At 39.2% G+C, this 69,208-nt stretch overlaps 39 non-coding genes and 1 pseudogene across 39 annotated transcripts; all 40 read right to left on the reverse strand.

The window, feature by feature from the left end:
- Window positions 1-12,264: 12,264 nt before the first annotated feature.
- On the reverse strand, window positions 12,265-23,865 carry LOC144059508 (uncharacterized; annotated as a pseudogene).
- A 2,555-nt stretch (window positions 23,866-26,420) lies between these two features.
- trnak-uuu (transfer RNA lysine (anticodon UUU)) lies at window positions 26,421-26,493 on the reverse strand. Its single transcript has one exon. It is a non-coding gene; the product is annotated as a tRNA-Lys (tRNA).
- Window positions 26,494-27,297: 804 nt separating this feature from the next.
- Window positions 27,298-27,370, reverse strand: trnak-uuu (transfer RNA lysine (anticodon UUU)). Its single transcript has one exon. It is a non-coding gene; the product is annotated as a tRNA-Lys (tRNA).
- Window positions 27,371-27,802: 432 nt separating this feature from the next.
- trnak-uuu (transfer RNA lysine (anticodon UUU)) lies at window positions 27,803-27,875 on the reverse strand. The gene has a single exon. It is a non-coding gene; the product is annotated as a tRNA-Lys (tRNA).
- Window positions 27,876-28,041: 166 nt separating this feature from the next.
- trnak-uuu (transfer RNA lysine (anticodon UUU)) lies at window positions 28,042-28,114 on the reverse strand. The gene has a single exon. It is a non-coding gene; the product is annotated as a tRNA-Lys (tRNA).
- Window positions 28,115-28,290: 176 nt separating this feature from the next.
- On the reverse strand, window positions 28,291-28,364 carry trnak-uuu (transfer RNA lysine (anticodon UUU)). Its single transcript has one exon. It is a non-coding gene; the product is annotated as a tRNA-Lys (tRNA).
- A 168-nt stretch (window positions 28,365-28,532) lies between these two features.
- Window positions 28,533-28,605, reverse strand: trnak-uuu (transfer RNA lysine (anticodon UUU)). The gene has a single exon. It is a non-coding gene; the product is annotated as a tRNA-Lys (tRNA).
- Window positions 28,606-28,782: 177 nt separating this feature from the next.
- Window positions 28,783-28,855, reverse strand: trnak-uuu (transfer RNA lysine (anticodon UUU)). Its single transcript has one exon. It is a non-coding gene; the product is annotated as a tRNA-Lys (tRNA).
- A 181-nt stretch (window positions 28,856-29,036) lies between these two features.
- On the reverse strand, window positions 29,037-29,109 carry trnak-uuu (transfer RNA lysine (anticodon UUU)). Its single transcript has one exon. It is a non-coding gene; the product is annotated as a tRNA-Lys (tRNA).
- Window positions 29,110-29,913: 804 nt separating this feature from the next.
- On the reverse strand, window positions 29,914-29,986 carry trnak-uuu (transfer RNA lysine (anticodon UUU)). The gene has a single exon. It is a non-coding gene; the product is annotated as a tRNA-Lys (tRNA).
- A 432-nt stretch (window positions 29,987-30,418) lies between these two features.
- trnak-uuu (transfer RNA lysine (anticodon UUU)) lies at window positions 30,419-30,491 on the reverse strand. The gene has a single exon. It is a non-coding gene; the product is annotated as a tRNA-Lys (tRNA).
- Window positions 30,492-30,657: 166 nt separating this feature from the next.
- On the reverse strand, window positions 30,658-30,730 carry trnak-uuu (transfer RNA lysine (anticodon UUU)). Its single transcript has one exon. It is a non-coding gene; the product is annotated as a tRNA-Lys (tRNA).
- A 176-nt stretch (window positions 30,731-30,906) lies between these two features.
- trnak-uuu (transfer RNA lysine (anticodon UUU)) lies at window positions 30,907-30,980 on the reverse strand. The gene has a single exon. It is a non-coding gene; the product is annotated as a tRNA-Lys (tRNA).
- A 168-nt stretch (window positions 30,981-31,148) lies between these two features.
- Window positions 31,149-31,221, reverse strand: trnak-uuu (transfer RNA lysine (anticodon UUU)). The gene has a single exon. It is a non-coding gene; the product is annotated as a tRNA-Lys (tRNA).
- A 177-nt stretch (window positions 31,222-31,398) lies between these two features.
- On the reverse strand, window positions 31,399-31,471 carry trnak-uuu (transfer RNA lysine (anticodon UUU)). Its single transcript has one exon. It is a non-coding gene; the product is annotated as a tRNA-Lys (tRNA).
- Window positions 31,472-31,652: 181 nt separating this feature from the next.
- trnak-uuu (transfer RNA lysine (anticodon UUU)) lies at window positions 31,653-31,725 on the reverse strand. The gene has a single exon. It is a non-coding gene; the product is annotated as a tRNA-Lys (tRNA).
- Window positions 31,726-32,529: 804 nt separating this feature from the next.
- Window positions 32,530-32,602, reverse strand: trnak-uuu (transfer RNA lysine (anticodon UUU)). The gene has a single exon. It is a non-coding gene; the product is annotated as a tRNA-Lys (tRNA).
- Window positions 32,603-33,034: 432 nt separating this feature from the next.
- On the reverse strand, window positions 33,035-33,107 carry trnak-uuu (transfer RNA lysine (anticodon UUU)). The gene has a single exon. It is a non-coding gene; the product is annotated as a tRNA-Lys (tRNA).
- Window positions 33,108-33,273: 166 nt separating this feature from the next.
- Window positions 33,274-33,346, reverse strand: trnak-uuu (transfer RNA lysine (anticodon UUU)). Its single transcript has one exon. It is a non-coding gene; the product is annotated as a tRNA-Lys (tRNA).
- A 176-nt stretch (window positions 33,347-33,522) lies between these two features.
- Window positions 33,523-33,596, reverse strand: trnak-uuu (transfer RNA lysine (anticodon UUU)). The gene has a single exon. It is a non-coding gene; the product is annotated as a tRNA-Lys (tRNA).
- Window positions 33,597-33,764: 168 nt separating this feature from the next.
- Window positions 33,765-33,837, reverse strand: trnak-uuu (transfer RNA lysine (anticodon UUU)). Its single transcript has one exon. It is a non-coding gene; the product is annotated as a tRNA-Lys (tRNA).
- Window positions 33,838-34,014: 177 nt separating this feature from the next.
- Window positions 34,015-34,087, reverse strand: trnak-uuu (transfer RNA lysine (anticodon UUU)). Its single transcript has one exon. It is a non-coding gene; the product is annotated as a tRNA-Lys (tRNA).
- Window positions 34,088-34,268: 181 nt separating this feature from the next.
- On the reverse strand, window positions 34,269-34,341 carry trnak-uuu (transfer RNA lysine (anticodon UUU)). Its single transcript has one exon. It is a non-coding gene; the product is annotated as a tRNA-Lys (tRNA).
- A 195-nt stretch (window positions 34,342-34,536) lies between these two features.
- On the reverse strand, window positions 34,537-34,609 carry trnak-uuu (transfer RNA lysine (anticodon UUU)). Its single transcript has one exon. It is a non-coding gene; the product is annotated as a tRNA-Lys (tRNA).
- Window positions 34,610-34,786: 177 nt separating this feature from the next.
- On the reverse strand, window positions 34,787-34,859 carry trnak-uuu (transfer RNA lysine (anticodon UUU)). Its single transcript has one exon. It is a non-coding gene; the product is annotated as a tRNA-Lys (tRNA).
- A 181-nt stretch (window positions 34,860-35,040) lies between these two features.
- trnak-uuu (transfer RNA lysine (anticodon UUU)) lies at window positions 35,041-35,113 on the reverse strand. Its single transcript has one exon. It is a non-coding gene; the product is annotated as a tRNA-Lys (tRNA).
- Window positions 35,114-35,290: 177 nt separating this feature from the next.
- On the reverse strand, window positions 35,291-35,363 carry trnak-uuu (transfer RNA lysine (anticodon UUU)). Its single transcript has one exon. It is a non-coding gene; the product is annotated as a tRNA-Lys (tRNA).
- A 177-nt stretch (window positions 35,364-35,540) lies between these two features.
- trnak-uuu (transfer RNA lysine (anticodon UUU)) lies at window positions 35,541-35,613 on the reverse strand. The gene has a single exon. It is a non-coding gene; the product is annotated as a tRNA-Lys (tRNA).
- An 8,594-nt stretch (window positions 35,614-44,207) lies between these two features.
- On the reverse strand, window positions 44,208-44,280 carry trnak-uuu (transfer RNA lysine (anticodon UUU)). The gene has a single exon. It is a non-coding gene; the product is annotated as a tRNA-Lys (tRNA).
- A 177-nt stretch (window positions 44,281-44,457) lies between these two features.
- On the reverse strand, window positions 44,458-44,530 carry trnak-uuu (transfer RNA lysine (anticodon UUU)). The gene has a single exon. It is a non-coding gene; the product is annotated as a tRNA-Lys (tRNA).
- A 181-nt stretch (window positions 44,531-44,711) lies between these two features.
- Window positions 44,712-44,784, reverse strand: trnak-uuu (transfer RNA lysine (anticodon UUU)). Its single transcript has one exon. It is a non-coding gene; the product is annotated as a tRNA-Lys (tRNA).
- A 164-nt stretch (window positions 44,785-44,948) lies between these two features.
- On the reverse strand, window positions 44,949-45,021 carry trnak-uuu (transfer RNA lysine (anticodon UUU)). The gene has a single exon. It is a non-coding gene; the product is annotated as a tRNA-Lys (tRNA).
- Window positions 45,022-45,199: 178 nt separating this feature from the next.
- Window positions 45,200-45,272, reverse strand: trnak-uuu (transfer RNA lysine (anticodon UUU)). The gene has a single exon. It is a non-coding gene; the product is annotated as a tRNA-Lys (tRNA).
- A 179-nt stretch (window positions 45,273-45,451) lies between these two features.
- On the reverse strand, window positions 45,452-45,524 carry trnak-uuu (transfer RNA lysine (anticodon UUU)). Its single transcript has one exon. It is a non-coding gene; the product is annotated as a tRNA-Lys (tRNA).
- Window positions 45,525-45,690: 166 nt separating this feature from the next.
- On the reverse strand, window positions 45,691-45,763 carry trnak-uuu (transfer RNA lysine (anticodon UUU)). Its single transcript has one exon. It is a non-coding gene; the product is annotated as a tRNA-Lys (tRNA).
- A 953-nt stretch (window positions 45,764-46,716) lies between these two features.
- On the reverse strand, window positions 46,717-46,789 carry trnak-uuu (transfer RNA lysine (anticodon UUU)). The gene has a single exon. It is a non-coding gene; the product is annotated as a tRNA-Lys (tRNA).
- A 181-nt stretch (window positions 46,790-46,970) lies between these two features.
- trnak-uuu (transfer RNA lysine (anticodon UUU)) lies at window positions 46,971-47,043 on the reverse strand. The gene has a single exon. It is a non-coding gene; the product is annotated as a tRNA-Lys (tRNA).
- Window positions 47,044-47,555: 512 nt separating this feature from the next.
- trnak-uuu (transfer RNA lysine (anticodon UUU)) lies at window positions 47,556-47,628 on the reverse strand. Its single transcript has one exon. It is a non-coding gene; the product is annotated as a tRNA-Lys (tRNA).
- A 180-nt stretch (window positions 47,629-47,808) lies between these two features.
- trnak-uuu (transfer RNA lysine (anticodon UUU)) lies at window positions 47,809-47,881 on the reverse strand. The gene has a single exon. It is a non-coding gene; the product is annotated as a tRNA-Lys (tRNA).
- A 394-nt stretch (window positions 47,882-48,275) lies between these two features.
- trnak-uuu (transfer RNA lysine (anticodon UUU)) lies at window positions 48,276-48,348 on the reverse strand. The gene has a single exon. It is a non-coding gene; the product is annotated as a tRNA-Lys (tRNA).
- Between the last annotated feature and the right edge of the window lie 20,860 nt (window positions 48,349-69,208).

Here is a 69,208-nt window from a genome sequence, read left to right on the forward strand (position 1 = left end):
TCTTATCTACCCAAAAACAACAGCAAACATACAGTTAAAGATATTAAAGAAAAACAAATAAAATATCCACACACACATTTCTCATTCACAATTACAGATTCAGTTAACTCCCAAACCACCAGGATAGCCCCCACCTTCCTTATCTAGGTCTCATTCAATTCTCTCAACTTTTCAAACTTTTGCAGGCACATACGCACACACACACATACCAACTAGAAAAACTCCCATTATAATCACACACTTGACCCTAGTCATTTTATCATACCACCTTTACATTGTTGTCTAAATTGTCTTCCATTCGAAGAAATTATAGACGTATTATTTACGGAGCTTTCCAGCGCTATCAACCACTATCACAATTAGTGCACATCCATTCATTTAAAAGAGTTTTCAACTTACGCCGGCGCCGTGGTGGAAATGCGTCAAGCATCACGATCGTTGCCGTTTTCACTTGGCCATCTAGCGACAAATTCCGACTAGCCGGAAGTGTATGTAAATCAAACCATCCTTAGTTACGGTCAAAAATTTTCGTCCATAATATGTAGTAATTAGTCGTTTTAATATTTATAAAGTCAGTGGACGTCTCACTTATGGTACTACAATAAAACAGGTCAAAACTATTCTCATTAATACCCCCCCAAAAAATGTTATTATTTTTTTTTCTTCTAAAAATGAAAAAGAAGAGAAAAAAATGAAACAGAAATTAAATATCGTTTGCGCGACTTAATAAATATATCCAGGATCTTCACGGGCGGCTTAATTCAACAAAATCAGAAACAAAAAAAAAAAAAACACAGCCCCTCAACCGTGGAATTATATCAACACGGGCGGCTTAATTCATAGCTCCTCCACCGTGGAATTATATCAACACGGGCGGCTTAATTCAACAAAAAATAAAAACAGCCTCTCCACCGTGGAATTCTATCTAGCGCTCCGCCGTTTTGAACGGCGGAGCGCTCCTACTTGACGTCACTTCCGTATACAACGGGCATCACTTCTTATGCATAGTTCAATGTCGTAGTAATTTTCAAAATCGAGGACTTTCGCGTCCCTCCGTAACAAATATGACTTTAAACCCACTTGTTCACAGATCTCAAATACAATTTGGTAAAGATGTAATGCGGCTTTGAGTGATCCCAAACAAACAGAATTTCTCTACGTGGATAATTGTCCACCTTAATAATTGGCGCCTTAGAAATTCAATGCCCAGGATCATCACAGCTGTCGCAAAAAACGTCCCAATTTGTCGCCGTCGGAGGTCACCATTTGAAGGTATTATTTGATTACTTTATTAAGTGTAATCTTTGCGTGTTCAAAATAATTGAATTGAGATCTCATGAAGAAGTTTTCCTTGCAAGGATTTATTAAGAGCTCTTAAGACACAAAAGAAAGCTTACATTTGAAAGCAATGTCCAGCCCCACGTGTGTACCAAAATGACAGCACCCACTCTCTTTATACATGAAAAAGGTTTCTCTCCGCTTCTCAGACTGGACAAAGAGCTAGTGATTATAATAAGCCGACATGTGATATACCGATATGTTTCCTCCAGCTCCCCACCAGCCCGGAAAAAGGATGTAGACAGGCCCCGACCTTGGACAACTTTCAAAACATACACATTATTATCTCACCAGCTGGAAAAGGGAGTGAAAAAAGTCCAATTTCACACAAACATGATCAGTGTTATTCATTACAATACACAGTTATATGGCACCTATATACTTATAAGTAAATTCAAAAACAGTAAAAAATATAAATTGAAAATGTTAATGTCTTCAGTATCAAGTATCTTGAGGTCAGGCTGAGTGTCCTCTTTAAAAAAAACATTTAAATATAGTCACCCTGGGATACGTTGTACACTCTTCTGCCGACAGACAAATTTGTAATTGGTGTGTGCCTCTCAATTTGCAACTGATTGTTTACCCAAACCTAGAGAAAACTGCACGTCACTGCTTGAATGTCATTGAGAAATAAAATTATTAAAAACCTCATGCGTATTTTGTGTGGCGTCACGATGTGTAAGTAATAAGCAACATTTTGGCACATGGCTTTTCCTTTCTGAGTCAAGATGAGTAATTATGACATTTTGGCTACCATACAGTGTTTAAAAAGATATATATATGCTACTCAAAGATAATCATTTTGTTCTTAGTGTATGTACATATGTGAATTTAAGAACTGCAGTGTTAAAATGTATTCAAAAGGAGGCATGCGGACATACACATACATACATTCAGTATGTAACCACTATGGCCCATCTCAATACCCCCACTCCACATACTTTTGGAAAATTATGGTATATATATATATATATATATATATATATTTTAATTAAGGTAGCGGTATCATCGAATTGCTTATTCACAAGCAAGCGAGGTGATAGTGCACTTCGGAGAACTGAGACACCCTACAAACTCACACCCATTAACGGGAACGCGCAATCGACCTTACAGTGCCCACCTCCGACATTTTCTGACCTCGAGATATTTGATACTCAGATACAAGATGCCATACATTCAAACTATTTTAACATATGCCTTCTTTGTATGGGTAGAAAATTACAAAACATTAAAAACATTACTCTCTTTTGAAGTCTTACATGTTTTGCTCTGCAATCTTTTTATTTATTTTATTTTTTTTACTTTGAGCGGGGTTCGTTCCCATCGCCTCCGGTGCGGCAGCTCAACATTTGCCACTCAGCTAAAGTTCTGGGCCACCAGCCAGTGCGCAGTCTGCCAGCCACAGTTGCAGTGCACTCTGCCTCCCATTTGGCGCACAACGAAAAACAGACAATTTCAAACCCGCCTGGACGCCCAGGAAGAATGTAATAAAGTGAATATCTCCCTGTAAAACAGCCTAGCTAGCTTAGCTAGCAATAGCAATGCCAAACACCATGTAAAGTGAAACAGCCAGTTAATCGAAGCACATCCACAAAGCCAATCTTTACTTTTCCACCCTTCTTTGTGAAAAGTATACGAATAATTTTTTGTCCCTTACTTTGCTGAAGATCCGGTAGCTAAGCCGTGGGTCTCCCATCCTTCAAAACATGATGTTTTTACTCAAAAGAAAGGCGTGAAAATAGTTTTATATTCTCATTTTACAGCTTTGCTGTGTGTTTTGAATTCACGAATGAACTGTGTAAACGTACAGTCGCATAGGAATAATACAGCGACGTAAAAAGGCTGTGTAGCGATCTGCCTATTTGCGTAAAGAACTTTTCTACTGGGAAACTGACGCCGCATACGCGGACAGCGCTGGGAAAAGCACAGTGGCGGTGTGCCTTCAGAAGGATAATTTTTGCAGCATTTTTGCTTGCAGGCCAGACGAAATAATGAGTCATTTTTGATTTAGGTATACCAATCACCAAATGTTGTCACCTTTAAACCTATAGGCTTTCTGAAATGAAATAAATAATGAAAACAAATAGAAAAAGCCAAACGGTTTCGACTTTCATTCCAGCCTGGGGTAGGCAGTGCCTACCTTGCCTATCCTGACCGCACGTCACTGTGCACCACCGGGAGCTGGATTGCTTTGTTCGCCCGCACCAAAAAGCACGTGCCGACGCAGACATGACGTCTTGCGTCTTGATTGGTTTACTAGGTCATGCGGAGTTGTTTACGGCAGAGGTGGGAGTAAGTCATTGTTTTGCAAGCCACAAGTAAGTCACAAGTCTTTGCCCTCAAGTCCCAAGTCAAGTCCTAAGTCAAGATTCACAAGTCCCGGGTCAAGACTGACAAGTCTCAAGCGATTCACAAGTCCTACACTTTGAGTTTCAAGTCCTTTCGAGTCATTTTAACAACATTGTACATTATTATTATTTTGCTTGACCATCAAAGTACGAGTGAGGGACTCAGGGAGTGAACCCAGATTGCCGTGTTTGCAATGTGTTACCAGTGAGTTTACAGTCTCATTAACCACGCAGCTAGCAACAATAATTAGCCGATAAACAACTGACATTAGCTTACTTACCGTTCTTTGTGCAATTTCAGATGTTGAACGAAGTTTGAAGTTGTTACCTCTCTGTCAGTGATCTAATCTTGGACAATTCATTTTTTGTTGACCACCTCAGTTTTTGTACCCAAACAACTAGAGGTGCAACGGATCACCAAAGTCACGGATCAGATTGTTTTTAAAAATAATACAATGAAATCAGATAAATAGAACTTTGTCTTAATTTATTTTCTAATGCCTTTTCCCATTAAATGTGTATATATATATATATATATATATATATATATATATATATATATATATATATATATATATATATATATATATAAAACTCAAAATGTCTATGATAATTTTATACATGATGCATGAATAAAATAACAAGGTGAAGGTATCCTGACTGTTATATTGCCCTTGTAATACTCTTGAAGTTGTGTTCCTCAAATCCAAATGGCCATATTGGACATTTTGAATGTTTTGTTTTGTTTTAAAGCTAGTGTTTTATAAAATAATTATAAATGAAGGCAAAGTTATATTTATTTATTTTTTAATAATGAAAAATACATTTAAATGCAATTTAAGGCACATTCCCTTCGTTTAAACAGGGAGAGTGGATTACAAAGTAACATAGGTCCACAATAAGAAAAGCAAGCGAGCCAAGCAACAGCTAGCCAGGCACCCGCTGCTAACACTAACAGTTAGCTACTAGCCACGAACGCCGGAGACTTGTATCGTATCGTGCAATCATGGCGTAATTAACTTGCGGTTTCGTCGCGTCCTAAATTCGCCATTTAATATACTTTTGGGGTTGCATTATGATAATGGTGGTAGAAAATATGTAATTTCAATAAAAAACATTTATAATTTAAAGCCAAAAGATCAAAGGAAAGTAGTCAAGCTAGCCTTCATGCCACCATGCAGGCAGACTTCAAAGTAAAATCCGCCAAGGCTGTTGCATTGGTGTCAATGTATTATTTGGTCAGCTTTATTTTGAAGTTTGCCTTAGCGCAGGCGGCGTGTATTTGCGCCTTTGCGGCTTCCCTGACAAAACTGAATGATGACACCGTATCAGCCCAGTTCGCACACATACACACACCGAGAGGAACTTACTCGTTGCATAATGCACAACATGCATTTTAATCTTTGTGTTTTGGTGGAAGAAGCAAGTATTTTCAAGTCAAAGGGCTCAAGTCCGAGTGAAGTCACAAGTCATTGTTGGTAAAGTCCAAGTCAAGTTGCAAGTCTTTTAACATTTTGTCAAGTCGGGTCTATAGTCCTCAAATTCAAGACTCGAGTCTGACTTGAGTCCAAGTCACATGACTCAAGTCCACAACTCTGGTTTACGGTAAGGTCAATTGAGGGGCACAAAGGTGGAAATGTGAGTGTTGGGACACGGACCATAACCGCAACCATATTTACATGTGTGCGACTTCCTGGTATTAACAAGCTTGCCACATTACAGTGTTTCTGTGACTGTTTTAAAGCCACCCCAGAAAAAAAACTAATGTAACCAACATACATCTTGAGTTCTGAAAAGGACGGCCATTTCAGAAATGCATTGTAGGTGCTTACCATGTCTTGCTGTACCTGTTTGTCCGAGCATGAAGTTTAGGTAAATCATCCTAGTGAAGTAATACAAAGAATCATTTTAACAGTCATGTGTTCCTTCAGGCAGGGATTGTCAGTTTATATAGGATTGCAGTCGACCCGGGCATCTTAACACTGCACCAGAGATGAATTTATGGGAGGAGACAGATGATGTGAGGTCATTAGGAATTCAAACTGACAAACCTGTAATTGGTTTTGTTTGCTTACTCTAACTATAACTGTCTTTGCTGCGCTTTCTCCTGTAAATATTTGCGCAACAGTATTTTTACATGTTGTCCTTTAGTTCCCTTCCATTGCCATTCCTCAGGCTTTTGTTCAACTTGTATTTCATACTTGGATTGCTGCGTTGGGTCTTCATCCATTGTTTTTCTATCTTTTCTATCTCCCCCTGTCATTTCATGAAAGGATTATCTTTACGCAAGAATTCTAAAGCTCCTCTGTAAGTAGCTGCTGCACTGAAAGTCTGGATGGGAGAAACAGTCTCTTTCTTGCTCGACTATCACTGGCTCACACTGATGACTTCCACTCTTTGCCTCTTAGCAGGAAGAGAATGTAATATTATTTGTCTTCATTCTCCTCTTCCCATTTCTTTCTCCCTCATCTTCAGCATACAGATTATGGGTTGGCAGATTTTGTCGTCCCCCCCATCCTACCTTCATCTTCACTAAGGGGTTGCTTCATACATCACTTTTACTGGCGCTGCCGTTCGTTTGCTGCTTAATCTTTTCATATAATGTAGCTAGAGAAAATGCCACAAAATGGGAATGGTTCTCAGCTGTTATTGGCAATCACTCTCTGGCTTCCCCTTCTGGCAAATCCTACCTGTCCATGCACCCTCAACTTAATGGTCCTAACCTTTGGATGTATAGTGGTCACCTTCAATAATGGGAACTTGCCAGCTAATCATCAGTCTTGCATGTGAGTGAGAGAATTTGAGGACATTCTTCAGCCAGCAGAAGTTCTTTACGATATTCAAAAGAGGACCGTTTCTCACTCATTAGGCAAAATATATAGATACGATTCTATTTTATTTTTTGTAGTTCTGGTTGTAGTATGACGGTTACTATTTTGTCCAGTTTAAATCTAGCCTGTTTTGACATTTGACACCAAAACACTGTTGCCAACTCCCAAGTAAGAAAAGTAGCTATTGGCTGTCAAAAAAGTCGCTAGAAGTCGCTAAATGACATCGCCTTTTTTCTTTTCTTTTTTTTCTTTCAGGAAGTGGGAGAGAGAGGGGGAATGACCTGCAACCCTCCTCCTTTATCTGGGACTGGGGCCGCTAACTGACCCCAAAATAGACACTTTACTTTCACTTTACTTGTTTTGTTTTATTTTTTAAAGTTTGGTTCATTTTTTAATTTTTTTATTTTTAGAGAGCTCAGTATTGTTCATTCGGTAATCTTACCGATTCTCGATGTCATCATCATTGCTCTCTTTTTTATTTTTTTGTATGTGCGTGCGGATGTGTGTGCGGATGTGTGTTCGTGTGTGCATGCTCATTAATTCACCTAAAACCTATTAAAAATCAAAGGATCAAAAAAAAAAAAGAAAAGTGAAATCTATATATATATATATGGCAGCGAATGTGTTTTGTCATCTTCGTAGTGTTTCCCGTATGGTACACACATGTAGCAAATCTTGCAAACTCTGGTGTTCTTGTCATGAATGTTGTTGACATAACTCACCAGGAACGCAAAACGTTACCACACTGATGATTTAAGAGAAGCGGGAGCTCCGGTGCCGTAAAGTGCAGGTTTGCTAACTAGTGCCGCCGGCTACATGTGCTGCGTGGTTATGTGCTTTTAGCTATTTGCACACCTCCCTGATCCTGATGTGTATGTAAACAATAAGGTTAGGGGGTGAGGAGGTCTCATGTATGGCATGTTAATAGAATTCTTTGTAATTGATCGCCAATCCTCTCTTTGATTTCTAGGCTCAAGATTCTGATATAAATTTAATTGATTTCAATATAAAATCCAAATTGTGCCGTCCCTACTGATCACAACACCCAGGTACTTAGAAAAACTTAAGGCCGTATTCCGCTGAGCTGCGAACATTGCGAATGTTGAATTAGCCAAATATGAGGTCGTCTTTGTCATTTTGCGAAATTTCCGCGACGTTTTTGTGAGATTTAAGACAACACACAAATAATGATTTTTCTGTTACTTTTTATTGAGGGAATGCTGTAGCATTCCTACATATGTTATTGTGATTTTTATTCTCCACACTTTTTTTGCCGCGTAACAACTCCCACATAATATTCTGCTTTACACTGTTCAAATTTCAATTTGATTAAAAAATGTATGCCTCTTGAGGTATATACAGTATCGTCTGATTCCACATTAATCTAACGTTAAATATCAACTTTTCCTCATTCATTTTCAATAGGATAGACATTGAACTTTTTCTAAGTATCACATTCCACGCCCACTTCGATACATATAACTTCTCATCATAACCAGATGTCTGATACTGCTTGGTGGCACAGTTGTTGAAGTGCATTGTCTAGTAACCAGGAGATCATAATATATTTCTCAATTTTTACTTCATAAGCATTCCACATGCATTCAAATCTTAGCATTCAGCTATTATCATTCACCTTTCAGCATTCCCAAGCAATTTCTCCAGAAATTGCACTTAGTCTAGTTGGAAGATCTGGCCCACTCAAATCTAAGAATCTTATTGGAAATACTCTGTAAGCATCATCATTAATCAAATGACAATACGGTACTGCTGACAGACATTTGAGAGAAGAAGAGGAGACTAAACTTGTGACACATTATTGGCCGTTGTGGTGTTGTCTAATTTCTTGTAACTTTATGGTTTATTCGGTGCTTCAAAACTGGTCTGATACACGTTACTTCCAATTTCCAAGTACCTGGTGAGATTGTCCCTTGTACTGAATTGATTATATATATATATATATATATATATATATATATATATATATATATATATATATATATATATATATATATATATAATTATTATTTATTTATTTATTTAATAAGCTTTCAAGAAATAACAATAACAAGCATTTTGAGTTCCTTCAATCATTCACTGACTTGCAATTCAAAGCTTCTAATGCTCTCTCTCACCAGCTCAGTTACACACACAACATACACTCACAATTTACATTTCAAAGGCCTTTGTGTAGCTGAATTACCTGATTTCATGCATCACATCTGGGGACTGTGAAACAGAGGAAGAAAAGGAGGAAAGACTTAAAACAAGGGATCAAAGAGTGAAACATGGCGCACAAGGAGCCTGAGGGCCATGATGGCAAGACTGCTGAAGAGACTGACAATTTGGGATTAATTCCTCCTGAGGTTTATGATGTTAAAAGCCAATACATTTTCATGTATACACGCTGGGGTATATTTACATGATCCTGCTAATTTTTTAGAAGTTAAGTTGCGCAGTGCGGAAAAAGGTGGCAAAACTTAGGTGGATGAGGCGTCATTTGAAAAATCTCCTAGATGCCAGTTAATTTGGCAAAAGGACAAGGTTTTAATGACTGATTCTTTAAAACAACCATTACTGTTAGTTCAGTGGGAGCAAGGACTTGTCGCAGTAAATCAAAAAAGAAGGGATGTACATGGTAAAAGCAAGCTGGGTTTTATACTATCCATATGGGATCTATTGAAGAGCGGGGGTTAATTACAGGTTTGTGGTGTTCGTGGAATACATACTTTTGTGTGGTTAGGATAGGGAATATAAATGTATTCATTATTCTATAATTACTGCAGAAAAAAGCTCCCTTTGGCTCCCATGTAAATACAACCCTGGTATCAACTGAAAAAGGATTGATTCCACTGGAGGTGGTATCAGGCAAAAGGGACAAACAGTTACTGGCTGTCTTCTGTTGATTGCTGCAGGGAAATGCTTGAGGCACAGGCTCAAGAGGAAGTGGCCCACGGGAATAGATTCTGCATTGAAGAGTCCGCTAGAAGCAGGGATCTTGACACAAATTCTATTGTGACATGACAGAATTATCAAGTGTCATGATGTGACTTAAAAGTCCAGGCTATTATTGTTGAGCTGTTTACTTGTTATTAAAACCAGACGTGCCTCTGGTTCTGTTCAACAACTGTTCACAATTGCATCTCCTTCTCTGTAGTTATCTATTTGCCCATTTATCCAACCATCCATCTACACATAATGGGCTCTGCACACTGGAGGCGACGTTGCTCGCTCTCAATTCATTTCCTATGGAAGCAGGGCAACAAGGTGAAAATCGCCTTTCCCCCCCCTCTCGGTGACATTCGTGCATGTGAAAAATTGCGCGCGTAGATGTGCATGCGTAGGCTCTCGACGCGATACTAGAAAGTTGAAACATGTTCAACTTTTGTCGCTGTAGCCGGGGCTTCAATCAATCAGCGAAGGTTTCATTGATGAGCAAATGAACGGAGGGCATGCTACACAGTGAGCTATCCAGCAAAAATGGATGAGATAATTTTAGCAGCATTTATCATTTTGTACGATACTTCACGCAATCACGTCAACAAAAAGGCCAGTGCATGAGAACTTGTTAAAACAGGGTTAATTTGTCCGGAAATGGATGAATCTTCATAATAGAATTACGTACTGTACTGTAGTGAAACTTCAGCGTTTACATTACAATGAAAACATTTAGATTCCCTCCAATTTTAATAGACAATCAAATCTGTTTCTGAGTGTTTCCCCTGTCTCGTTATGTCTGACTACGTCCACCTGTGTGCCTGTTACCTTCTCAATCAGTTTGACCAATCGGTGCCCTCTTCCTCTTGTGTTCCCCAGGTGTGTCTCATTAGTGTTGGTGTATTTAGTCTGTTGCGTTTGTCTAGACAGTATGGAATCATTGTCTACGTCACAGTTAAGTCGTCGTTAGGCCTTGTCACAGTTAAGTCGTCGTTAGGCCTTGTCACAGTTAAGTCGTCGTTAAGCCTTGTCACAGTTAAGTCGTCGTTAAGCCTTGTCACAGTTAAGTCGTCTTTGTCTCAGTCTAGTTGTCTCAGTCTAGTTGTCTACGTCGCAGTTAAGTTCTCCACGTTCCTGCTAAGTTCTCCATGTCCAGCTAAGCGTCCCAAGTCAAGCCAGTCCAGTCACAGCAACCAGCCTCCTCTCGCCCAGCCCCGTCACGGCAACCAGCCTCCTCTCGCCCAGTTCCCACTTTTTCCAATAAAGTTTCTCCTTTTGTTCACAATTCCTGTCTCCCTGATGTGTCTCCTCGCCTTTGGGTCCACCCTCTCCTACGCACCATTTCTTGACAATAAATGTGATAGTAAAAGTCCGTTTCTCTACACACAAAAAGCAATGATGTTTGGTAGTGTTAGTTTAGATGGCTAGTGTAGCTAAGCACAACCTAATAGTTGGACGATGATAACCATAGAAATTAGGGGTTCAATTCGGCAATCTATCACAGCGCGCAATTCTCGAATTGATTCAACATGCGGCCGAATCGATTTTTTTTAACATTAATTTTTTAATGGAAATATTCAACAAAATTTCTTACTCAAGGTTAGGGTTCACAAATTAAACATGGAAGAATGTTACATTAAGCGTTAATATTTTTATTTAAACTCTGTTCAAACATGAAATAGATTGTTAAATAGTGTTATGAGCCTGACGTTTCAGATAAATACATGTTCATACAAATCTTACAGTGTATGTGTACAAGTTTACGGATTAGTATGTTCTAAATGTGATTTTTTTTTTTCATCACAATCAACCTATAGATTCGTATCGTGACTAATCAGTATGGAATCGTGATACGAATTGAATTAATCGCCAGGTACTAGGCAATTCACACAGTGACGACCCCGCATTGACATCTAGCCAGTGAAGGTATTAATTACACCTGCCTCTTTTTTTTCATTCTGAGGTGCCAAGTAATTAGCAGAATATGGAGCACCTGGGCCCATTGCTTCAACTCCGCTACACAGGCTTTCCTGGACATGCTGGCTCGTCATTCCCGGTTGCCGAGGCCAGAGCCATTTCATTCACTCGCTGAAAATGTGGGCATCCTGTCAATGACGGCTGACGGAGATGAATGTGTCTGAAAATGCGGAAGCACTTGCCGAAAGGTGGGCATCCATCAATGACGGGCCGATGTAACAATGGTTTTGCCCACCTCTGTCTTTGCTTGTGTGAAGCACATTGCTAATTGATTAATTGGAGGCAATAACCTTCAAATGGGCAGCTTGTTTACGCAACTCTACAAGCCCTGCTGCTTAAACCCCACCAAAAAAAAACTGCCATTATTAGTGGTTATTGGCCCATACCTAAATGAGATTTGCTCTTACAATAAATGATTCAATATTTTCACATACTCTCTGCAATGTGCTCCCGTACCCCTAACTTGTTGGGAAACACTGCTTTAAAACATGGTACTCAATTTTATCTTGTCGAGTGGTTACACAATAAAAAAACATTTGGCTCAAGATGCATTGCTGAAGTAGCTATATACAGTGAGGAAAATAAGTATTTAAACACCCTGCGATTTTGCAAGTTCACCCACTTAGAAATTATGGAGGGGTCTGAAATTTTCCTGATAGGTGCATGTCGACTGTGCGAGTCACAATTTAAAATAAAATATCAGAAAAACACATTGTATTATTTTTAAATCATTTATTTTGTATGTTAGTGGTGGAAATACGTATTTGAACACGTGAGAAAATAAAGGTTAATATTTGGTACAAAAGCCTTTGTTTACAGTTATAGAGGTCAAATCACAATTGGGATGGTGTTCTTGGACAAACTTTCTTCTTCCAAACATGGTAAGTGGAGTTCAGACCACATCATCTCATCTGAGCACACAATTTTCTCCCATTATACCTCTGGAACATCCAGATGGTCTTTGCCAAACTTCAAACGAGCCTGTACGTGCTGATTTAAGCAGGAACCTTGCATGCGATGCATGATTTTATACCATGGCGTCTTAGTGCATTAACAATAGTAACTTTTAAAACAATAGTCCCAGCTCTCTTCAGGTCATTGAGCAGATCCTCCTGTGTAGTTCTGGGCTGATTGATTGCCTTTCTTAGCAACACTGATACCCCACAAATTTGAAATCTTGCATGGAGCCCCAGTCCAAGGGAGGTTGGTTATCATTACCCTCTTCTATTTTCTAGCAATCACTCCAACAATTTTTTTTGTTTGTTTTTTCCACCAAGCTGCTTGGCAATTGCCCGGTAGCCCATTTCACCCTTGTGGAGAGGTCTACCATTTTGTCCCTGGTGCCTTTTGAAAGCTCTTTGTTTTTTTCCGATGGTAGCAATAGTCTGATAGATTGTGAGGTGCACGTATTTTTATGCACCTAACAACCTTAAAAAAGGTGCTGCTAAGTTAGAATAATAAGTGGATGGTAAGCGGTGGTATTTTTAAAGGCACAGTAACAGGTCTTTGAGGGCCAAAATTCTTGCTGATTGGCTTGTATAAATAACCATAATTATATTTTCTTATCAGAACATTGATTGTATTTTATTCTGGAATTTACATTGTAAATACGTAGTCACTTCCAGTTTTGGGCTAACGCTTTTAATTTGAAAAGTCACTTACGTTCTAATGCCTTTTGTACTTGAGGTAGTTTACCAGCGTAAGTACGCTGGAAAAGTTTGTTGCGCAGCGTCGAGGAATGAACTTATTTTGTATTAGTAGCCCCTCCGAAGATGCAAAAAGTACATTTTGTTTGTTTGTTTATTAGCGTTTATGTGTTTGTTCATGTACATAGTTTTGATTATTGTTTGCATGGGTAATATATCTTTCAGCTTTTATGGTGATTTGCACTCATGGTGATTTGGTGTCTGATGGCGATTCATGGTGACAAATATCCAAATACTTATTTTCAGCAATAAAATGCAAATAAATTATTTTAAAATCATAAAATGGGATTTTCGGATTGTTTTTTATTTTAGATTGTGTCTCTCACAGTGGACATGCACCTATCAGGAAAACTTCAGACCCCTCCTTGATTTCAAAGTGGGAGAACTTGCAAAATCGCAGGGTGTTCAAATACTTATTTTTCTTTACTGTATATGGTTACTTAAGCAATGTATCTAGAGCCAAATGATTTTATTTTGTGCAATCTCTCGACAAAATAAAATTGAGTGCCATTCTTTTAGAGTGTAGCACTTACAGTATGTAATGCGACACCAATCACCAAAGTGCATGTCACAGTCATATATACATGTAGAACAAATGATAAAATTAAAGAACAAAATCAACCCATTGGGCCCTCACACTTTACATCTCTTGTACAAACTGTAGAATGGGAGCTGTCGTTGTTTACAAACTGGTGGTTATAGCATGTTACAACTGTAAATATTGAGGATACAGCTGTCCATCCCCATGCACTTTGAAAGGAAATTGTACGGTCACATTTTGGGGGATTTGAGTTCCAAAAACAAATGTGTAATGAGCAGTGGCCTGGTGACGTTTTCTGTGTGACTTCATCCTCAGGGTTGCCATCAGTCATGACTCAGTGCTGGCAGAGCGTGTGGCAGCATTGTCTTCAGGATGTTGAATTAACAAAAAGTCATCCAGAGCAGTCACCCCCCGACAGGCGTAGAGGGGCATAAAGAGGGAGGGATATGTGACCCTCGATATAGAGAGGAGATTAGAGGGAACAAGGGAGAGGTTTTGCCTCTAGCCCGAGCGAGAGGGAGCATTGAAGTGACACATACAAAAATGTTACCCCACAGCAAAAAAGAAGGGAGCAGAAATTTAAAGAAAGTAACCACGAGACATAGAAAGGCAAAGTTGTCCCCGGCTCGAAGGGAAGTGAGGCTTTGAGAAAGCAATGCTGGGTCAGAAACACTTCATCAATCACAGCAGACAGCACTGTGAGAGACGACAGGAGAAATGCAAGGTTTGGACTTGGTGCACTCAGATCACTTATGTAAAACAAAAGTGCTGTTTTGATATTGTGAAGCACTCTGGGAAGTTCCTAGTCCAAGATTGTGGCTCGAAAGAATTATTACAGCACGGGCTAATGAAACAATAAATGACAATTCTCTTGCTTTGTTATTAATTGTATGCGCACGCACGCACGCACGCACGCACACACACATGCACACACACACACACACACACACACACACACACACACACACACACACACTTATCTTTGTATAATAGTGGGGACATCTCATTGACATGATGCATTTCCTAGCCCCTTCCCCTAACCATCAAAAATGATTTCCTACCTCCATTCCTTACCCTAACCTCAACCATAACCCAATTCAAACCTAAACTCTAAAACCAAGTCTTGACCCCTGCACACACACGTATGAGAGAGAGAAAACATCCCGCACCCGTTTTGAAATAAACACTATATGCAGCGTCAGCAATTCCACGTTTTTCATAAAAATACGCACTCCACTGATATAGTATAAAAATCAGGCCATGCTTCAATAAAGCAGGGCAATTACAGTAAGTGTTGAACAGTCTTAAACTATAAAAATATCAAACATATAATATAGACTGTAAATTATTGGGTGAAATCTCTTATGTCGTTTATTTATTTTTATTTTTATTTTTACAAATTTGTAGAATTGGTCAGTCCACAAGTGTAGGTGTTATTCGTACAAATTATTGTACCAAAGCGTTGAAATTGACTTGCTGTCTTCGACGATGCAGGCACGATGGTTAAACAATTACTTTTAGTGTCTCCTAAAAAGTGACGATTTTGGGGCTACGGGGGTTCTGTCTGTCGCCAGTAAAGCTTACGGTGTAGCCTGACCAGTGAAGTCCTTTAGTCCGCTTGTTTGGTCCGGACCAAAAGTGGACTTTATTTTTTTTGTTTGGTGCGGTTCATATTCGCACTGTGCTTTTTGCAAGTTGACTATTTTGCGTAATCACATCGACCGTGTGACGATCTGTGCTCCCATTGGAAAAAAATGGCAAGGGCTGAACACATGACCAAACCCGGAAAAAGAGAAAAACATGAAATTCCGACGTGCTGCATATGCCCTGCATATTTGTGAGCGTCACTGGCAGCTCATTCAACGGAGGTTCCGCGACGGCTCCCCTCTCTGGTGGAGGTTTTCATGCATGCCAGATCCACCACACCAGCATCTACCGAAATTTAAACACAATCTGTTTCTTCCTCTGGTCATTGAATTGGTGGAGGCTGATGTCTGTGGATCTCACTCTGCTTCATCTATCCTTCCTTTCTTTCCTCAGTTTTTCCTTTGGTCTCTTGAGGTCTCCCTAATTTGTTGGAATTTAGTTGTTTCTGGGGTTGGTGAAAGATTCTGGTTGGTAACCCGGTGGGTAGTAGGTGATGTCTGGTCGGTGCTGGATTTTCCTTTCCTTTCTTTTCTTTGATCCTTCCTCAGGTCTCCTGACAACCTCACGACTCTAGCTGGATTCTGAAGTATTCGGTTTTGGTGAACGGTATGGGATTTTTTAAATAGGTTTTAGCTGAATTAATGAGTACACACTCACACGCACGCACACATGCACACACACATACAAAAAAGAAAAAAGAAAAAAAGAGAGCAATGATGATGACATGTCGAATCGGTAAGATTACCGAATTAACAATACTGTGTTTTCTTTGTAAAAAAAAAAATATAATAAAAACGACAAACAAATCTGTGCTCAACAGAGAAGCAAAAAGAGAGGTAGACTTCCTTTGATTGAACTCACCGTCCACTCCCATAGCTTCTGCTATATGACGTTCTATGCAGCATCCTTTTTTAGTTTGTCCTTATAAAAGTGCAGTGTCATATGTAATTTTGTGGCTTTCCACCTCCATTATTAATCTCTCCTCATCAATGTTCGCTGGTGTATAAACTGTCAAAAAGCTTTATTACGTTTTGCTGACATGATTGCGAAATAGGATCTGGCGAGTGTTCTATTCTGAAATGTAACCAGATTTTTTTTATTCTGAAACTGCGTCGGTCTTCCTGTCCCGCTCAATGTGTTCTGTGCTACTTTACCATTTGATGGATGCCGACGGATGCGTCGTCCGACAAAATAGAAAATAGGTCTATTTGTCCGGCAGACTCCGGCACGACGGATCTGGTCCGCAGTCGATCTGCAGCGCATACGCAGCCGCTGTAAATTGAACAAGCTGATAGAATGGAAATGAATTTGCTCCGCCGCCAGAGTGGAGCGGATATGCAACGCACACGCATACGGTGTAATCTCGGGGTTACTTCCTTATACATGCTTATTTGTGCTTGATTGGAATATCCCGTTCAAACCGCGACGCGCGGACAACTTAATTACATAAATAACGCCATTTCCATTTTTAACTTACTACGTTTAATAAAATACATTATATTTATGTCACTTACCACATTAAATAAAGTAGTCAGTTTCCTCCTCGTTCCAGAAGTGTGGTTCTTTGTTGCGAGCAAGATGTTTGTTTACACCGGCTTGAGTATTTCCGGTGGGTTACGCGCCAGAAGAAAGACTTATATACTTATAAACTGTGGCATTTTCGCCGTAGAGACACAAAATAACGTGAAAATGCTGCGGAGAAATCAATGTATTCAAGCGAGGCTCCTTTAGCGAGTAGGAATTCCGGTTATGATAGGGTTAACCCAGGGGTCTTATTCAGGTTTATAAGAGCATATTCGGGTTATTTTGCATGTTTACTTTGTCAATATTGCCAATATTCAGGTTTTAAAAGGGTTATTGCCTGCATGTAAACATAGTCACTTTTATGTGGCCTATGGGTTGTTGCAAGTCAATCCACAGGTGCCCTCCACCCCCCTGTGGAAGATGCTACCGGCCAGTTTTTGAAACTAACTACTGAGTGTAACAATACACAGCGTCAAACTGTTTGGAATATTCAATGGGTGGATGTGGTGGAGACTATTATGAAACCTCTCCTGTACCTCAGCAAGATCCTTGTAAAGAACTTAAAGTCTGGCTACATCAATGGGTCCTCTTTGAATTTGCTGACATTTGCAGAGAAAGAAAAATTTAATGTGTAAATAAACATAAGGTAATCTGTCACAGTCTGTCAGTCAATCTCATGCTGCCATGACAGCCAATCTGTCAGCTCATCACAATCTGTCAGCCAGAATCAGTTCCCCTTTTGACGCTTAGTTGATAACTCAATGTTATAGTGTTCAACACTCCATGAAATACGCTTCATTACCCCGTGGAGCCCCTTTGACTTCCGCCTCCAACCATAACTTCTGCCATTTTATGTCTGCCCATTCCTTTGGCTATGTGCTATACAATTAATCAGAGGAGCACATATAGTGCCTTGAAAATGTATTCACACGCCTCAAACGTTTTCACAACCCTGTGTTGTTGAAATTTTATGTGATTGACCAGCACATAATTGTGAAGTGGAATGGAAATTATATGCAGTTTTGCATTGTAAGCGAATCTGAAAACTTGTATTCAGTCCCCTGTACTCAAATACACCATTAGTGACAAAGCTCTTGCAGAGCTGTGGGCAGCCTAGCTCGGTGATAATCACTAAGATCGGCGCTACCGTGTTCATTCTGTCAAAGCAGGGAACCGGTAGTACATAATCCTACACAGTGCAAATGGCTCCTCCACTCAAACATTCTGCCCCTTAAACATTGTGTATTTTAGCTTCAGTGCAGGGGGGGTTATTGAGTTGGTTCGAAGTCACCCTTCTTTCAGTCTTCATGGAAAAGTAATTTATGTGGCTTAAAGAAGTCGCCTTTCTCAGTGCGTATCACATTCGAAAAGATACTTTTAAGTTACATAAAAGAGCTGTAAGAATATTTAACTGAAATAAATTCACATAACCAAATAATGCATTATTGATCAATTTAAATACACTGAAATGCTATTACTTACTCAAATTTAAAACTGAACAAATAATTGAAATGTGTGTGTGTGTGTTTTTTTTAACACATTAATATTAATAATGACCAGCAATGGCCTGTCTGTAGACCTTGTAATATATCTCTTCAAGTACACCAGTTTCCTAAAAAATGGTGATGTTTGCCAAAATAAGCTCTGTGATTGTTCAAAATCATCTGGGATAGGTTCCAACTCACCTCTGAGGAGAAGTGGTGTGGAAAATAGATGGCTAACAACACTCTAATGCAAGTGGAAATTTTGGGATAAACTAGACATTTTTGACTTCGTGGGGAGACTTGATGTCTAACAATATGTTCACTGCAACTTAAGAACCGAAACGAGCAATTTTAATTGGTAGTTATATGAAAAGGTCAGTACCAGGAAAAAATTAAAGGGTCAGACAGTTGAATCTGCAATGCTTGGCTAGGCACTATAGTATAGAACACTTAGTTGCGGTTTTTCATCCATGTGACATATGCATTGTAGAAGTCAGGCAGCTTCATTTACATTGTACAAATTGTGATTGCAACCACTGGATTTAGTTGTATGAGGTTCATTGTAGTGTTCATTGTCATTTAAATCTGTGGTATTGATTGAAAACTGATTGATAGAATTAGTGTTTCCCAAGCTTTATCAAGCCCAAGTAGGTGAAGCTAACCGTTATTGATTGAAATTCAATATATAACGCCCTGTGAACATTCCATCTTATAGAAAGCCTCTCGGGACACATAGTGTTCATATCTCGGGGGTTTATTACAGAAAGCAAATCTGGCATGAGAAACTGCAAGAAAGTTGCTCATTTCCCTATTCTTTTATAGTTCTGTCAAAGTTAAAGTGTTAATTGATTAATTAATCACAATAAATTATCGCATTAATCATGAATTGACGCAGATTAATCGCACTATTCATCTTGACCATAGATTAGCCTTTAGCGTGACAGCGGATGGCTACGTTTAAGGTAGCACAGGTTGAGCAATAAACATAATTTCATGCATTAAAGAAAAGCATTTAATGAATGTTTGCGTATCACATTTAGAATATTTGTTCATGTCAAACTATCTGTGATTTTTTTTTCCCATTTTAAATTATGTAATTATGTAAGTAATTGATTAGAAAAAGAGGAGGATGAGCGTGTGCAGTGGATCAAAAAATGTTCAAGACGTCCTCTTAACATTAAATGTCAAAAGAATTAACACATAACCGGTGCTCTTTAAATTTGGCGGGGGGAAAATGTTGATAAAAAAGCCTTTTTTATTAGGCGATTATTCGTGATTAATCAGAATTCTAAGATGTGATTAATCTGATTAAAAATTGTAATCGTTTTTCAGATCTATTCTCTTATAAATCAGATATGGCAAGGCTAATAAAGGCTTCAGAGGGTGAAGTGGGCATAAGTAGAATGTCCATTTAAAAAGGTACAGTCAGTGATCCTTAGCGCTATCTAGTGATGGACTAATAATTCATTCATTTTTAAAACAGACAAATTATTCCAATACACTGCAAAATCAGAAGTGTTAATTCAACTCCAATAGTTAAATTTAACACTTCAAAAGTGCTTATATTGGTCCACTCTACAAATAGTTAAAACATCACTTTCAAAAGTGTTAGTTAAATGAGAGTTAAAACAACTCTGATGGTAGTTAAAATTGAACACTAGTCAACAACTGGTCAGTATTGATTTTACACTACACTAGTGTTAAAATATTACACTATTTGGTGTTGTATTTTTAACACTCAAAACTAGTTGCTAAATATTTAACTCATGTAGAGTCAAAAAATGACTGCTGTGTCATTTTAAACTCCCAATTGTTTCCCACATGCTCCCATACATTCTATTTAAAAAAACACACATTTGTATTTAAATACAATATTTAATAACAATTCCACCACATAACAATGCATTGACTTTACAATAACATCCCATCATTGGCCAACCAATCCTCAAGCACAGGTTATAAGATGACAATGTGGTACAATATACGTTTTTTCATCCATCTCATTAGAACACAGTTTGTCATGGGGTTTGTAATAAATCAGCTTATCAAGGCAGCACACACAAAAAGGAACCTGCCCTTTCCTTGACACACTATGCGTTAAAGTGGTCATCAAAATAAAGGGTGTCAACTCCAGAAATCACAAAGAAAGCTTGATCCTCAATTAAGATCATATTCGCAATCTTTCCAAAAACAGGATTTTCCATGTGTCCTTATACAAACAAACATACCATTCTGATATTCAGTTCCATATGTCTTAATCCAATTAGTTATTGACACATCACAGTTTGCATTCATATTTTACAATGCACTCAAACTTTCATCACCCTGCAAGCTATCGATCATTTCCTTTCCTCCACAAAACCAAAAATCCCATGTAAACCAAGAATATCACCTGTTACTTGAATGACCGAGCAATGGGGAGTCAAAGAAAGGCACAATTATTCCTTCTGTTTCAAGCCTTTTAACATCATCAACTAGAAGCTTTAAGATTGTATCAAATCCATATTTCTTTTGGTCTTGTGAATGAAAGAGTGACACCACACGAATATTTATCAAAACATAATTGAATTTTGGGGGTAGGTTCAATATAAAGTAAATACATCCAAGTTTGTGTATTCCCTTCTTTGAACCCAAAGGATTTGCGGTCTCAAAATTGCTATATAAATAATAAAGTTGAATCTGGAGAGCATGTTCTTGCTGGGAAAACAAAGCATTCTTTTTGAAGTACGACCCATCACATATATCTTTATAAATACCTTCCTCTTTTACTCTTTCTTTCAGGAAACCTCCACATAGTTCACTGTTTTTGAACAGAGACTTTAGGGTTCCCAAGATAGGTACATAAACAAATTTATCTGTGATAGGGATCTGACTGTAAACTCCTGTAGTTCGATCTCTACGTACATCGAATCTAACTCCAAGAACATACTCTACTGGTTCAACAATTTCCCACTTTTTCTCAAAGAATCTTTGTCGTTTGACGCCTGTATTTAAGATTGAGAAAGGATTTTCTAGTTGATCCAATTATTATTATTATTTTTTTTTAACTTTTTTTCCAAATCTGTGCCTTGGATCTCAGAAGTGCAGCTGAGAACGGCATATTTTGCTTGCCTCTGAATAACACTGACAACCTCCAATGAACCCACCATTGCTTGGACAGTGCTCTCTGCAACACCTGATGCTTGTAAATGTGCTACAACAGAACCCCACATGTTTAACACGGGATGCTGTTTACCTATGACCTGGGTTGTTACTGGATCGTCTGTATAAACTGAGATGGTGAAGGTCCATTTTCTTTCCATGTGTCCACATTGTCACTGAAGAGCTCATTGAACGCTGCCAGGGACGTCTGAGCCTTGCAAGAGATGGCCTTGTGGTCAACAATGACATAGAACTGTTGGATGTTGTTCTTCTGCTCTCCAACACACAGAAGGAAGGGCTGTCCTGGTTCAGATTTCTCAAGGAATGTCTGCACACCGGCTCCAATCTGCAACACAGATGAAAAAATATTTTTGTCTCATTTTGTAAGTGTATATCTATTTTATTTTTTAAAGAACAAGGTTTCTTCCATGTGGTTTAAAATGCTGGAATACATGGTTTGATTTATCTGTTTTAAGTAGGCAGTTGAAGTACTAAAAGTTAATGTACCCAAATTTTAATACAGCTAAAATTTTAAAGTCCATCGAATGACTGCTTACCCTCAGATATCTCACTGCATGGCTGATCGCTTGCAAGGAGCTGATTTTAGCGCGCTTCTTGTGACCTTTTGAAGTTGGGGGAAGGAGGTGAACCAACAGCAGAATGCTTGACAGATCACTGTCCCAACCTAGTGTCAAAGTTGACAAATAAGACAGTTTCAAATACTTTCATCTTAAAATGTCAATAAATAAATTAAAATTGTATAAAGAAAATACATGTTTCAAAAGACAGAATGAGCCATACTTACTAGATTCATCCGGGCTATCCTGTGCATCCAAGAGTTCTTTAACATGCTCATTGGAAACTAGGTTCTTGCAATATGCCAGGACCCTAGGCTTGAAGTATGTGGACCATTTTTCCAGCAACCTGCCAGAAATCTCTGGTCCACACACCATGGTGAAGTCCTGGTCAATCTATAAACACAAAGACCCAACCTACATTAATTACAATAATTAATGCGTGTCCCACTGAATATATCTTGTTCACTTCAAAATTATCCAACCAAACATTTCATTCTCACCAGGCCAAATATGTCCAGGAATCTGGAAAAACATCAAAAACTGTTGAGGAGTCTTGCTGGTCATGAACCAGTGTCTGGCGGTATTGAAATGTTGCCCTCATCTTCTCTTTGATGACAGATACATCAGTTGAATGCTTCAGTAAGGAGATTGATTCAGAGCATTCATCTCCATTCAGTTGCTCATCAATCAAGACCAATCCCCTCTTGGCACTTGTACCGAAAGTGCTGGTTGAGCATCTTTGGAACTGGGCAGTATTGCGCTGGACAGTCTTTATTCTCCAGGCCAAATAGCCAGATCCACTCTGTGCATCATAGTAGTGTTCCTGTGAAAATCCACCATGAGAAACATGAAATAGCAGCACATAAGACAAACTGGAGAAAAGGAGATGATTAACCAAAAAATTACATAATTGTAATAAGAAAACTTACATATCCATTTTTTGAGAATGGATCTTTGTGTCATGTTTGGGTTCTGTTTTCCTTGTGTGTCTCCCTTGGTCTTGTCTAAGTGTAATCCTGCCCTTCCTCATGTGAACCAATCAGTGCCCTCAGCCACTTGTGTCTTGCCCCAAGTGTGTCTTGTTGTGTCGTTAGAGTCTGTGTTTTTAGTCTCCTGTCTCCCCTCTGTCTGTGTTGGTTCATTGTCTTTTCCCCATGTCATGCTACCCGTTTTTGCCTTGTTGTTTCCCCCCACCCCCCCCCATGTTTTGTTTTACCTTGTAGTTTGGAAGCTCGCTTTTAGTTTTATAGAAATTAAAATCCCTTTTTTCTTCATTGGCTGCATCCTTGCCTGGTTCTTTTTGCTCCCTGCATCTGGGTCCTCCACCAAACTGCACCCGTTCTGACAGAATGAACCAACCAAGATCGGACCCAGCGGGAAGCTCCTGTTGCCGACCGGCACGCCGTCGGTTGGCTCGAAAGCACCGTCAGCCTGCCACCCAATCCCATTCCCTCCATGTAAGTTATTTTTCTCTGGCTGGTTCCGCCTTGTCCTCGGTTTCCCATTCACCCGATCTCCTTAGTTCACTTAAGTCCCTGCCCTATGACACCATTTTGTCACCCCATTGTTTCATAGACACAGACTTCACAGATGATGATGAAGAAGGTTGTTTTTTGGTTAATGCACTTACTGATTCCAGTTCCGATTTAGACACTGATTTGGATCTTTTTCACCAGCATAGACCCTTACATGTTTTCGTCACGGTTTTCTTTTGCGGATTATTTTAACACCGGGTCATGTCACCCCCCGTCACCTCGGTCCCTGCCAAGTTCATCACTCCGGTCCTCATCTTGTGCACCTCATAGCCCCACATTACCGCCACATCACTTAGTCCCCACTTCACCTGGTTCCTTACCTAATCCCATTTCTTCTCGTCACGTTCCTTCAGTCTCTGTATCCTCGGTTTCTAGTATCCCTGTTGCTCCTCACTCCCCATGGTGGCAGGCTGATGTGGCCCCGGTTCCTGCTCTCAAGTCTGCTTCAGCCACGCCATCCCAAGCCATGTTCACCCAGCTACCGCCAAGCCAAGCACAAGCCCCAGCTCTAAGGAGTCGAAAGATTGGGCAACAGAGAGCCAAGCTTCAAGTCCCCGAACCACGTCTGCCTCGGCAGCTTCAAGTCCCCGAGCCACATCTGCCTCGGCAGCTTCAAGTCCCCGAGCCACGTCTGCCTCGGCAGATTCAAGTCCCCGAGCCACGTCTGCCTCGGCAGCTTCAAGTCCCCGAGCCACGTCTGCCTCGGCAGCCTCAAGTCCCCGAGCCACGTCTGCCTCGGCAGCCTCAAGTCCCCGAGCCACGTCTGCCTCGGCAGCCTCAAGTCCCCGAGCCACGTCTGCCTCGGCAGCCTCAAGTCCCCGAGCCACGTCTGCCTCGGCAGCCTCAAGTCCCCGAGCCACGTCTGCCTCGGCAGCCTCAAGTCCCCGAGCCACGTCTGCCTCGGCAGCCTCAAGTCCCCGAACCACATCTGCCTCGGCAGCCTCAAGTCCCCGTGCCTCGTCTTCTGTCAGAACGGGTGCGGTTTGGTGGAGGACCCAGATGCAGGGAGCAAAAACAGCCAGGCAAGGATGCAGCCAATGAAGAAAAAAGGGATTTTAATTTCTATAAAACAAAAAGCGAGCTTCCAAACTACAAGGTAAAACAAAACAAAACATGGGATGGGGGGATGGGGACAACAAGGCAAAAACGGGCAGCATGACATGGGGAAAAGACAATGAACCAACACAGACAGAGGGGAGACAGGAGACTAAAAACACAGACAGAGGGGAGACAGGAGACTAAAAACACAGACAGAGGGGAGACAGGAGACTAAAAACACAGACGCTAACGACACAACAAGACACACCTGGGGCAAGACACAAGTGGCTGAGGGCACTGATTGGTTCACATGAGGAAGGGCAGGATTACACTTAGACAAGACCAAGGGAGACACACAAGGAAAACAGAACCCAAACATGACACTTTGAGGTTGGGAAATAAAGTGATGATGCCAAGTGCATACTTTGTTCGTACATAGGCTGGTGGGATCCTCCTTAAAAAACAGAAAATTTATTATTATTATTATTATGAGCTGTTAAATAATTTGTTTAAAATGTTTACATTTGGTAAATTTTTCAAACCCATCAGCTTATGTTGATTAGAGATAGAACGATTATAGGCTGAGGCCAATTATCAGTGCCAATATTCAGCATTTTGAAGAATATTTGCATTCTTTTTTCTTTTTCTTTTTTATTAAATAAGAAGACTGATAATAGATCAATTTTAAACTGTGTTACTTCAGGGAAATATTTCTAAGATCCTGGGAACTCAATGCACCTTCTGTTTTTGTTTGAAATTAAAACTAAGAAAAGTGGGGGGAAAATGTAAGATATTTTTACCTTTTTGAAAAATGAAATTTACTGTAGGAAAATTAGGGAGTTATTTAATTGTTTACATTTTTAATTATTTTTTTAAGACATGATGATCCTCAGAACTCCTTGAACCTGTTCAATAAACATACTTCAAGACATTTCAACAGAGTAAAGAGATTGAGTTTATACTTTTTTAAATTTTAACTGTTTTCTCTTAAAAATACAGAAAAAACATTTATCAGCTCAAATATTAGTTATTATTGACTATTAATCTGTGTCAGGAGGGGGAAAATCACTTCAGTAAATCTCTAAAGGTGATTTTTATAATCAATAGTTTAGGATACTTTAAAGACCAATTAATTAAACATTTGAGAAAGAAAATGTGTCAGATAACTTAAAAAAAAAAGTAATTTAGAGATTTACTTGTGTGTTTTGTTTAACAGAACACCAAATTTACCCTTACAAAAAGTTTCACTAGTTTACTGTATAGGCACACACACACTCATTAACTGTTTATAGAAAGGACATTTAGTACATCCCTTCAGAGTCTGTGTAGCACCCTATAAACCACAAAGAAGAACTTTAATGCTTACCCATGAACCTCAATCATGTCAGACACTAGTAAGTTCACCATCTGTCGCCGTGTACCATCTAACAATGTTTTCAGTCTCTCATATACCTGCAAGATCTTTCTTCCCCCAGCCTTGGTATGTAGAACATCTCTAACCATCTAGAATATACAATAAAATCAGAATCATAGTCAAGTCTGGAATTAAATTAGACAGATAAGTAACAAATTTGATAACACAATGGTTGGCCCTTAAGTATGATGCTCTACCGACTGAGCTATCCAGGCTCTGAGTTAAGCTTTCTGTGTGTCCTACTACAAACTAAAAGCGCAAGACCGAGTGGCAGAGGGGGACTAAGAACAGCCGAAGTAGCTTCCTCAATGGACTTAAGTGACTGTTATATGACTTTTGTATTTTCCATAAAAATGTATTGTTTTTTGGTCTAAATATCAACACCTGAACAGGGAATTGAACCCTGTACCCTCAGATTAAAATTCTGATGCTCTACCGACTGAGTTATCCAGGTTCTGAAATGACTCTTCTGTGTGTCCTACTAGAAAATAAAAGCACAACACCGAGCGATGAGATGTGATGGTCCTGCGAGACTTTAAGAACAGCCTAAGTAGCTTTATCAATGGTCTTTAGTGACTGTTATTTGACTTTTGTATTTTCCATAAAAACCTCAGTGTTTTTTGGCTCCATATGAACGCCTGAACAGGGACCCACAGATTAAAAGTCTGATGCTCTACTGACTGAGCTATTCAGGCTCTGAGTTAAGCTTTCAGTTTGTCCTACTACAAACTAAAAGCACAACACCGAGTGGCAGAGAGAGACGAAGAACAGCCGAAGTAGCTTCTTCAATGGACTTAAGTGACTATTATTTGACATTTGTACTATTTTTTTTTTTTGGGGGGGGGCTCAATATCAACGCCTGAACAGGGACTTGAACCTGGACTTGACTTGGTCCTGCGAGTCTTTAAGAACAGCCTAAGTAGCTTTATCAATGGTCTTTAGTGACTGTTATTTGACTTTGGTGTTTTCCATAAAAAACACAGTGTTTTTTGGCTCAATATCAACGCCTGAATAGGGACTTGAACCATGGAACCTCAGATTAAAAGTCTGATGCTGTACCGACTGAGCTATCCAGGGTTTAAATTGTCTCTTCTGTGTGTCTTACTAGAAAATAAAAGCACAACACCGAGCGATGAGATGTGATGGTCCTTCGAGACTTTAAGAACAGCCTAAGTAGCTTTATCAATGGTCTTTAGTGACTGTTATTTGACTTTTGTATTTTCCATAAAAATCTCAGTGTTTTTTGGCTCCATATGAACACCTGAACAGGGACTTGAACCCTGGACCCTCAGATTAAAAGTCCGATGCTCTACCAACTGAGCTATCCAGGCTCTGAAATGACTCTTCTGTGTGTCTTACTAGAAAATAAAAGCACAACACCGAGCGATGAGATGTGATGGTCCTTCGAGACTTTAAGAACAGCCTAAGTAGCTTTATCAATGGTCTTTAGTGACTGTTATTTGACTTTTGTATTTTCCATAAAAAGCTCAGTGTTTTTTGGCTCCATATGAACACCTGAACAGGGACTTGAACCATGGAACCTCAGATTAAAAGTCTGATGCTGTACCGACTGAGCTATCCAGGGTTTAAATTGTCTCTTCTGTGTGTCCTACTAGAAAATAAAAGCAAGCACAACACCGAGTGGCAGACGGAGACTAAGAACGGCCGAAGTAGCTTCCTCAATGGGTTTCAGTGACTGTTATATGACTTTTGTAATTTCCATACAAATGTATTTTTTGGGGGGTATTTGGTCTTAATATCAACACCTAAAGAGGGACTTGAACCCTGGACCCTCGGATTAAAAGTCTGATGCTCTACCGAGTGAGCTATCCAGGCTCTGAGATAAGCTTTCTGTGTGTCCTACTACAAAATAAAAGCACAACACCGAGTGGCAGACAGAGACTAAGAACGGCCAAAGTAGCTTCCTCAATGGGTTTAATTGACTGTTATGTTTTCCATACAAATTTATTGTTTTCTGGGGCGTATTTGGTCTTAATATCAACGCCTGAAGTGGGACTTGAACCCTGGACCCTCAGATTAAAAGTCTGATGCTCTACCGACTGAGCGATCCAGGCTCTGAATTGTCTCTTCTGTGTGTCCTACTACAAAATAAAAGCACAAAACCGAGTGGCAGGGGTGACCAAGAACAGCCGAAGGAGCTTCATCAATGGACTTAAGTGACTGTTATCTGACATTTGTATTTTCCATAAAAATGTATTTTTTTTGGGGTGGTATTTGGTTTTAATATCAACGCCTGAAAAGTGATTTGAACCCTGGACCCTCAGATTAAAAGCCTGATGCTCTAACCGACTGAGCTATCCAGGCTCTGAAATGACCCTTCTGTGTGTCCTACTAGAAAATAAAAGCACAACACCGAGCGATGAGATGCGATGGTCCTGCGAGACTTTAAGAAGAGCCTTAGTAGCTTTATCAATGGTCTTTAGTGACTGTTATTTTCCATAAATACCACAGTGTTTTTTGGCTCCATGTGAACACCTGAACAGGGACTTGAACCCTGGACCCTCAGATTAAAAGTCTGATGCTCTACCGAGTGAGCTATCCAGGCTCTGAGATAAGCTTTCTGTGTGTCCTACTACAAAATAAAAGCACAACACCGAGTGGCAGCGGGTGAACAAGAACAGCCGAAGGAGCTTCATCAATGGACCTAAGTGACTGTTATCTGACATTTGTATTTTCCATAAAAAAATATTTTTTTGGGGGTGGTATTTGGTCTTAATATCAACGCCTGAACAGGGACTTGAACCCTGGACCCTCAGATTAAAAGCCTGATGCTCTACCGATTGACCTATCCAGGTTCTGAAATGACTCTTCTGCGTGTCCTACTAGAAAATAAAAGCACAACACCGAGCGATGAGATGTGATGGTCCTGCGAGACTTTAAGAACAGCCTAAGTAGCTTTATCAATGGTCTTTAGTGACTGTTATTTGACTTTTGTATTTTCCATAAAAATGTATTGTTTTTTGGTCTAAATATCAACACCTGAACAGGGAATTGAACCCTGTACCCTCAGATTAAAATTCTGATGCTCTACCGACTGAGTTATCCAGGTTCTGAAATGACTCTTCTGTGTGTCCTACTAGAAAATAAAAGCACAACACCGAGCGATGAGATGTGATGGTCCTGCGAGACTTTAAGAACAGCCTAAGTAGCTTTATCAATGGTCTTTAGTGACTGTTATTTGACTTTTGTATTTTCCATAAAAACCTCAGTGTTTTTTGGCTCCATATGAACGCCTGAACAGGGACCCACAGATTAAAAGTCTGATGCTCTACTGACTGAGCTATTCAGGCTCTGAGTTAAGCTTTCAGTTTGTCCTACTACAAACTAAAAGCACAACACCGAGTGGCAGAGAGAGACGAAGAACAGCCGAAGTAGCTTCTTCAATGGACTTAAGTGACTATTATTTGACATTTGTACTATTTTTTTTTTTGGGGGGGGGGCTCAATATCAACGCCTGAACAGGGACTTGAACCTGGACTTGACTTGGTCCTGCGAGTCTTTAAGAACAGCCTAAGTAGCTTTATCAATGGTCTTTAGTGACTGTTATTTGACTTTGGTGTTTTCCATAAAAAACACAGTGTTTTTTGGCTCAATATCAACGCCTGAATAGGGACTTGAACCATGGAACCTCAGATTAAAAGTCTGATGCTGTACCGACTGAGCTATCCAGGGTTTAAATTGTCTCTTCTGTGTGTCTTACTAGAAAATAAAAGCACAACACCGAGCGATGAGATGTGATGGTCCTTCGAGACTTTAAGAACAGCCTAAGTAGCTTTATCAATGGTCTTTAGTGACTGTTATTTGACTTTTGTATTTTCCATAAAAATCTCAGTGTTTTTTGGCTCCATATGAACACCTGAACAGGGACTTGAACCCTGGACCCTCAGATTAAAAGTCCGATGCTCTACCAACTGAGCTATCCAGGCTCTGAAATGACTCTTCTGTGTGTCTTACTAGAAAATAAAAGCACAACACCGAGCGATGAGATGTGATGGTCCTTCGAGACTTTAAGAACAGCCTAAGTAGCTTTATCAATGGTCTTTAGTGACTGTTATTTGACTTTTGTATTTTCCATAAAAACCTCAGTGTTTTTTGGCTCCATATGAACACCTGAACAGGGACTTGAACCATGGAACCTCAGATTAAAAGTCTGATGCTGTACCGACTGAGCTATCCAGGGTTTAAATTGTCTCTTCTGTGTGTCCTACTAGAAAATAAAAGCAAGCACAACACCGAGTGGCAGACGGAGACTAAGAACGGCCGAAGTAGCTTCCTCAATGGGTTTCAGTGACTGTTATATGACTTTTGTAATTTCCATACAAATGTATTTTTTGGGGGGTATTTGGTCTTAATATCAACACCTAAAGAGGGACTTGAACCCTGGACCCTCGGATTAAAAGTCTGATGCTCTACCGAGTGAGCTATCCAGGCTCTGAGATAAGCTTTCTGTGTGTCCTACTACAAAATAAAAGCACAACACCGAGTGGCAGACAGAGACTAAGAACGGCCAAAGTAGCTTCCTCAATGGGTTTAATTGACTGTTATGTTTTCCATACAAATTTATTGTTTTCTGGGGCGTATTTGGTCTTAATATCAACGCCTGAAGTGGGACTTGAACCCTGGACCCTCAGATTAAAAGTCTGATGCTCTACCGACTGAGCGATCCAGGCTCTGAATTGTCTCTTCTGTGTGTCCTACTACAAAATAAAAGCACAAAACCGAGTGGCAGGGGTGACCAAGAACAGCCGAAGGAGCTTCATCAATGGACTTAAGTGACTGTTATCTGACATTTGTATTTTCCATAAAAATGTATTTTTTTTGGGGTGGTATTTGGTTTTAATATCAACGCCTGAAAAGTGATTTGAACCCTGGACCCTCAGATTAAAAGCCTGATGCTCTAACCGACTGAGCTATCCAGGCTCTGAAATGACCCTTCTGTGTGTCCTACTAGAAAATAAAAGCACAACACCGAGCGATGAGATGCGATGGTCCTGCGAGACTTTAAGAAGAGCCTTAGTAGCTTTATCAATGGTCTTTAGTGACTGTTATTTTCCATAAATACCACAGTGTTTTTTGGCTCCATGTGAACACCTGAACAGGGACTTGAACCCTGGACCCTCAGATTAAAAGTCTGATGCTCTACCGAGTGAGCTATCCAGGCTCTGAGATAAGCTTTCTGTGTGTCCTACTACAAAATAAAAGCACAACACCGAGTGGCAGCGGGTGAACAAGAACAGCCGAAGGAGCTTCATCAATGGACCTAAGTGACTGTTATCTGACATTTGTATTTTCCATAAAAAAATATTTTTTTGGGGGTGGTATTTGGTCTTAATATCAACGCCTGAACAGGGACTTGAACCCTGGACCCTCAGATTAAAAGCCTGATGCTCTACCGATTGACCTATCCAGGTTCTGAAATGACTCTTCTGCGTGTCCTACTAGAAAATAAAAGCACAACACCGAGCGATGAGATGTGATGGTCCTGCGAGACTTTAAGAACAGCCTAAGTAGCTTTATCAATGGTCTTTAGTGACTGTTATTTGACTTTTGTATTTTCCATAAAAATGTATTGTTTTTTGGTCTAAATATCAACACCTGAACAGGGAATTGAACCCTGTACCCTCAGATTAAAATTCTGATGCTCTACCGACTGAGTTATCCAGGTTCTGAAATGACTCTTCTGTGTGTCCTACTAGAAAATAAAAGCACAACACCGAGCGATGAGATGTGATGGTCCTGCGAGACTTTAAGAACAGCCTAAGTAGCTTTATCAATGGTCTTTAGTGACTGTTATTTGACTTTTGTATTTTCCATAAAAACCTCAGTGTTTTTTGGCTCCATATGAACGCCTGAACAGGGACCCACAGATTAAAAGTCTGATGCTCTACTGACTGAGCTATTCAGGCTCTGAGTTAAGCTTTCAGTTTGTCCTACTACAAACTAAAAGCACAACACCGAGTGGCAGAGAGAGACGAAGAACAGCCGAAGTAGCTTCTTCAATGGACTTAAGTGACTATTATTTGACATTTGTACTATTTTTTTTTTTTGGGGGGGGGCTCAATATCAACGCCTGAACAGGGACTTGAACCTGGACTTGACTTGGTCCTGCGAGTCTTTAAGAACAGCCTAAGTAGCTTTATCAATGGTCTTTAGTGACTGTTATTTGACTTTGGTGTTTTCCATAAAAAACACAGTGTTTTTTGGCTCAATATCAACGCCTGAATAGGGACTTGAACCATGGAACCTCAGATTAAAAGTCTGATGCTGTACCGACTGAGCTATCCAGGGTTTAAATTGTCTCTTCTGTGTGTCTTACTAGAAAATAAAAGCACAACACCGAGCGATGAGATGTGATGGTCCTTCGAGACTTTAAGAACAGCCTAAGTAGCTTTATCAATGGTCTTTAGTGACTGTTATTTGACTTTTGTATTTTCCATAAAAATCTCAGTGTTTTTTGGCTCCATATGAACACCTGAACAGGGACTTGAACCCTGGACCCTCAGATTAAAAGTCCAATGCTCTACCAACTGAGCTATCCAGGCTCTGAAATGACTCTTCTGTGTGTCTTACTAGAAAATAAAAGCACAACACCGAGCGATGAGATGTGATGGTCCTTCGAGACTTTAAGAACAGCCTAAGTAGCTTTATCAATGGTCTTTAGTGACTGTTATTTGACTTTTGTATTTTCCATAAAAACCTCAGTGTTTTTTGGCTCCATATGAACACCTGAACAGGGACTTGAACCATGGAACCTCAGATTAAAAGTCTGATGCTGTACCGACTGAGCTATCCAGGGTTTAAATTGTCTCTTCTGTGTGTCCTACTAGAAAATAAAAGCAAGCACAACACCGAGTGGCAGACGGAGACTAAGAACGGCCGAAGTAGCTTCCTCAATGGGTTTCAGTGACTGTTATATGACTTTTGTAATTTCCATACAAATGTATTTTTTGGGGGGTATTTGGTCTTAATATCAACACCTAAAGAGGGACTTGAACCCTGGACCCTCGGATTAAAAGTCTGATGCTCTACCGAGTGAGCTATCCAGGCTCTGAGATAAGCTTTCTGTGTGTCCTACTACAAAATAAAAGCACAACACCGAGTGGCAGACAGAGACTAAGAACGGCCAAAGTAGCTTCCTAAATGGGTTTAATTGACTGTTATGTTTTCCATACAAATTTATTGTTTTCTGGGGCGTATTTGGTCTTAATATCAACGCCTGAAGTGGGACTTGAACCCTGGACCCTCAGATTAAAAGTCTGATGCTCTACCGACTGAGCGATCCAGGCTCTGAATTGTCTCTTCTGTGTGTCCTACTACAAAATAAAAGCACAAAACCGAGTGGCAGGGGTGACCAAGAACAGCCGAAGGAGCTTCATCAATGGACTTAAGTGACTGTTATCTGACATTTGTATTTTCCATAAAAATGTATTTTTTTTGGGGTGGTATTTGGTTTTAATATCAACGCCTGAAAAGTGATTTGAACCCTGGACCCTCAGATTAAAAGCCTGATGCTCTAACCGACTGAGCTATCCAGGCTCTGAAATGACCCTTCTGTGTGTCCTACTAGAAAATAAAAGCACAACACCGAGCGATGAGATGCGATGGTCCTGCGAGACTTTAAGAAGAGCCTTAGTAGCTTTATCAATGGTCTTTAGTGACTGTTATTTTCCATAAATACCACAGTGTTTTTTGGCTCCATGTGAACACCTGAACAGGGACTTGAACCCTGGACCCTCAGATTAAAAGTCTGATGCTCTACCGAGTGAGCTATCCAGGCTCTGAGATAAGCTTTCTGTGTGTCCTACTACAAAATAAAAGCACAACACCGAGTGGCAGCGGGTGAACAAGAACAGCCGAAGGAGCTTCATCAATGGACCTAAGTGACTGTTATCTGACATTTGTATTTTCCATAAAAAAATATTTTTTTGGGGGTGGTATTTGGTCTTAATATCAACGCCTGAACAGGGACTTGAACCCTGGACCCTCAGATTAAAAGCCTGATGCTCTACCGATTGACCTATCCAGGTTCTGAAATGACTCTTCTGCGTGTCCTACTAGAAAATAAAAGCACAACACCGAGCGATGAGATGTGATGGTCCTGCGAGACTTTAAGAACAGCCTAAGTAGCTTTATCAATGGTCTTTAGTGACTGTTATTTGACTTTTGTATTTTCCATAAAAAACTCAGTGTTTATTGGCTCCATATGAACGCCTGAACAGGGACTTGAACCCTGGACCCTCAGATTAAAAGTCTGATGCTCTACCGACTGAGCTATTCAGGCTCTGAGTTAAGCTTTCTGTGTGTCCTACTACAAACTAAAAGCACAACACCGAGTGCCAGACGGAGACTAAGAACAGCCGAAGTAGCTTCCTCAATGGACTTAAGTGACTGTTATATGACTTTTATATTTTCCATAAAAAAAAAAAAGAAGTTTTTTTTGCGGGGGGGGGGGGGGGGGGGGGTGTCTCAATATCAACGCCTGAACAGGGACTTGAACCCTGGACCCTCACATTAAAAGTCTGATGCTCTACCAACTGAGCTATCCAGTCTCTGAGTTAAGATTTCTGTGTGTCCTACTACAAAATAAAAGCACAACACCGAGTGGCAGCTGGTGACCAAGAACAGCCGAAGGAGCTTCATCAATGGATTTAAGTGACTGTTATCTGACATTTGTATTTTCCATAAAAATGTATTTTTTTGGGGGTGGTATTTGGTTTTAATATCAATGCCTGAAAAGGGACTTGAACACTGGACCCTCAGATTAAAAGCCTGATGCTCTACCGACTGAGCTATCCAGGCTCTGAAACGACTCTTCTGTGTGTCCTACTAGAAAATAAAAGCACAACACCGAGCGATGAGATGCGATGGTCCAGCGAGACTTTAAGAACAGCCTAAGTAGCTTTATCAATGGTCTTTAGTGACTGTTATTTGACTTTGGTATTTTCCATAAAAAGCACTGTGTTTTTTGGCTCCATATGAACGCCTGAACAGGGACTTGAACCCTGGACTCTCAGATTAAAAGTCTGATGCTCTACCGACTGAGCTATCCAGGCTCTGAGTTAAGATTTCTGTGTGTCCTACTACAAAATAAAAGCACAACACCGAGTGGCAGCAGGTGACCAAGAACACCCGAAGGAGCTTCATCAATGGACTTAAGTGACTGTTACCTGACATTTGTATTTTCCATACAAATTTATTGTTTTTTGGGGGGTATTTGGTCTTAATATCAATGCCTGAAGAGGGACTTGAATCCTGGACCCTCAGATTAAAAGTCTGATGTTCTACCGACTGAGCTATCCAGGCTCTGAATTGTCTCTTCTGTGTGTCCTACAACACAATATAAGCACAACACCGAGTGGCAGTGGGTGACCAAGAACAGCCGAAGTAGCTTCATCAATGGACTTAAGTGATTGTTATCTGGCATTTATATTTTCCATAAAAATGTATTTTTTTGGGGGTGGTATTTGGTCTTAATATCAACGCCTAAACAGGGACTTGAACCCTGGACCCTCAGATTAAAAGCCTGATGCTCTACCGACTGAGCTATCCAGGCACTGAAATGACTCTTCTGTGTGTTGATAGATATTATAACATTTTTAATTCTTCATTTCATATATTAACCATTGTTACACATTATTAACATTTTAATTCTTTATATTAACCTTGTCGAGATGTTTTGTGTCCTGTGCAGAGCAGATGGTGTTGATTTCGGTATAATCTGACCTTAAACTGGGACATACTATTTAGTCTAAAAAAGTTCCTTCTCAGCGCTTTGTGCGAAAACACATTTGGTCCTTGAGAACAGAATCAGTTTCGAACACGCACTCCTGACTCTGTTTTCGCCATCGCTCATGGAAAAGTACCCAGAGATATGTTTTGTCTACAAATAAAAGAGAGGAGGTCTTTTAACTATAAGAAGCGATTCTACACGCGGAAGAACTACATTCGACGCTCTGAATCCCACCTGTTTAAGTGATGAATTAGAGGCTGTTAAATGTCCAGAGATCTCTGTTAGATTAAAAAATCATTTTTGCAAAGGTGTTTTTTCTTACATTAAATCTGTCTTCAAATTTTGGAACACGCAAAGAGGACAAATATTTTTATTCCTCTTTCAAATGGTGCACCCCGACGTAGAGCGACGTTTTGCAGCGGGGTGTTCACAGACTAATAGAGCTCCCGGCCACATTAATCACGGTAAGTGGACACTTTATCCATGTTTTAGGAGTTCTGTCTGTTTGAGAACGCTGCGGCTAGTAAATTCGTCTTGCAAAATTATATTGAAGATGGAATTTATGTAATAAAAATAGTGATAAATTTTGAAGTCGTTTGGTTGGACGCGAAGTCCCAGATTTCGGATTTTACCACGGTATTTGAAGTATACACACATGTGGTGACGTAGCATTATTTATAAAATGCTGTCACGTTGGATTGTACGCGATCGCTCGGAAGTCAGTTTGAGAAGCATTTTGTTCTTACAATTTGGTTTTTACAAACGATAGATACGTAGATAATTGATTTAAAGTCTATGTATATGTGTTTAAGTTGTTTAACTTGAGAGGAAGTCAGTTTGAGAAGCATTTTGTTTTTACAATTTTGTTTTTACAAACGATAGGTACGTAGATAATTGATTTAAAGTCTATATATGTGTTTAAGTTGAGAGGAAGTCAGTTTGAAAAGCATTTTGTTTTTACAAACGGTAGATTCTTGGGTAATTGGAAATGATCCTTGAATAAAAGAAAGTCAGCGATAGACACAGCAGGAAGTACGACTGCTGTTATGTAATCGAGATAAGCTCAATTTATGGAAGTCAGATTGACATAAAACGGATTTAATATGCCGCTTTAAGATTAATCGCTAGGTCTTCGAATAATTGGTTATTTATATTCTTAGACAAGATATATTTGCTCAACTTGTGGAAGTCAGTTTGACATAAGCAGATTTGATACGCCGCTTTGAGATCAAACGCTAGGTCTTTGAATATTCGGTTATTAAAATTCTTAGACAAGACTGTTCAGCTGAGGAAAGAACAGATTTTCCGGATTTTTATATGTTTTGGTATGTCGTAAAAAGCGACATATCATGTCAGTATGTCTGTACAAAATCTGACGTCACTATTTTTAAAGGGACCGCGATGAGATATTTTGTTGACTAATTTTGTTATAAGTGAGACGTCACTGCATTTATAAATATTAATACGACTTAACGACAATATAATATAATATAATATAGTAAGCTATAAAATACGGGCAGCAATAATTAATAGAAAGTATGAACTCTATTTGAGCGCTACAAAAATGGTTTGAGCCGAATGCCGCGTCATGAGGCGACATGGAGTTGCGAGCGCATGCGCATTTGCGATCGGAGTTTTGCCCAGTAAACATATCCGGGGATTGAAAAACTAATAAAATGGATGTACGATTGCGGTGGAATAAATCTTATGGCGCCGTTATAAGCTACGGTAAATTAATTTTATTGATGGAGGACGTTGAGGCTTGCGCCGCCGGGCGTTCGACGTGAAGTACGGGTTGTATCTGTGGTTTCTTCGAGTGGAACAAAAGCGAGACATAATCATGTATTTTTGAATAAGATGATGAATAATGCTAGAATACTAGCTTTAGGTATTTTTGCGAAGTTATAACCATTTATATAACTTTAATAAAGTAATAATGTTGGGGCTACGGTGCGCTTTTATTCTGAAGGATTAAATGATTTTCCGCTAGACGTGACTAAAGCTTCTAGGTTATATAATCGACCGTCGAATAATGATATAAAATGTAATTAATATTGAACGACGGGACTTGATTATATTGTGAAAATGGTTGGTTTATTCTAATAAAATATGTAATCTGTTCGATGGTTTCAAAGGCGGCAGTTTAACTTTGTATTTCCATAAACGCCGACCGCGGATTAGAAAAAGTATTAGAGTTATGTGTATTTAAATATAGAGGAAAATCCCGGACGTAACTTTAAGAAAAGTGTATTAAATAATGATTAATGCTGAAATGTTGCTTTGCAAATAAAACAGCTGTATAATACAAATTTACGTAATAAAATAAATGAAAATGGTTAATAAACGCTAAACGGGATAAATTAATTAGACGGTAAAATTACTAATAAAATTTCTAACGCTAAAACCGCAAGCGTCTGCGTTAAATAATTGAACGACATTACATAAATTGTTGCCGTAACTGATTTTATAAGCCCCTTATATAAATTTCTTAAGCACTAATGTTGAATACTTAATCTGGCTTCACGAGTGCAAATACGTCATATTTAAAATTATGTTTGATATAAAACGAACGAATATTAATACACAAATAACATAGAGAGGTATAGTTTTAAGATATTGTAAAATTTTGATGCATTTCATACGCTTATTGAACAAAAATCTTTAAGACTGATTGTAGTTGCTATGACTCTGGCTGACCGCCAGGTGTCACCCTTTTATAAATTAATGACGCGACTCAGTTGGAGATTGTAGTTGCTATGACTCATTTTGACCGCCAGGTGTCACCCTTTTTCAAATTAAAAATGCCAAGAGCAAATCAACTAATGTGAAAAGGTACTATAATATTTTTTATAAAAGAAAGATGTTAATTGTGCGATTGTTAATCTGCTTTTGCAGTTTAATAAGAAAATATATATTTAACTTTCTGGATTGTTATTAGATGACATATTTCAGCCATATTTTTCTTATTTTAATAATAATAATAATTAATTAAAAACGAATAATTTGAATAGCAACTAATGTGGAATATTTTGTTATAAGTTGATTGTTTTTCCCTTATGATTTTTCTCGTACGCGAGAACATTATTTAACCGTGAAATATCTTTTCAGAAGCGATGGCAGCCATTATGAGGAGGAGATGACAAGTTCCTTATCTCCCGTCCTGGGGATGAAGTAATGTGTTAATTATAATTTAAAAAGGGGTTTTTGCCCATGCTTATAAGTAGGAAAATAATTTTAATCTCTCCTGTATATATTTAACCTTTGAATTCGACATTTGAAGTCCCATTTCAGAGTTTGGAGCAGGCCTTGCGAGTCCTGGAAGACTGGATTCCATGGGGGAAGCCATCTGGAAGAATCACATTTTGACATAATTTGAGGTGCTAGGTAATTAAAATAATTTCTTCCTTGATGTTCGACCAAAGGCTGACTTTACGGGCTGCGGCCTCCATTGAAAGATATTAATTGAAAACTACACACTTATTAATAGACTCGGTATTATATTTGTAAATTGTTAGAGTCATCCTAAATATGATTTATGAAGATATGCAAAACATATTAAATTAAATATTGTAAATCATAACAAATATTGGCATATAATTAGCAATTATTTAAAATTGTAAACTTTCATTGTTTTAATTATTTTTATTTTTTATTATTTTTTTTATTTCTTAAAATTTTTGAATTTTTTTTGAAAAAAAGGAAGATTTTGTTTTTTTAATATTTACTGACATGTTATAACCTAAATACTGTTGGGGCAGATTTTAATGTTTTCAGTCGAGTGAGGGTCATTGGTCGGGGTCATTATTTCAAAACAAGGTCAACTGGACACAGATCTCATCAAAACAAAACACCCACCAACAAAGAAAATGCAGCTGCTACCACCAGCAGAGCGACGGGATGCGGCCATATCTGACTCCACCTGCTCGGCCATGCCACTAACTGATGGATAGCGGAGGTTCCTGGCGCCACCTGATGCCACAATGACTGTGCCGTCATATACAAATGTGATAAAAGAAGACTGCTCCACTACCCAATGCACACAATGCTCTGCACAAGCTTCCTTAAAGCATTTCTGTATCCCGAACTGTCCTGTGAAAAAATTGTTCCACTACGCTGGTGACTCCGCCCCCACCAACAATGTTCCCTTGAGTTAGTGATACCAGACCATATGATGTGATACTGACTGTTTACACTGCACTCTATATTTTTGACAGATATAAGGTGATAACATTTACAGTAAAACATTATGTAAATATAACGAACTGATTGACAACACTCTATACACACAGATTTATTATATTTTAAAACTTTTGATGTTTATTTTGATTTGATCTGATTTGTTTATCTCTGTCTATTTTAAAACAGTCAGCTTTTTGGACAAACATCAACAAGGGGGACTAGCAAGCTTAATGGTAAAATATTAAAATTAAGGGCAACTTTATGTATTAACTCTTTGACTGCCAGACGTTTTCAAAAACGGGTTGTCGCCAGTGCCAGCCGATTTAAGCATTTTGAGTGATCTTTCAAGGTCCACAGAAAATGTTGTGTTTGGACTATGGAAACACACATACTACCAAATGAAAGATTGGACTCTCAGCTTTCATCAGAAAAAAAAGTTTGTTTCTACCTTATTCCGTTCTTCAGTAATCAACAATAGAAAATGGTTACTTTCACCGAAATTCTCTCTTTTGAAACAAAAAACGGAGAAAAAGAGCTTTTTGTGAAACGATGTTATTTCATGCACTCTAGTGAATTGTATACTTCTTTTTGTCCATGAATGATGCCACAAACACCTAAATAGTGCTTTACTTCTGTAAAACGCTTTCACCAACAATGAAAAAGTGTTTTTTGATTGCAAAATACGATTATTTCCATTCAACAGTGTAACAATTTGACAAAACAATTTCGCAAACTATTTACAAATGTGTGCAACTGTGGTACTACTTACAATTATGTGGATGTTTCAAATACAGTTTTTCCTTTTGTAACGCTCTCCTGCGTGCAAGGAGACGCCAGGACTCGCACAACAGTTTACTTTCACTTTCACATTGGTCCGTTTTGTGTGCAAACGTTACACTTTCTTGACGGCCTTTTTTTCCGGGGAATAAAAAGCAAGTAGCAGACTGTACACACTTCCTCCGATGAATATGCATTGGACTCGGGGCACTCTCCGTCGTCCGATCGAACGTCCGCCTGTGCGTGCTCGGTTGCGCTCCGCGTTACGACACCGTCATAGCCGCCGCGTCAGCGGTTCCAATTTCGCCGTCAAGCTCGGATTCACCTTCATCATCATCGATATCAACGTACTATTTTAGCGTTGGTCGATGCCTTTCGTCTTGTAAGTGTAGAGCTGCTTGCAAACGCTCGCCATTGCCCGTTCCCTCCTCCATCTAGCTCCATCTAACGTCTTCTACTGCCGCGTCAATGCTTTCCAACCACGGAGTCACCATCATCTTCATCATCGATGATGATGATTGTCATCAACAATGTGCTTTTTTAGCGATGCTTTTGGTCTTTGAAAAAAACGGCTCTGGCGTTAGCTCCTCGCGACCGGCCGCCATTTTTCCTTTGTTTTCCATTCTGATCTCCTGCTCAACGCTCTAGCTCCGCCTCTACTGACGCCCACCCGATCTTGTCAAAAGAGAGTCATTGCTGCCCTCTAGGGGCCAAAAATAGTCATTAGGCTAAAAAAAACCTGCTTAAAACTTTCAGGAGAGCTCCGCAAGCCTTCCCAGCACCCGTTTCAAAAAAAAAAATAAAAAAAATGGGAGGACGTCTTTTAACGTCTTTGGCGCTCCTCCGTAGGTTTTTGCAGAACGTCATTTAACGTCTTTGGCAGTAAAAGAGTTAATAATAATTGATGGATTGGCTGAAAACTGAGATTCTTTGTAAAATTCATTGGCTTAAGATACAATATTTTTATAGTACAAAAGATAATACAGGTTAAATTTTGTGTGGTTTCAGAAATTGAAAACAGCTAATGTGAATAAAGATAAGATAAAATTTATTTCAATCTTAATTATTATATTTTACGCTTATTGAATTTAGTCTTTTAATATTTTCCAAATTGTCTTTTGAAATTTGAATAGTTGCTTCGGGCGCATTGTTGAATTTGCTGGTTAAATGTAAAATTTTCCCCTCTTTTTAAACAAAAAGCAAGCAAAATTTATTTACTGCAGAACTTGTATATTATTAGAGTCTGAAAAATTCTCTAAGTCAATTTTTTCAGATGGGGGAATTATTGGTCGGTCTGGGTATATCGTCGCGAAGGACACAAACAGTCCATGTTGAATTAAATAAATATAAAATTAAAAGTTAGTCTTAATGTGATAATTATTGATAGTCCGTGAGAATGAATTTTACAGGAGGACAATTGGGGATTTCCTTGACCGTGGAGAAGGAGTAAGTTTTGGCAGAGACGGCGAAAACAAGGTGAATATGTTCCATTTCTATTTTTCCCTGGGGCCCTGGGGTTAGATGTTATTTTTTGATTTTATTTGTTGACGAAAGTTGCATTTATTTAATGGCTGGAAGCACATTCATGCCATATCTATAACAGTAAATATTATGATAAAACATTCCAATAATCATTACATTCTGTAAACAAAATTGGCCTCGTCAGATTTGAACTGGCTAAGATTTTAATTTTTTGCATTTATGAATGTGCTCAGGTCATTAAAAGTCAGCCAAAGGCTGGATCCTAATTGAATGTCACAACAAACAGAATTTTTTCCTACAGGACAGGCCTACAGAACTTTACTAACATTTACTAACTCCTAACTAATAACACTACCAAAATGCTCTTTCAAAAAGAAGGGATGTGAATAAATGTTTATTAGTGACTAATGAAAATGTCCTGCGCCCAGATGAGGTGATGGAAAGGTCAACCTGGTCCAGTCCACGGGGCACCTGGTTCCACATCTTGCCTATTAGACCGGCCGGGGGTCAGCCTTCTGCTAAACCCCCACCTTCAGGAGCGAGCCATCAGACGTGCCAGCTGAGAGGCCATTAAACCGCTTCCAGTTTCCACCAGACGATCTAAGGATTATCCAATGGAGATAGGAGGAATGTGTCCCTTTTCCGGGGCGTTCCACAAAGAATGAGTCACACCTTGGGAAAACAAATCCCAGTGATCAATCCTTGCATCACTGGGAGTTGATGTGGGCTGAAGGATCCATCCATCCATTCCGTTGACCGCTTGTCCTCACAAGGATTATGAGGGTGCTGGAGCCTATCCCAACTGGCTTCGGGCAGTAGGCGGGGTGCAACCTGAAGAGGTTGCCAGCCAATCGCAGAGCTGAAGGACTCGGTTTGAAAAAAACAAACGCAAGAACGAAAACGGAACTGACAAACGTCAACAAAAACTTCCCTAGCCCAAACGACAACAAGTCTTCAATCGCGTCTCCAATTGCACGTACATAATGACTCTTTCTCATACTGACTGTCATGCCAATTTGCTATTTCTGGGATCCCCCACCACAATTTTTTAACATAATGACAAGACATTGTCTTCATATATGATATGCTTATTTTACTGAGAAAAAAAAATCTTTTAATGAATCACATTGTTTTGACATATGACTGACCTCCTCTCCTGCTAAAAAGAATGTTTTTCCTTTCATTCTACTGTTGCACCTGCCATTGCAATGATGCAAATCCTGCTGGAATCTTTGTGTAAAAATGTTTAAATATTTAGTTATTGGGCTTTATTTAAGCCCAAAGGGGGGACTGATAGATATTATAACATTTTTAATTCTTCATTTCATATATTAACCATTGTTACACATTATTAACATTTTAATTCTTTATATTAACCTTGTTGAGATGTTTTGTGTCCTGTGCAGAGCAGATGGTGTTGATTTCGGTATAATCTGACCTTAAACTGGGACATACTATTTAGTCTAAAAAAGTTCCTTCTCAGCGCTTTGTGCGAAAACACATTTGGTCCTTGAGAACAGAATCTGTTTCGAACACGCACTCCTGACTCTGTTTTCGCCATCGCTCATGGAAAAGTACCCAGAGATATGTTTTGTCTACAAATAAAAGAGAGGAGGTCTTTTAACTATAAGAAGCGATTCTACACGCGGAAGAACTACATTCGACGCTCTGAATCCCACCTGTTTAAGTGATGAATTGGAGGCTGTTAAATGTCCAGAGATCTTAGATTAGGTTTTAGGTTAAGTTTTTTCTTACATTAAATCTGTCTTCAAATTTTGGAACACGCAAAGAGGACAAATATTTTTATTTCTCTTTCAGTGTCCTACTAGAAAATAAAAGCACAACACCGAGCGATGAGATGTGATGGTCCTGCAAGACTTTAAGAACAGCCTAAGTAGCTTTATCAATGGTCTTTAGTGACTGTTATTTGACTTTTGTATTTTCCATAAAAAACACAGTGTTTTTCGGCTCCATAAGAACACCTGAACAGGGACTTGAACCCTGGACCATCAGATTAAAAGTCTGATGCTCTACCGACTGAGCTATCCAGGCTCTGAGTTAAGCTTTCTGTGTGTCCTACTACAAAATAAAAGCACAACACCGAGTGGCAGCAGGTGACCAAGAACAGCCGAAGGAGCTTCATCAATGGACTTAAGTGACTGTTATCTTGCATTTGTATTTTCCATAAAAATGTATTTTTTTTGGGGTGGTATTTGGTCTTAATATCAACGCCTGAAAAGGGACTTGAACCCTGGACCCTCAGATTAAAAGCCTGATGCTCTACCAACTGAGCTATCCAGGGTCTGAAATGACTCTTCTGTGTGTCCTACTAGAAAATAAAAGCACAACACCGAGCGATGAGATGCGATGGTCCTGCGAGACTTTAAGAAGAGCCTAAGTAGCTTTATCAATGGTCTTTCGTGACTGTTATTTGACTTTTGTATTTTCCATAAAAACCTCAGTGTTTTTTGGCTCCATATGAACGCCTGAACAGGGACTTGAACCCTAGACCCTCAGATTAAAAGTCTGATGCTTTACCGACTGAGATATTCAGGCTCTGAGTTAAGATTTCTGTGTCCTACTACAAACTAAAAGCACAACACCGAGTGGCAGAGGGAGACTAAGAACAGCCGAAGTAGCTTCCTCAATGGACTTAAGTGACTGTTATATGACTTTAGTATTTTCCATAAAAATGTATTGTTTTTTGGTCTAAATATCAACGCCTGAAGAGGGACTTGAACCCTGGACCCTCAGATTAAAAGTCTGATGCGCTACCGATTGAGCAATCCAGGCTCTGAGTTAATCTTTCTGTGTGTCCTACTACAAACTAAAAGCACAACACCGAGTGGCAGACAGAGACTAAGAACAGCCGAAGTAGCTTCCTCAATGAACTTAAGTGACTGTTATATGACTTTTGTATTTTCCATAAAAAATTATTGTGTTTTTGGGGGGGGGTTGGGCTCAATATCAACACCTGAACAGGGACTTGAACCCTGGACCCTCAGATTAAAAGTCTGATGCTCTACCGACTGAGCTATCCAGGGTCTGCAATGTCTCTTCTGTGTGTCCTACTAGAAAATAAAAGCACAACACCGAGCGATGACATGATGGTCCTTCGAGACTTTAAGAACAGCCTAAATTGCTTTATCATTGGTCTTTAGTGACTGTTATTTGACTTTTGTATTTTCCATAAAAAACACAGTGTTTTTTGGCTCCATATGAACGCCTGAACAGGGACTTGAACCCTGGACCCTCAGATTAAAAGTCTGATGCTCTACCGACTGAGATATTCAGGCTCTGAGTTAAGCTTTCTGTGTGTCCTACTACAAACTAAAAGCACAACACCGAGTGGCAGAGGGAGACTAAGAACAGCCGAAGTAGCTTCCTCAATGGACTTAAGTGACTGTTATATGACTTTTGTATTTTCCATAAAAATGTATTGTTTTTTGGTCTAAATACAAACGCCTGAACAGGGACTTGAACCCTGGACCCTCAAATTAAAAGTCTGATGCTCTACCGACTGAGCTATCCAAGCTCTGAGTTAAGCTTTCTGTGTGTCCTACTACAAAATAAAAGCACAACACCGAGTGGCAGCAGGTGACCAAGAACAGCCGAAGGAGCTTCATCAATGGACTTAAGTGACTGTTATCTGACATTTGCGTTTTCCATAAAAATGTATTTTTTTTGGGGTGGTATTTGGTCTTAATATTGTAACATTATTAACATTTTTAATTCTTTATTTCATATTTTAACCACGTTGAATTTCGTTATAGATGTGTAGAGCAGGTGAAATAATGTTAAACTCAATATAACTCGACCTTGGCCTATCTGTTATCTTGTTTTGGTCTCAATTCCATTTCCAGTGTCTTGCCTGAGAGAGCACACACACACACACTGTTCCACTATACTACTACTGTCAAGTTCAATCTGTTTACTGAGAACATATTCTATTTTGAGAAAATGCACACTGAAAATCTGTTATGTCTAAAAAATGAACAGGTGCAGATCAACATAACATATTGTGAGAACCAATCTGTTGTCTTATTCAAAGGGGAGGAGAAGAGGCGTTTTTGTTTCAAACTTGGATTGTAATAAAGAGCTGTCTCTCAAGGGTGATATTCAACTGTGTGACCGGAGATCTCTGTAATAAATCATCCTTCGAAGGTTTCACAAGGAATCATCTCCAAAATTTGGAACACGCAAAAGATGACAAATTATATCATTTTTAACAATATCAACGCCTGAAAAGGGACTTGAAACGTGGACCCTCAGATTAAAAGTTTGATGCTCTACCGACTGAGCTATCCAGGTTCTGAGGTAAGATTTCTGTGTGTCCTACTACAAACTTAAAGCACAACACCGAGTGGCAGAGGGAGACTAAGAACAGCCGAAGTAGCTTCCTCAATGGACTTAAGTGACTGTTATATGACTTTTGTACTTTCCATACAAATTTATTGTTTTTTGGGGGGTATTTGGTTTTAATATCAACACCTGAAGAGAGACTTGAATTCTGGACCCTCAGATTAAAAGTCTGATGCTCTACCAACTGAGCTATCCAGGCTCTGAAATGACTCTTCTGTGTGTCCTACTAGAAAATAAAAGCACAACACCGAGCGATGAGATGTGATGGTCCTGCGAGACTTTAAGAACAGCCTAAGTAGCTTTATCAATGGTCTTTAGTGACTGTTATTTGACTTTGGTATTTTCCATAAAAAACACAGTGTTTTTTGGTTCAATATCAACACCTGAACAGGGACTTAAACCCTAGACCCTCAGATTAAAAGTCTGATGCTCTACCAACTGAGCTATCCAGGTTCTGAGTTAATCTTTCTGTGTGTCCTACTACAAATTTAAAGCACAACACCGAGTGGCAGAGGGGGACTAAGAACAGCCGAAGTAGCTTCCTCAATGAGTTTGAGTGACTGTTTTATGACTTTTGAATTTTCCATAAAAATTTATTGTGTTTTGGGGTGTATTTGGTCTTAATATCAACGCCTGAAGAGGGGCTTGAACCCCGTACCCTCAGATTAAAAGTCTGATGCTCTACCGAGTTTACCAGGCTCTGAGAGAAGCTTTCTGTGTGTCATACTACAAACTAAAAGCACAACACCGAGTGGCAGAGGGAGACTAAGAACAGCCGAAGTAGCTTTATCAATGGACTTAAGTGACTGTTATATGACTTTGGTATTTTCCATTAAAAATTATTGTGTTTTGGGGGGTATTTGGTCTCAATATCAACACCTGAACAAGGACTTGAACCCTAAGTGACTGTTATATGACTTTTGTATTTTCCATAAAAATGTATTGTTTTTTGGTCTAAATATCAACGCCTGAACAGGGACTTGAACCCTGGAACCTCAAATTAAAAGTCTGGTGCTCTACCGACTGAGCTATCCAGGGTCTAAGATAAGCCTTCTGTGTGTCCTACTACAAACTAAAAGCACAACACCGAGTGGCAGGGAGAGACTAAGAACAGCCGAACTAGCTTCATGAATGGACTTAAGTGACTATTATATGACTTGTGTATTTTAAATAAAAATTAATTGTTTTGGTGGTGGGGGTATTAGGTCTTAATATCAATGCCTTAACAGGGACTTGAACCCTGGACCCTCAGATTAAAAGCCTGATGCTCTACCGACTGAGCTATACAGGTTGTGAAATGACTCTTCTGTGTGTCCTACTAGAAAATAAAAGCACAACACCGAGCGATGAGATTTGATGGTCCTGCGAGACTTTAAGAACAGCCTAAGTAGCTTTATCAATGGTCGTTAGTGACTGTTATTTGAATTTTGTATTTTCCATAAAAACCTCAGTGTTTTTTGAATCCATATGAACCCTCAGATTAAAAGTCTGATGCTCTACCGACTGAGTTTACCAGGCTCTGAGAGAAGCTTTCTGTGTGTCCTACTACAAACTAAAAGCACAACACCGAGTGGCAGAGGGAGACTAAGAACAGCTGAAGTAGCTTCCTCAATGGATTTAAGTGACTGTTATATGACTTTTGTATTTTCCATAAAAATGTATTGTTTTTTTGGTCTAAATATCAACACCTGAACAGGGACTTGAACCCTGGACCCTCAGATTAAAAGTCTGATGTTCTACCGACTGAGCTATCCAGGCTCTAAGATAAGCCTTCTGTGTGTCCTCCTACAAAATAAAAGCACAACACAGAGTGGCAGTGGGCGACCAAGAACAGCCGAAGTAGCTTCATCAATGGACTTAAGTGACGGTTATCTGACATTTGAATTTTCCATATAAATGTATTTTTTTGGAGGTGGTATTTGGTCTTAATATCAACGGCTGAACAGGGACTTTAACCCTGGACCCAGGTTGGCCACAAGATTTTGCAGTTTCATCGTTACCCATGAAAATATAAATATGGTATAAGTAATATATTGTAACGATGGTAAAGCCACTTACCTTGTAACATGATTCAAATGGGTGGGTGAAGACGGACATCTGCTTTGTCCGCGTGTGATCTGCGCCGAGGAGAGGCAGGCGTCGCCTATGGCGAGTCGATGGCGGTGACATCCCAGTTGCCGCTCGGCCTCAGCACCAAGAAGTCCACGCAGGTGTGGGACACTACCTGTCACGATTGGGTTGTGTTTGTTGGACCCCAAAAGAAAAGGGCAGACCCAGCCAGGGTGAAAGTCACTCAATTTTAATGAAACAACAAAAAGCGCAATACATGTGGACAAAAGGTTGCTTAACCAAAGGCGACGACGACAAAAAGGAGGTACGTCGTGGGTAAAAACAAGAAAACACAAAATCACGCCGGAGGGCAGATAAAACAGAGAGGAGTGTAGCACACAAAGTTGATTAAAGAAAAACGTTACTAGTCTAATTACTAGTGGTGTCCACAACACCAAGAAAGATTGCCGCTAGAAAAATAGCAGTATCGAACCGTCAGGTATCGTGAGTAGCGGTCGCAGAGCAATAACCCAACACTCCTCTCTGTTGCTGCCAGGCTTTTATTTCGGCCTGATGACATAAAGGGCAGCAGGTGTGTCGGCAGGATCCGCCTTCCAGCTGTTTCCCCAGCAACTGCAAGGGAGAAATCGGAAACAGCAGAAAACCAAAACATAACACTACCCTCAAGCAAAGCATGCTAGGAACCGTTTGGCTTGCCGGCAATCCAATCTTGCTTGCTTATTAACCCAAATCCCAAATCCGGTAATGCATATTAGCGTATGAATGAAATTGTGGGTGACGTCAGTATGCTGGCTGTGCATACTGCTGCATTTAAGTGCGCCATAGAAAATTACCAACACATCCCGGTGTGGACATGGCACCGTTAGATTTAACGTGAATCGGTGCCGTCTTTGGTACCCATCCCACCTGGAGTTCACTGATGCACTAACTCTCTAGTAATCCAGCCACCCCCCCAAATATTTTCTCATCGGATATGTGCGACCTGTTTTTGATTAAAAGCGGCAAATTTCACCAAAAGGTGAGGAATTTTCATACCTGTCTTATACTCTGCTGCCAACAGCTTGCCGTTTTTGTAATAGGTACCATTGCTTTAAGCCACCTCTTCATATCAGGAGCTGCATCAAAGCCTTCGGTATGCTCTTGCATTTAAAAAAAAAACACATTAAAAACCATGCAAATACGTTTTTGGGTTTGAATGAGTTAAATGAAATTTTGTTGCACACATTTCAGTCCCTGTTGCGGGGTTCTCTTTATGCTCTGGTCCTCCCCCAGACATCACATTGAACTTATTTAATTGGCTTTAGCACACGAGGCATTTTAATTTGCTTAGATATATGGTCTCACTTTGTCTATAAATACTGAAACAGGTGTGTTATTTAATTAATGAAACACAAACTTCCAGTCAGCTTACCTCTGAGACATGCTAACAGAGATTTATTAAGGGGCTTGTTCCCACGTTGAGCGAAGCAGGTCTTCGTTTGAGCTAATGACGCAGCACAATTAGAGGACATTAATTTCACATGACGGATTTTCTCACGTCATTTCAATAAGTAAAATAAGCGTTTAAAAGCACGGCAATTACCTTAATTGAACCAGTAACACTTTTAACTCTTTATCTCTCATCCTTTTATGTAACTCTCGTACTTCAGAATCTCGTCCCTCGTACTTTTTCTTTCCCTCTTTTTGTTTTTAGGTTCCACACCAACAGTCCTCTGATTGGCTGCCCATTTATATAGCTCAAACGAATGCACATACACACACAAAAAACACGTCACTGAGGCGTTCAAGGTCCCGCTCAGAATGGGAAATTACAGTGTCGTTCAACATTAACTCTTTTCCATGAGGCACTGAAATAATGAGGTGAACTTTTCAATGTAAATAATCAAAGAAAAATTAGCAGAATGCTGCACGAATATAACACGGATAGACTTCCTTAATATCCGTGCTGAAGGAAAGCCGGCCCCTCCCTTCTCTGTGCGGCGCAGAGTGAGAGAGAGGAATATGTCCGCGAGGCGTCACCTTCTGGCACGCAACAGTAATTATCTCTTAAAGTCAAAGGGATTACATCACGGAATTTTAAGCCCTTCCACATTTAACTATAGGCATATAATGATTAAATCTTACCTTTGACACCATAGCGATGTCAATTTTTAATTAAATATTAGGTATTTTGCTTGCTATTTTTCTAATGCGGAAGTAAAACGCCCAGTTTTGTTTTGTTTTTATTTGTTCATTTTTCCTTTCGGACCCGAAAAGAAAAAGGTCTGACGGGATGAAGCCGAAGCTTATTAATTTCCGTTCCCAGTATGTTCACTTCTTCAATAAACATTTGAAACAGAATGGCTCCTTTGCCGCAAGAAATCGTAGTGGGAGGAGGAGGGGAGAAGAGGGAAGAAAGAAAGGCAATACTAAGTTGGTAGCGAACAGTAGAACTGATACTTGCAGGGCGAGTGTGCTAACCACTACACCATTCATTCAGTAAGGTTCCCTAGTGCAAAAAGTTGTACTTGTAGTTTACACAAGTGTCAGCCAGAACCCTTTCTGGGATTTTAAGACGGCCAATTGCTGTTTGCACTTTGGCATTGCAAATGTGAAGGATGATTTGATTGCTTTGAATTCATTTGGACAGAATGTTTACTGATAAAGGCTACTTTTGCCACTATTCCATTGAGGTCTCAGAGAAAGTGGGCGTGCATTTAGTCCGCAGAGATGGTGCGGGGGTGGGGCCGCAACTAATAACGTCAAAAAGTTCCAACAGCTCGTTTTCTCAAATTGGGACGGGCTAATGCTTGGAGAGCAGAATGACCTTGAATTTTTCATAGAGGAGCGAATGGATGGAAACACCACTTTGGTGATGTTTTTGGTGAGGTAGTAAAAATTAAATAAAACATTGAAAACATTAGAACGATAGAAAAATAAATCTGTGTTGCTATGACAATTCTTGTTCATTCACATAATAGTTCATTATTTCTTACTGTATGTGCTGTATCGAGCAGTATTTTCCGAGTTTATAAACAACTTCAATTGTAAATAGTTTCTTTACTATTGTGATCAATTACTGTAAATATTCATTTTCAGATTCTTCTGTAAATATTTAATCATACACTTAAAAATATTCCTGTTCTTTGTCATTAAAAAAAAAACATGTTCTAAATAGTTCCCTTACTATTGTGATTATAAAAGTGCATCTAAATTCTCAGACTGTTCTGTAAATATTTATTCATACACGTACATTTTCTGAGTTTCTAAAAACTTTTGAAAAATAGTTCTTTTATGATCAAAAGCATTGATTTGAATCTTTATTAGGCTGTTTTGTCAATGATTTTCAAATAAACAAAATATAGCAACTTTTGATCAATCCATATAATTTCCAAACTAAATCTTTTTTTTCTTTCAATTTCATACAAAAAAAATACAGTAATGTATTTATGTAAGCCCCACCCATTTTTGTTAAGCCACGCCTACCTCTGGTTAACCATGCCCATTTCAAGTTTATGCCACGCCTGTTCCGAATACAGATAATTTAGATGGTCGAACAGATACAGATAGTACTCATCCCTAGCTGTTACAATGCTAGCATGACTTTTTCATGTTAGTGTTACAAAAAATTTAAATGTCACTGCTTTTATGTTGTAATTTGGGAAATGTACAATGGAAAGCAAGGTTGCTGGGAGTCATGCCTTCTGTTTATAGTCTCTGATAGGCTAGTTCTTGAACTGAATTGTTTTTTTTACTTATTTAATAATTAATATATATGTTAATAAGGTATAAGCTTTAAAAAGAAATGAAGATGATGATGATGGAGCAGTGGGCGGTGCTGGTTTGAGTATCGTGATTAATTGGCCCTGTTGTTTGTACTAATAATCAAGGGTAGGACCTGATAAGTTATTTTCTTCTCCATACTATTATTGAACATGTGTATTTGGTTTGAAGAATGAAATCTTCTGCAGCCTTTTTAATGACTGTTAAATGATGATATAATTTGTCATCTTTTGCGTGTTCCAAAAATTGGAGATTAAACTTCTTTGCGAGAAAGGCTCCTTCGAAGGATGATTTATTACAGAGATCTCCGGTCACACAAGTTGAATATCACGTAAAGAGTGTGTCAATCCAAGAGTGCGTGCCCCCTCCCTTGCGAGAGAGAGAGCTCTTTATACACCCCAGTCTGTAGAAGAACGCCTTTTTCTCCTCCCATGAATAAGAAAAACAGATTGGTTCTCACAATGTTACATAACAGAAGAAAAACAGAGAAGAAAACAGAATCTCAGTACACAGTTCGCACCTGTGTTCATCTTTTAGACACAACATATTCTTCAGTGTACCAGTTCGTACTTTTTTCCCAAAACAAAATCTCACAAACAGATTGAACTTGACATGGCCGTGATCATATATTGGTTAGCATTCTGCGTGTGTGTGTGTGCTCTCTCAGGCAGAATATGTTCTCACGCTGGACACTGAGAAGAAATTTTAGACAAAACAAGGTACCAGATAGGTTAAGGTCGAATTATATTGAGTTCAACATTATTTCACCTGCTCTACACATCTATAAAACATTTCAACATGGTTAGAATATGAAATAAAGAATTAAAAATGTTAATAATGTTAACATGACGTATCTTGTGTTGATTTGTTTTGTTTATGTTCAATAAAGACACAAAATTGGCACTTGTTAATAAATGTGTCAACAAAATGCTAATTGTGTCTGTACATATTTCCCCCACTGTGCTGCTTCATTCTAATATACTGTAACTTCCATCCCGATCGCCAGTCTGGCTATTGAAGTAAATATTCTGTTTCAATTTCATTATAACTGTTTTGATTTACTTATAACTATTTAGAATTGGACAAAATTGCTTTGATTTACTTAGTGTAGTTTTGTGTGAGAATTCAAATGTTGACAGGGAGTGATCTTCTCTTCTCTTTTCACATTACATTCCTATGAGCATGAGGTGGGGGAAAGTGTTAAATGATGAAATAATTTATATCATTTGCGTGTTCCAAAAAATTGAAGATAGACTTCTTGTGAGAAAAATTCCTTGCAAGGATGATTTATTACAGAGAATCTCCGGTCACACAACACTTCCACAAAGGTGGAATTCCAGGGTGCGCGTGTGCCCCCTCTTTTGCGGAATACAGCTTTTAAAGAATCCAAATCAGTAAGAGAACACCTATTTCTCCTCCCATCATGAATAAGTAAAACAGATTGGTTCTCACACAATATGTTACATAATATTATTTTCGTACACAGTCCGCAGCTGTGTTCATCTTTTTAGACAAAATATACTCTCAGGGTACTTTTCGTACTTTTTTCCCAAAACAATATCTCACAAACAAATTGAACTGGATTTAGAGTGGCCGTGAGTGATGGTGCTCTCAGGGTATGTGTGTGGCAAAATCTGTTCTCACGAACAGAATGTGTGTGCGCAAAACACTGAGAAGGAATTTTTAGACAAAAACAAGGTTAAGGTCAAATTATACTGAGTTCAACACTATTTCACCTACTCTACACATCTATAAAACATTTCAACATGGTTAATATATGAAATAAAGAATTAAAAATGTTAATAATGTATAACAAAAGCAAAAGTGTAAATTAGACCCCTTTGTTATACTAACGGCTCCCCAGCCTCTCTCTCTCTCTGTCTCTTCTGTAAACAACGTCAACCCTTATCTGGTTACCTGTGTTCCATCTTGGGACAAAGAGGGGGGCAGTTGGTCAACTGTATTGAGATATCATGTGATTCTGGGAGGGACTTTTCTAGGACAAAGGATATTACCCACGAGCGGAGTGAGAAACGACACAGATGAGAAAGGAGATGGAGCCCGAAGGCTCCAATCTCATCTGTCCACAAATTTGTGTAATAAATCCTTAAGGAAATATCTCTTTTCACAGATCTCATTGTATGTTTTGTTAATCAACGGCATGAACACGCAAATAGTAAGAATCCTTCATCCAACACTATCTTTGTGAAGAAAATGGGCTTCATAAACCTTTAAAGGACATTTGTATGTGCAGTATTTCACAAACCATATAGTGATTTAAAGAACTTTTCAAACTAAATCATCTGTCAGCTTGTACAGTCTAGATGTCAGAAACACAGTATTACTTATATTTTCCTGGAGTTATTCTTGGGAGTATTTATTTCCTTTAGGTAAATTGTTCCATCGCATTGAGGTTCAAAGCTTTAGTCTTTATAATGTTATGTTCAGCCTTGCTGAGTTGTATTGATTCGCTGTGACACTTGACATTTCCAAGCTCATGATCTGCTCTGAGCCATGATGATCTGTTGTCAATAAGGAGGCAGACAGAAGACATGTGAGTTTCAGTACCTCACAGCCCAAAGAAAGAGAAGCTAGCATTACTTACTTTTTTTTTAAGCATTCATGTGAGCAAATTTGCTTCCTAAGGTCTGAGACATTAATGAATGACTTTTTAAAATATTGTGTTATGTGTGATGAGTGGATTATTTATTTATTTCCAAAACGGTAATAAGGAGAGGTCTAAAATATCTAGATAGATAGCTGTATAAGAACACACCAAGGTTCATTACTACTTGATCTTTGAAATGAGTAACACCAAACTGGTGACTACATTTTGACAGTCCAATAGCAATCATCATGGTCTTAGATGGGTTTAGAAACAAGACTGACCAGTGATACTGAAATGATTCTGGAGCCTGTTCAAAAGTACACCTTGGGCCACAGTATATGGAATGCTGCACGGATGTTGAGTCTGAATCTAGCATCAATGAAAAATCATTCACCTTTTTTGTAAGTTCTGTAGAATGATATACACGGAAAGCAGATTGTAGTGGCTAAAATTAATAATTTTTTATAATAAAATATTAAAGTTGACTTCAGATCACTTTCTCAAAGACTTTTTTTTTTTTTTAAAGCTACATTTAAGGCAGGTCTATAATTTGCAATAGAATTAACATCCAGAGTTGGTTTAATCACAACATATTTAAAAGAAGATGGAAAAAGTCAGATGGACAGACAGAGATTAATGTTACCTTAGGGTGACCAGACGTCACGCTCTGGCTTGGACAGACTTATTTTTGAGCCGTGGGTTCCGTCCTGGCATCCTGTTTTTTGCCATGTTGTGTATGTCACTGACACATTTGTCAGAGCGATTCATACGATAAACCTATTAAAAGTGAATTTAACTTTAACAGTAGGCATGACCGGCTTCCTGCTTTCATATCTAAGAATAATGGGTAATGTAGTCCTACTATCCACTGCAGTTGCCACTTGTTGGTCAGACAATGCAAACTGAGCTTTCAATAGCATATTTCCAAGTGTTACAATGCACGACCGGTGCCAGGTAATCAGCACAGCCATCTTACAATAGCTCGCGGGTCAGAGCAAAAAAGATTGGATAATGGTGAGTGCATGAATTTGCTTGTTTAGCGCTGTTGAACTGTCAACCAATATAAAATTTAGGATTAGCAATGGCCACCCGTTCTTTCACTCGTACACCCAACCCCGATTAAACTATTCAATTTGGTGAAATTTATTGTATATTTCACTGTCCGGGTTTTTAATTTTAAAAATCTGGTCACCCCATCTTAACTCAAACATACTGTAGGATCCTAATAGTCTCCAGCCTATCCTGCATTTGCGTGCTGCTGATCCGAAGAAGCTGGGATTTCAGGATCCCACTAAATATGTGTGAAGGATGGTGGTGGCTGTCCCTGTGCAACAGGGCATGCTGTCAGTGGGTTTAAGGAAAAATGTTGTATCTAGCACGCCCAACTGCTGAAAGCCCGGTCCTTTAAAAACAGAGAAATCCAGGAAATTCACTTTCTGATGTTGAAAACTTGCCTCTGCCTTGATCAGTTTGTGATGTCCATTCAGGACATCCATGAACCGATGAAACTCTGCTACCAAATGTGGCCAGAGCCCTATCACATCATCCAGATATCAGAAATATCGTAGGGGAAGCAATCGCACTTTGACAATGCTGCTGTTTCCCACGCGGACATGTAAATGTTAGCGTAGGCCGGTGCAAAGCTCTTCCCCATCGCCGTCCCCTTAACTTGCAGGAAACACTGCACATCGAAAACAAAGTCATTGCAAGTTAGATTGAGGTGCAGTAATTCCAAAATCTCTTTATCCGGACGTCGCGGATCAGGGTGTTGACTAAAGCATTCTCCCACCGCAGCAACCCCAACATCCATGTCAAAATTAGTGTACAAACTGACAATGTCCAACATAAAAAAGAAGAATCTGCCATGTAGTCGACATGTGCCAATATTGTCAAGGAAGTCTTGCGTGTTCTTAATTATATATATATATATATATATATATATTGTTAACATTGTTAACATTTTTAATTCTTTATTTTATATTTTAACTATTTTGAATTTAGTTATAGATGTGTAGAGCAGGTGATATAATGTTAAACTCAGTATAACTTGACCGTAACCTATCCGGTACCTTGTTTTTGTCTAAAATTTCTTCTCAGTGTCCTGCATGAGAACATATTCTGTTCGTGAGAGAGAAAGCACACACAGTTCCCACAACTATACTACATTAGGAGCTGTCAAGTTCAATTTGTTTGTGAGATTTTGTTTTGGGAAAAAGTACGAGCTGATACACGGAAGAGTATATTTTGTCTACAAAGGGAACACAGGTGCGAACTGTGTACTAAAATTCTGTTATGTAACATATTGTGTGAGAACCAATCTGTTTTTCTTATTCATGGGAGGAGAAAAAGGCGTTTTGCTTTCAAACTGGGGTGTATAAGAGCTTTCTCTCGCAAGGGAGGGGGCACGCACTCTTGGATTGACACACTCTTTACGTGATATTCAATTTGTGTGACCGGAGATCTCCGTAATAAATCATCCTTCGAAGGAGCCTTTGTCACAAAGAAGTCTCATCTCCAATTTTTGGAACACGCAAAAGATGACAAATTATATCATCATTTAACAATATATATATATATATATATATATATATATATATATATATATATATATATATATATATATATATATATATATATATATATATATATTTGTAACACACTTTACATCTACCAAAGATCTCAAAGTGCCACAATAATAAAAATGTTAAAAGAAGAAAACCTAAGTAAAAGTCACAGAGATAGATAATACAAGTTTATAAATTAAAATGTCATTTAAAAAGAAAAGTTTTAAGTAAATTCTTAAAACTATCAGTAGTCTGGGGAGCCCTGAGGTTGTCCGGAAGGGCATTCCACAGGCGTAGAGCAGCAGAGCAGAAGGTCTGGTCCCCCATTGTGTGGGGGTGATATGTTCATGTTTCCGCACTCTCATCAGGATCCTAGCAGCACTGTTTTGAAATATTTCTCAGGTGGTGAAAGGCAGTCTTGGAGAAGTGTTTGAAGTGGGCCTCAAAGGTAAGCTGAGGGTCAAACCTCACGCCCAGGTTGGTGACGAGTGGAGAGAGAGTGATCTTCTAGCCATTTTACACTGCTTCAGTTTTTGAGCTGTTGAGTTGTAGAAGTTATGTTTCATCCACACCTCTATCTCCTACAGGCAAGTGGCAAGTGCAGCGAGTGAGGAAGAAGGTCCTGACATCAGAAGGATGAGGAGTGTGTGTCTGTTTTAATATAAAGTTGCCTGTCATCAGTGTAGCAGTGATATGAAATGCCGAACTGGCTGATGATTTGGCCAAGGGGGAGCAGATACATGTTGAGAAGAGTAGGCGATTGATTGACAAGGGCACCAAAAAGGAGTCAATGTATTTCGCCACCCCGTAGCTCTCGCTGCCACAGTCAGACACAATGGAACGTCCAGGTAGAATAATCCGGGGAACTGGCCACTTCTCCACAGGTTTGTGAAATTTGGGTGACATATACAGTCTGTGAGGCCTAAACGGCTCAGCCCCTTTCAGAAACTGAGCCTTGGAAGTGATGTTCAGTGGTTCCTTAATATTGTGCAGTCCCTTGGCATCCTCACGGTCCCTTGTGAAGGGGTCAAGAAGGAGGGGGTGAACCCGATGTTTCTGCGGGTCCCAGTCGGAGGCAGGCGTGAAAGGGGTCCTCGATGTAGGTAGCTCAAAACCCAGGATATCCATAATCTTCAAACGCTGATGAAAAGCGGCCAAGTCTACTTCAAAACCCAGATGTGGGTGTCCGGCAGAGTGAACGTTGGGTACAAACGTCAATCTCCTCCCCAAAAGACAAACCTGTGCAACTCCTTCACCACTGACAAATTAAAAACAAACAATACTAATCAAAAGACGTCAACCACACGAAAGTAATCTCAAGGACCCATTCAACCTGGAGCTACCAGACCAGTATTCTGGTGGTACGGACAGTTTTTTTTAACTTTGTCGACGACTTGCCCTGCTGGTCATAGACCTTGCAGTTGAACAGTGAACCGAAGGATAAGGACCTGGCCGTCGCTCGTCACTTTTGCCCTTTGCTGCAATGGTACCATTCAGTATAGGCTGCTCATAGCAATTGTCCCCTCCCCAGTTAGTCTCCCCATTACACCCCATAAAAAATGAACTTTTATTTTAAAAAGGACACAGACACGTTTTCATTCTTTTTATTACCCAGTCCCCTCACCCCAATTAATTTTTAGTAGGAACGAGCACAGTCCTAATTATTTTACATATTCACCACCAGGCATCATGTGTATTTCATTGGGTATCAGGAAAGCAATTCAAATAGGCCTGCACGAAAGAACTCCCGTTATTACTTAATATTATTACCTCAAACCTTTCCTGAGCGACCTGTGCCCTCAATCAGATGTAATCAGTGTAGTTTAAACCCTGCTGCTGAGCTCTTATGTGGGGCTGTCCCTTTAATAGCTGCTGGCTCTTGTCTGCTCGTCTGTCATCAGTGTCAACTAGACCTAGCTGTGGTACTCTTGATTCAGTGTGAATGTCCTATTTAAGAGCCCACTGCGCCCTTGTTTGTTCTCTTCTGCTCCACTGCCATTTGTGCACGCTGTCCTTGCTGTGGCTCAGCTTACTTGGCGGTCGTTTCAAACATTTGAACTACTCAAAAAGAGGAAACGTTTTAACTATTTGAACTACTTAACCAGAGAGACTGTTAAGACAATTATACATCGATTCTGCTCTCAGATTCACTTTTAATAATCCCTCCCTGGACTCTTGCTTTGCCCTCCTGACTATCGCTGACTATAGGTGAGTCGGGCTCAGCCTGTTTTACCGGGGTGATTTCAAACCCTGTTGCGCACCAATATTGATTACCACTTAGCTTAGCATTGAGCTAACTGATCTTAAGTGCAGTTTACTCTAGAAAAACTGGAAGTTAATAAAGTGTCATGCATTGTTAACTTTATTCTTGAAAAACTTGATGGAAGTCAATTAAGTATCATGCATTTTTCACTTTACTCTTGCATTATGAGCTTAATGAAATGTCTGTTTTTCTATTTATGTTGGCTACTTGTTTTCACATTAATTGCTGGTTGTTTTTATGTCGTTGATGTAGATGTTTTTTCCCCTCACTTTCTTTTATTGTGCCAAAAGTCATGGTTGTTAATTGAACATATCAAATCCCAATGGCTAAATGGTTTGATTACTCATATCTATGATTTATACAGATTGCATTTTTTTGGCCTTGTTTTAGGACAGTTTTTTTTTCAATGCTGAGCATTCCCACAATTATCTGCTGCTGAGTTAGGGCAGGGGTGGCCAAGTTCGGTCCTCGAGAGCCACTAGCCTGTTTTCCATGTCTCCCCCCTTCAGCGCAGCAGAAGCCTGATAACGATTCTGATCATGAATCAGGAATGCTAGTGGAGAGAAACTTGGAAAACAGGCTGGATAGTGGCTCTCGAGGACCGAACTTGGCCACCCCTGAGCTAGGGCATAAGGTTTTTCTGAGGGACCCTCCTTAAAAGATTAAAAATTAAAAGACTCATTGAGATTTTAATTTGCTAACCAGTGGCTTATCAATAGAGCAAATGGGAATTTTGAAATCATCAACAATCAGTATCCTTGCATAATGCAAAATAAATCTTGATAAGAAGTCCTCAAATGCGGCAATCAACTAATTTGCTCCCAAAAACGTATAAATATGTTCTATTTTAAATGTTTAAGTGTTTCAAAGACGTATTTATTTGTTTAAAAAAAAAAGTTTTTTATGCTAGAGCAACTCTAATCAACTGCAAAGTTATTACACAAACGCCCAGCAGGTGGCAGCAGAGCAAAAGAGATCAACCAGGGGCCATGTTGAAAAAAAATGTCATTACTCACATTTCTAAATAGATTTGTGAATAATGATGAAACTTAGCTATTTTCTAATGCTAATTGCCGCAAAACGGAAACAGATAGAAATATACTTTTTTCCTTTTTTGTTTTCTTCTGAGAGAGCTCAGTATTGTTCATTCGGTAATTTTACCAATTAGACATGTCATCATCATTGCTCTCTCTCTTTTTTCCCTTTTTTTTTTTAAATTTTGTATGTGGGTGCATGTGTGCACTCATTAATTCACCTAAAACCTATTAAAAATCCCATGCCGTTCACCTAAACCGAATACTTCAGAATCCAGCTAGAATCGTGAGGTTGTCAGGAGACCCGAGGAAGGATCAAAGAAAAGAAAGGAAAGTTAAATCCAACACTGACCAGACATCACCTACTACCCACCGGATTACCAACCTTTCACCAACCCCAGAAATTCCAACAAATTAGGGAGACCTCAAGAGACCAAAGGAGAGACTGAGGAAAGAAAGGAAGGCTAGATGAAGCAGAGTGAGATCCACAGACATCAGCCTCCACCGATTCAACGACCAGAGGAAGAAGCAGATTGTGTTTGAATTTCAATAGATGCTGGTGTGGTGGATCTGGCATGCATGAAAACCTCCACCAAAGAGGGGAGCCGTCGACCCCGGCCAGGACAGAGCAAGCACAACCTCTCAGGGCCCCCCAGGCCACGGCAGCGCCAAGGCACAACCCCCGGCCGGAGCGGAAACCCAGGAGCCCCCCCCATAGTGTGTATTATGTGCCCTATGTGTCTATTAACTCTTTGACTGCCAGACGTTTTCAGAAACGGGATGTCGCCAGTGCCAGCCGATTTAAGCATTTTGACTGATCTTTCAAGGTCCACAGAAAATGTTGTGTTTGGACTATGGAAACACACATACTACCAAATGAAAGATTGAACTCTCATCTTTCATCAGAAATTTGTTTCTACCTTATTCCGTTCTTCAGTAATCAACAATAGAAAATGGTTAGTTTCACCGAAATGCTCTGTTTTGAAACAAAAAGCGGAGAAAAAGAGCTTTTTGTGAAACAATGTTATTTCATGCCCTCTAGTGAATTGTACACTTCTTTTTGTCCATGAATGATGCCACAAACACCTAAATAGTGCTTTACTTCTGTAAAACGCTATCACCAACAATGAAAAAGTGTTTTTTGGTTGCAAAATATGTTTATTTCCATTCAACAGTGTAACAATTTGACAAAATAATTTCGCAAACTATTTACAAATGTGTGCAACTGTGGTACTATTTACAATTATGTGGATGTTTCAAATACAGTTTTTTTTTGTAACGCTCCCATGCGTGCAAGGAGACGCAGCAGGATTTGCACAACAGATTAGTTTCACTTGTGATGGCTCCTTTCGCGTGCAGACGTTACACTTTCTTGACGGGCTTTTTTTCCGGGGAATAGCAAGTAGCAGACTGTACCCACTCCTCCGATGAATATGCATTGGACTCGGGGCACTCTTCGTCGTCCGCCTGAGCGTGCTCGGTTGTGCTCCGCGTTTTCCGGTGTTAGCATCGCTAGCCGGTGAACCTTTATGACGTCGTCATAGCCGCCGCGTCAACGCTTGCAACTTCAGCGTCAACCTCGGTGTCACCATCATAATCATCAATGGTGATCATCGTCGTCATCAATGTGCTCTTTAGCGTTGGTCGATGCTTTTCGTCTTTGAAAAAAACTGCTCGACCGTGAGCTGCTTAACCGGTCGCCATGTTTTCTTCCCTTCCCCAGCCATTGTCCCCTCTAGCTCCGCCTCACGTCTTCTACTGATGCCTACCCAATCTTGTCAAAAGAGAGTCATTGCTGCCATCTAGGGGCCAAAAATAGTCATTAGGCTCACTAGACCTGCTTGAAACTTTCACCAGAGCTGGGCAAGGCTTTACTCCACCAGTTTCAAAAAAAAAAAAATGGGTAGACGTCTTTGGCGCTCCTCCGTAGGTTTTTGCAGAACGTCATTTAACGTCTTTGGCAGTAAAAGAGTTAACAAAGTGTATTGTGCAAAACTAGTGCAGTGAGTTAAGAGGAGCGACCAGCGGGGCCCTTCCCAACCGGGCGAGGACAGGAAATATACTTTTTTCCTGATGAAAGAACACTCTAATCTTTCTTTTGGTAGGTTCCATGTTTTTATAGCAATAGAACACAATATTCTGTGGGCCTTGCAAATTCAGTCAAAATCCAGTAAAACAGCCGTGCATGAAGGGGATTGCTTCTGTGAAAATGGCTGGGAGTGAATGAGTTAAGTTATCATTATGCTTAATGGTAGATTAATTACAGCAACCAAAACAAGCAAGGATTTATTCATCGAGATGATGTAATTCAAGGCTGGTTATGAAGACCATCCATTTTTCTCTCAAGCTAACATGGAGGTGCTGATGCATGCTTTTATCTCCTGTTGTTTAGATTATTCCTCTGCCCTGTATTACTTCTTCCGAATAAGAGCATTTCAAACAACTGAAAATTACTTCACAGTTGCTCAAGGTAGGGACCAATCATGGCTCAACTGTTTTCTGAAGCTGAGCCGTGATTAGTCATTACCTGAGCAACTGTGATGTCATTTTCAGTCAACAGTAAATGGTAAAATGGATACCCAGATGGATAAACACAAGTGAATTTTCATGTCATCGTGCACTCGGCAAATGTGGGCGTCGTCATCGACAGGAAGGGATAATTAACAGAAGTGCCAAGCTCTGGAAATCAGCTAGCATTTAAAATTGTCTTTAAAACGTGAGACAACTTTCCCTCCTCTTTCAGTCAGCTTAGGGGAGCTGAAAAAGCTATTGTTTGAAGGACAAAGTTCCACTAGGGGTGCTGCTTTCCCATCACTCATCCAAGACGGAACACATCATAAAGGGTAAAAGTCTGAATTGACACATCAGCCTGGGTAACTGAGAGGCATCTCATCCGGTAAAGCAGTGGTTCTGGAGCTGTCAGAGGTTCAGAGATGTTCAGTTTATTAGTACTGAGTCTTTTGAGAATTGTGCATCTCTGGTAGTGAAATTAATGACACACTTTCCACACGTGGGTGAATTGTTGGTAACGAAATGGCCGTTAATGGTTTAAATATATATGGGTGACCACACTCATAGGAGTGGGCATGGTTTGAACGGAAATAAGTGGGGCTTACATGATTTGGTGGTAAGAAAAAAATCAAATTTCACATTTATAATAAATAGTAAAATAGTGTGAAATTGATATGGATTGATCAACATTTGCGATCATTTTTGTTTATTTGAAAACTATTGCCAAAACAGCCTAATTGAGATTAAAATCAGTGCTTTTGATCACAAAAGAAGAACTATTTTTCGAAGTAAAAAACTCAGACAATGTATGTATGTGTATGACTAAATATTACTGAACAGTCTGAAAATTGAGATTAGGTGTTTTTGATCACAATATTAAAGGAACTAGTCACAGTTTTTTTTTATTATAAAAAACATTTGAAAATAATATGTAATACTGCTGAATATAGCACATGCAGTAGGAAAATATGATGAACTACTAAGTATGCATGAACAAGAGTTGTTATACTTAACATAGCTTTTCTTTTTTAATTGCATTTAAAAAAAAAAAAGTTTTTTACTACTAAACGTTCTTAAACAGAGAGGGAGAGAGAGGTGCGTGTGTGTACGTGCGTGCATGCTTTTTTTTTTCCACCAAGGCAGCCAGCCAGGGAGTTACTGGCGCGTCACAAACAGTTTCGCTCGTTAAAAACACAGTCTACATAAGTATACGTAACATAACAAAACAAATTCACTAAGTAACTTTGACAAACATTTGAACCGAAATACGAGTGAGCTGAAGAAAAGTAAGGAGAGACAAAACCTTGCATCGAAGCATGAAGCTCAAGCTCTGCCTGTGCCCTGTGGTGTCGGGGAGGGGGAAATAGGCGGAGCGGGGGCTGTGTGTGACTGACTGACCAGTCACATCACGGAGAAAAGAAAAAGAGAGAGAAAAAGAAGCAGCCTGCAGCAGTGAGAGAGGAGCGCTGGAGCACGGATACGGATAATAAGGAATTATATCGGGGTTATGTTCATATCCGGAACAAATGAATTTTCCGCACCGAATACTCGTGTTGTATGGATATCAGGCTCATCCCTAATAACCGGGTCACACGATGATGGTCCAATGATCTAGTCTGTTGTTCTTGGGTGGGAAGCCAGGAAAACACAATATAGATGTGATCTGAGAGACAGAGGTGTGACTGGGGGATGGGTCTGTACATCGGTAGCTGCGTATAGTGTTCATATTTTTCCAAATGCAAAGAAAAAGCATTTGTCAAATATTATCCCACACTCACAGGCCTTGTATTTATTTAAGATTATTGGCTGTGAATAATTGTCTTAATGTGCCCTTTGAATTGACTGGCAAGAAGTCCGCAGTTTCAACGAAGACAGCTGGGATAGGCGCCTGCTCACCCACGAATATAAATAGGAAAAGAAAAAGAAAAAAATGAATCCTCAATTGATATTCTTACCAAGTATTGCTTTAAAAAAAAAAATATATATATATATATATATATATATATATATATATATATATATATATATATATATATACATATATATATATATATATATATATGTATATATATATATATATGTATATATATATATATATATACATATATATATATATATATATATAGTACTAGATTGAATTTGTTTACTGCAATTGGAGAACAAAGATATTTCTGATAAGTGTCTTAGCCATAGTCAGAATTGTTGTATGATTGATGTAAGGCAGGGATCTTTAAATTTCTCAAGGCAATGGTCTGGACTTCAAAATGTTTCAAATTGCCTAGACAACCATTCAAACAGTAAAAATGGCACATTTTCTTTTCCTTTACTTTCCACATTTATTTGTTTTTGAATATAAATGAAACTATTTTGAGCCGACTAAGGACAACAATTTATGAACATGATTAAATGTTTCCCACCCCCCAAAAACAGAGAATTAGACAGAAGTGTTTTTTAAACACACATTAAAACTGTTCACAATTTCACATTTACCATGTCAGGCCAACACTTCAGTACGAATTGAATTTTGAAGCCTGCACTCAAAAGTTAGGCTAGCAAACAATTTGAAGTAAAGCAGGCAAATTAAGCCTAACTTTCAAGTACAGTAAATTAGAACAGTTTGATGCACATTAAAGCAGCCAACCTCCAGCCCTCCCTCATGGAACCTCTTTCGTCACCAGTTTCGCAGTCGCGGCAGGATGGATTGGCCATACAAGTGGGCCGCAAAACCCTGGCAAACGCAGTAGCGTAAATGTTGCTGACAGGCCAACCAGTGCCTATACTGTGGCCAGGCCAACCATTTTGTCTCCCGCTGTCCAGCATAAAGGTATATTTAAATGCAAAACAAACATAGTAATGACTAATTGTGGTAATGAGTAAATGTAACGTGTTACTACCCACAACTGTCTATACATAATACAACAATTATATGAGAATCTTGTTATGGTTATCCATTCTGCATAGCTATAACATCAAATGCAAATGTATCTTAACTGATTTACTTTGATCACATATTAAGTTATGGTCATTTCTGCAATCAACGTCGGCAGTGACAGGAAAAGAAAGTTGTTCCTTATTTCAGTGCACTGGATTTTCTTCCAAAACATTGTCACACCAACCTCTAATGAGGGTGAGGAAGAAGTGAAATGAAAGTGTAATTGGAAAAAATGAGGAACAAAATACATGAAAGTGAGTTTGTGTGGAACTGAAGAAACTTTGGGGGTGCGTTATCGTCTTTCCTTTGTGAAGTTTAGTCATCCTCTGAAAATCTAAAATTGAGGTGTGGAGGAAGAAATAAGTCTGGAAGATCAGATGGTAATGATGGTCACCAAAAGTTTGCAGCGAATAAAGAAGGTAGAAGTAACTCACTTTTTACATTACTATTTCACTTGCTTTTCAGAATGTGATACAGTGTGTGTGATATGTTCCACACCCATCCGAAATAGGTGAATAGAGACGTTGTAGTAGTTGTTGTTTAAAAAAAATAAAATAAAATTTCTTCAATAACCAATAATGAGCTCTTCTTACAGAGTTTCATAAGCAACCACCTGTTGAAGTGAATTGCCTAATAGTTATCTACAATTAACGGCGGAATGACACACGCATTGGCCTTACTGTCTATACAGTAACTGGGGTCTAATCTAAAAATAGCTCACCAGTTATGGGACACTGACTTGCTAAGAAGAAATAAAGAAAGAACAATCTCTCTTTTTTTCTTCTTTTTTTTTTATTTATCATGGTACACATTTCTTAATTTGCCAAATATTCTATATTTTGTTTAAAAATGTAATTGATTGTGTTGAACAAAGAAAGAGTACAGTACGGGTACAGTCAGTGAATGGGGCGAGGAGCCCTCTCAAAATATCCTCTAAATATCTTGCTGACTTTGTGGCAACCTGCTTCTTCCTTAACAAGCGTGCATTTTCACCATTTCATCATTTTAAGATTTAAAGGTATTAGAGAGAAATTCACTACAAATTAATTAATTCATATTGACTTTTCATCAATTTTATTCATCACAACTAGTATGAAACTATTGGAATTCATATGACATCTTTATGATATCAATACAATGTAATCTGAAACCTACTGGGATTAGGGAAAATCAAAAAGGGGCCTTAAGGTCTTTTTGTTTTTAATGATGAACATTATTGTTGAAATTAAATCAAAATTAAGTGGAGTTTAAATTTCGTAACGACCCAGCCAACATGTCCAGTTTGGCCCCATGTGGGTTTTCACATGGGCATATGGGCATGGGTTCCATCTGGTTTTGCTCCTGGGTTCCTTCAGGGGCACACCTGTGTACATCAATGCTTATTTTAAAGTGCTTTATAAATACAGTTGAGTTGAGCTTATACATTTACTAAGTACTATTGCATATGACTATGGCTCCCAAAAGATTAGATTTCACTTTCTGTCTCTTTTAAGATTCTCTGTGGCATGTGCAAGAGGTGGTTTCACCGTGAGTGTGTCAGGAGTCCTGATGTCAACGGTGGTGATCAGTGCATGTGAATGATTCACCTGAATCTTGGACACTTCATTATTTTCTTTTTTTATTATTTCTTTTTGTGTAAACAGATATTTTGTTAACGTTCTTTTGTGAAAGAACATTAGATATTCTGTTTAATTGCTTTGTAATCACTTTATTGTACTGTTTTTGACATGGTTATTGATCAAAATATTGTGTTTTGTTTATATAATATAAATAAAATATGAGTATGTTTTGTTTGTGTTTGGAAAATAATGTCATATGTGTTTTCAACCTCAAGAGAGTTCTTTGCTGTTGCTATTGTTATTATAGGACGTTTATAATGAATTACCATAATTAGACTTGTTTATAAACAGAATGAGTGAAGTCATGCACATCAACTAGTATAGAATGAACTGGGGATAGTGTAGAAATAAATAGGGGGAGCAATCCATCTTGCCTGAGATTCCAGACTCTGCCCATAAATCGTATCTGTGGTCAGGATGGTCATAGAGCCACAAAACTCACCCTGAATACTGATACTAGTCCCCTCGGTGTCTGCTGAAAAGCATGTGAGCATTGGAGAAACCCAAATAGATTTAGGGGGTGGGTTGCAATTTCAGGCAGTCTATTTTCCCCAGCCTGCCTGAGATTGCACAACCCCCCTGCCCCCAAAGATTTTTTTTTGTTTTATGTTTGTCCAATCCTCACATGCTTTTCAGGGGACATATAGGAGTAAGTGGAGTTAATTTGAAGCCCCTATGACAATCCTGACCAGAGATACATGGGGATATAGTTTTAGGCAGTCAGTTTTTCTCAGCCTGCCTGAGATTGCATCCCCCCACAAATCAATTTCTGTTTGTTCCATCCTCACATGCTTTTCAGCGGGCACGGAGGGGACTACTAAGAGTAAGTAAAGGTGAATTTGAAGCCTATGTGAGCATCCTGACTAGAGACATGAGGATGCAATTTCAGGCAGTGCGTTTTTCCCAGCCTGCTTGAGATTGCACCCCCCCAAATTCATTTCTGTTTGTCCAATCCTCACATTATTTTCACTGGAGACCGAGAGGACTACTAAGAGTAAGTGGAGTGAATTTTAAGTCTATATGAGCATCCTGACCAGAGATGCATCGGGATGCAATTTCAGGCAAGGTGAGTATTAAATATGGCTTCTGGAATGCATCCCCACCTAGATTACTTTTCTGTTACATGCTTTTCACTGGATACAGAGGGGACTGTTAGGAGTAACCAGAATTAGCTTAATGCCCCTCATCAACCTTTAAGCCAGAAATATCAAGGGGGGTCCATTTCAAAGCGAGGTATAAGCTTGAAAAGCAGAAC

Source organism: Vanacampus margaritifer, chromosome 10 (genome assembly GCF_051991255.1).
Source record: "Vanacampus margaritifer isolate UIUO_Vmar chromosome 10, RoL_Vmar_1.0, whole genome shotgun sequence".
Taxonomy (NCBI): domain Eukaryota; kingdom Metazoa; phylum Chordata; class Actinopteri; order Syngnathiformes; family Syngnathidae; genus Vanacampus; species Vanacampus margaritifer.